General features: G+C 35.4%; 2 protein-coding genes across 3 annotated transcripts; one reads left to right on the top strand and one right to left on the bottom strand.

Annotated features, from left to right (window-relative positions):
- Window positions 1–39144: 39144 nt before the first annotated feature.
- On the top strand, window positions 39145–66975 carry LOC120129983 (putative transcription elongation factor SPT5 homolog 1; the record flags this gene model as incomplete). The annotated part of the gene is made up of 23 exons (XM_039147352.1): window positions 39145–39390; window positions 39507–39653; window positions 39751–39909; window positions 39987–40070; window positions 40289–40356; window positions 40454–40811; window positions 40924–41079; window positions 41161–41258; window positions 41340–41388; window positions 41466–41618; window positions 41706–41849; window positions 59273–59366; window positions 59498–59656; window positions 59737–59785; window positions 59882–59976; window positions 60082–60195; window positions 60279–60291; window positions 61071–61176; window positions 61287–61404; window positions 61486–61629; window positions 62038–62135; window positions 63103–63352; window positions 66941–66975. Coding segments are annotated over 22 exons (2892 nt in total), but the record flags the coding sequence as incomplete, so codon positions are not given.
- Window positions 63661–67203, bottom strand: LOC120129952 (serine carboxypeptidase-like 42). 2 transcript variants are annotated; one of them, XM_039147335.1, is made up of 11 exons: window positions 67085–67203; window positions 66616–66908; window positions 65806–65913; window positions 65599–65691; window positions 65420–65512; window positions 65239–65324; window positions 64840–65118; window positions 64576–64709; window positions 64251–64343; window positions 64042–64159; window positions 63661–63949 (listed from the first exon to the last, which is right to left on the bottom strand). In XM_039147335.1, exons 2-11 carry the CDS (start codon window positions 66860–66862, stop codon window positions 63782–63784), a joined length of 1419 nt encoding a protein of 472 aa, XP_039003266.1. In that variant the 5' UTR covers window positions 66863–66908; window positions 67085–67203; the 3' UTR covers window positions 63661–63781. The 2 variants fall into 2 exon arrangements, with proteins under 2 accessions (XP_039003266.1, XP_039003265.1); XM_039147334.1 differs by having other exon boundaries at window positions 66616–66912; window positions 67089–67199.
- Window positions 67204–68028: the final 825 nt, after the last annotated feature.

Genomic DNA, 68028 nt, shown 5'->3' with positions numbered 1-68028 from the left:
CTCTACATAACAAGTACAAATAGCATATGATTTGTCACTCCTACATGCACAAAATACAACCTGGATCCCACTTTATTCCTATATCTAGAATTCTTTTGCATGCATGCATAATGGGTGCCTTAGTTTTAAAAGGTGCAGGGCGCACCGAGGCACAAAAGGTGGAAGAATTTGCGTGCGCGGGATAAAACAGAAAAGCCAGGCCAGCAGCAGCAAGGAAAAAAAGAAAGAGAAGAGTCACCTGGCGACCGACGGACTACAACGGCGACGCTGGTGGTGGGGCTTCGCTGGCCGTGGTGCCGGTGGAGGCTGATGGGTAGTTTAGGTTAGGGTTTTTTTCCCCAAATTGAATTCTAAAATCGGGGGGAGAAAAGCGGCAAAGGCGACCGCCCGACGTGCATGTATATGCCCTCACATATTAAAGCCTCTTTGACAATGACGATGATGAACTTTGAGCCTCTTCAAAATAACTTATCAAAGGAAGAAAAAGTCCATCTACTTAAGGCACTTTAGTTAACTACCACACCCAAACTATCACACCCACATGACGAAAAGCTTTTTGTACCCCCATTAGAAAATATGCAATTAAAAATAAAAGGAACCTCAAGATGTTTCAAGAAGGAAAAATAGACAAAGTAATGCTCAATTGTCAACATGAATGAAAGAAAACAATTGAATTAGTTTCCTCATAAGAATTTTATAGACTACAAGGCACTTTGCAATACAAGTTGAACATGTACTTGCAGTGATTTTGTCATATGCACTACGCTACGTTTGGTTGCACCATATGCAACAAACCTGTGGAAAAAGAAGATAAATAATCAAACAATGAAAAAATGGAAATATAGTATGGAAACGTAATGCACTCACATGGGAGGAAGGAAGTTAAGATATTTAATAAATCCTCCTGTGTTCTTAACCTGTAATAACAGGGACATGACTCTATTGGGATCACATAACAAAATATTTTAATATGGTTTTCTTATACTATAATCGACATGCTAAGAAAGGCTTGTATGATCCTTCGTGAAACAAGCCATACTCAAAAAGCAATATCACTTAAATGAAGCATAAAAATTCAACGCAATCCTGCTGTGAAGAAGTGAAAAAGTAAGATATAGGCAAACAAAAGGCATTATGTATGGCAATTGGAAAGTATAGTGCATGGTCAGATAATTTAAAATTGCAAAGGCCGAGTTGGCTTACCAGATGATAAGAAGCTGAGACAACATTATGTCAGGGCACAATGCAAGATATAGCGATATTCACTTAAACAACCCAGTATTTATGGCCTACAGTACTGTAATTAAGTAAAAGAAGACTACCTAGGGGTTGGTCTTCCATCTGAACCAACTCCATCAATGTTGAAAATATAACCACCTCGTAGGAATGTACATAATAATTTTAAGCATTATTCTATAACTTGGTGTTCTGGTTTACAGTGCTAACTGCTAACCTGAAAGAATTATCAAGTGCCACCTAAATCCATGTGTTTTTTATATTGGCCCTTTCAATTTTGTTTGCTTTGCAAGTTATAGAAAAGAAAATTTACAGACCTCGATTTTGGGGTTCTAAAAGTGAGATGTTATCTAAGCTCTTGTTGCAATTAAATTTTAGACATGCTTCCTATTTTTTGCAGAAGAAAAGAGAAGAAAAAAAAAGGATATCCTATGTTGCTCCGACTTTTTATTTTTCTTTAAGTATCTATGTTCGACACTCTGACCAACACATATCCAAACATGAGTACGAAGATATGATCCCTCCTTTGATCCTTCAAATACATGAAAAACCTGAAAAAAAAAGATCATATCCATATTGGACGCACTATATCACACTTAAATATAATATATATATTTAAACTCCAATAGATTTATACGACTCAACTCAAATTTCTTTTTGCTCAATTTGATTCAGTAGAATTTATAATCAAGTTATTGACTCGACTAACTCGAATTTATTTATTCGAGTTGAATTAACATAGATGCTATCTAAATCTGTTGGCATTCTCAACATTTTTCATATGGTCATATGCTTCTCTTTTACCTTTCAGCCGAGAATGGTGACATCCGACCTTCAAATGTCTAGTGCAACCACAAAGCAGGTCGACTATGCTTCATTTGCTTCTTGTGTTAGTTCAGTTTTTAAAAGCAAATCTCTAATATTTTGTCATTTTCATTCCAAGTTTTTCATCAATGTTTTAGCAGAACCAGCTAAAGTGGTAAGATTTAGGGTAATGATTTACAAGTTCAATATATGTTTCTTTATATATTTTTTTTAGTTTTGACATGTCCTAAATTCAATCACAATAGAGAAAAAAACCAGGGTTGAAGTCTCTTTCCAAATACGAAGGCCTCAGGTATTATAAGATTCCAAGTGTGATAAATTTCACAAAAATAAAAAAAATGTTACAAGAACAAAGTTAAGATTCTCGTATTTGACTTTCATATCTGAGTCCGAGTAACATAAGATAAAAACATACCTTGGTTTTCTTTGGTAAGATGTTAGCTTTCAGCCTTCTATACTCATTTTCTTCAATTTTGTTCTTTCTTTTTTTCATGTATTGGCTTTATGTATTTGAAGATGCTCGTTTTGTCCGACCATTGTCATCAACTAGCCGATCTACACCAAATCACAACCAAAAGTCAAGAACAACTCTAACCTAAACCCATCAGCATTTCAAATAAAGCAACGAAGAAAAAAGAAAAAAACAAAGGGATTAGGTAAAGAAAAAAGAAATAAATTGGGGAGGCTTCTGCTACCTAAAAGGGGGGCCATTGGAGTGAAGGGAATTAGAGAAATACAGTGTAAAAATAATAGGGGGTTTCCCCTTCGTTATTGTAAGTAGAGAGTTCGAAAAGAAATAGAAATGAATCAATTTCTTCTTACTGGTACATTCGTTTTTTTAGCAATACAATCAATACAGATCAGAGTTTTTTTAAGGTATATAATACTTCTTTGTTCCTCTTTCTTTCTGGCAATCGAAAAGCATAGATAGATAGAGAGTTGAGTTTTTACCTTAATGGTGCGAGCTCTCATAGCCGGAGTGGTAGCCATGGTTATTTCTTAGATTAGAGATCAAAACAATAAGCGAGAGATAGTAAACATAACAACCCAAAAAGAAAAAATCCATCAAAACCCAAGAGAAAATATATAAAAAGAGGAAAATCCAAAAGAAACCTTACCTCTTCTGCGATAACAGCCTTTGCGCCTTCATCGGAGGAAGTAAACGTCTTCAACAGTCGAAGGTAATGCTTTTATAGTATCTCGATTGGGGTTGTTTGGGTTTGTAGAATCTTTGTGTTTATTTGTGGGTTGTAAAGCCCGAAGAGGGATGATTTAGAGGCTAAGTTTGAAAGGGAGTTGTATAGTAGTCACTCGGCTCCTCGTCGGAGCCGGAGAGTGACGAAGAAGGACTATGAGTGGCTTTCTCGTTTAAGAAAAAAAAAAGAAAGTGAGATGGAGAAGCTGAGTGGCCGAGAGTTGAAGAGAATTGAAGATAAACAAACAGGGTTGTTTAGGGTTCCTGTGGAGCTTTTTAGTGGTCGTAGAGGAGTGTTGTAACCACCGGGGAAGCTGCCGGTGTCGTGAGTGTGAAAACCTTGAACTTTTCGGCCATGAGAATGAAAGGGAGAGTGGAGAGGATGATGAAAATGGCTGAGAGAGTTTAAGTTTAGTTTAGGTTTATTTTAGTTTAGGTTTTATATTAAAATATTTGGGTTAATTAATTTTTTAGCCACCGAGATTTTAGGGTAAATCTTTTATTTGTTCCTTATAGGTTTAGCTTTTTTGCATTTTAGTCACCTTCAGGATTGCTTTAGAATTTAGCCTTTTGTACTTGTTCCGATTTCGTTATTTTCCCAATTTTAGTTTTAGTTGTAATTTTGTTAGATTATTTAGGTGTAGATCTCTTATTTTTACGATATTTTCATTTAAATCTCTGTTGTTATTTTTTATTTGTATATTGAATTTTAAGTTTATTTAAATTTAGTCATTATTTTAATATGTATATATTTAAAAAAAAATTATAGTTTGAGATGTTTTGTTTTTTTTTCTTGTATTTCAGTCATTTTTGTGTATCACATGTTAATATATATATGGTATATTATAGTTAAAAAATGTATGTATATAATTTTTGTATATCACACAGTATGGTTTTCTTGATCGTAATATGTATTTAATTATTTCCATTTTGCATAATTTTGTTACCCTCACATGCATAACTTGACTCATAATTACATAATTGAATTAAGGGTAATGCTCTTTTATTTTAAAATCGTTTTGAATGGCTTGTCTTAACTTATGAGAGAGTCATTTTTTATGATTTTAAATTAAAAGTGTATCACATCCAGGTCACCTAAAAAATTGATTTGTCACCTTAAAATTTGGGAACGAAAGAAAAAGAAATGTTCGGCTATTTAAATTTGTTGAGAAAATATTGTTATAACTCATCTAAAATCTGGTTTCGATATTTTTAAATAATCGAATATTCTTTATATTTCTAATGGCTTGTTAATTTTAATATAATCTATTGTGGTGCTTTTTAATATTATAATTTGTTATGAAATTCGTATCTTTGTTGTGTTATGGGATCAAAAGCCAAATTAAATTCGAATTTGTAAATTTCATTGCAAAGACGTTAATTAATCGACTAGGTCCCGATTTAGGGTGTTGTAGGGGTGCTAATTATTCCCCACGCGTAACCAACTCCCGAACATGGATTTGGGTAACGCATACCACAAATTTGTCGTTTTAATTAAAATTATTTTTTATTTAAAATGGAAAAATGTTTTGGGTGCCCAATCACACCCTAATCAAATATTGGTGGCGACTCCTCGAATCGCATGTTTTTATTTTAAAAGGAATCACAAATTTTTTGAAACGAGAGGTTTTTTTTAAATCGCATTTGTTTTTCAATTAAAAATCAATTGAAAGAGATAAATTAAAAATTGGTGTGGTTTTTTAAAATCTCACTTTTGAGAAAAAAAATCGTTTCGACAGCTTGTCGACTTCACTAGGGACTTTTGTATTTTAAACAAATTGAGAGTCGAGCCATGAGTTGGTTACCCTATATTTATTATTTGGAAATTATGAGTTTGATCTTATTTAATTTATGGTTCATTATATTATTTCAAAAAGAAAAAACATATTTCTCTCTGGTTAATGCTTACACTTCTGTGAATATTTAGGACTATTGCATATCATAGCTCTAAACCCGAGCTCTAACCCGATTTATCTATGTAGAGAGAAACGTCACACCTCACGAAGAGCATTGGGCTTCGTTGTGTGGGTCTGACAAAGTACCTCTGGAAAGCATCCTAAGGTTCCTATCCATATACCAGTTCTGAGGTACGCTTTTAGTGGTGTCATCCCCTGAGCTGAACCCGATTCGCAAGTCTGTAATGGGCCAGAGTCGGGGTCAACCTTAGCATGTTGTAAAGATGGCTCGAGAACCTTTGATAGAACCCTACCAACATATAGAGAATTTAGCAAGCCTACCCCGCTAGAGCCATGTTGATAGCCTAGAAGAACTAGATCGCATGATGTTAGATTTTTTTTAATTTTCTTTGATTCGCATTCGATACTTTAAATTGTCGCTAATTATTCATTGATTTTTTCTAATATCACTAACTTGTTGCTTTGTTTCCTGATTGCATGTATCATTTTCATATCACATCATTTCATAAACGATATTGATTCCCAGATTACCTAGTTATTATAAAAAGAGCTTAAGGTAGCAATGTCTTCCGATGGGACTGAGAATGCAATCAGTGTTCAGACCTAGTCTGAGTACAGGAAGACGCGGTTTGGGGTTAGCCTTATCACTATAGAATAATTAGTTTTGCCAGAAAAGGTAATTATCCGAGCCCTGCAGTACGCTCAGAGACTGAGAAAGCAAAGAGATGAGGCTAACCAGGAATTGGCGTAGAGGAGAGCACAAATTGAGGAGCTGAAGTACATGTACTTAGTTTGGATGAGACTTTTCAAAACCCTTACAACATCAATAGGTTTCGTCTTCAAAAAGAAAATGAGATGTTAAAGAAGAGGGTAGTGGAGAGAGAAGAAGCAGAGTTGATCCACTCATCCACACAATAGATAGCCAGGCAGGAAAATGAGACCTTAAAAGACAAGATTCCTGAGCTAGAAGTTACAGTACAGAGCTGTCATTAGTGAATTGAGCAGTTAGAGGAGAGCCAACCATTGACTAATCCAGAACTTGGAACCGTGCTATGGCAGGCTCAAGATACTATTTAGAGGCAGCATGTAGCAATGGAGAGAGCAGTGAATCAGGCCCGTGGTGTTGCTCGTCAAGTCTATGAATTATCTGAAGAAGCGACAGCCTTAAGAGTTTTCATGATCCCAGAATAAGAGGAAGAACGACGCATCATGAGATTGATGATAGAGCTCGAGAGATCAACGAATAGGGTAAGATTCTATGTTTAGTTTCCATGTTGATGTATTCTCTTTGCCTAAGTGCTTAGACTTTGTGTGTTGTTGAGTACTTTTTGTATAAACTAAGTTATTTTGGAATCAATATCAGGTTGCATTTGCATCCACATTTGCATTTCTTGATTTTTCATTTACCTTTATATCTTACTTGTTTTTTATACATCTTAACTTGTTTTCTTTTTGCCTTCCTCTTTCTTGCATCATATGGTCATGACATACACAAAAGGGTGTCAATTCCGAGTAGTCACCAATTAAAAGGTTTTCACCATGGATAAGGGGTTTCATAATCAGGTAAACTATGATACAACCAAGAAAGGGCATTCGAAATAAGTTCCGATAAAAGTAGGGAGTTACACGTCCGAAGATCGTATGTCTGATGAAGAACAAATAGAATTGTAGCAAATGAGGGAACAAAAGTCCAAAATAATGGATAGAATAATTGTGTTGGCCAAAGCAAAAGTGGTTTATGTACAAAAAGAGAAAGAACTCAATAAAAATAAAACTGTAACACAAGAGACTACTTGTGAACAAAGTGACCCAAGCAAACTTAAAGAGCCTCGTCTAATCATTGCTCGTATCAACAAGTTATCAGGAGGTACAAAAGAAACAATGAAAAATGTAAAATTTCAAGGAAATATGGAGGAAGAAAAACACATAATCACTTCAAATGGGAGATGCGCCTCATGAATGACCGAGAGGTAGGAGGGAGTGAACCTGCCTTTGATCTTGTTCCTATCGCATATGGAGATTTGTACAATAAGTTGCTAGAAGCACGAGAAGTGACCCTGGAGTATGTGAAGCCTCTACAAACTCCGTATCCATAGTGGTACAATGCCAATGCCAACTGTGAATATCACACAGGAGATCAAAGACATTATATCGATACTTGTGTTGCCTTTAAACGTCGAGTTTATTGCCTAATAGAGCATGAAATACTGGAATTTGAGAAGAAAAGTCATCCTGGTTCAATAACTAAACATTTGATCAAAATGAAGCCAATGAATTCCAAGGACAAAAGTGTCAATGAGAATAACCAAAATGGAGAGCATTTGCTGAAATACGAGCTCAAATACATCAGTTGCAGAGTGAAAAGGACATTCTGAACAAAGAATTAGAAGCCATGAAAGATAATTTTAACACAATTAATCAAGCCTTCCAAAGTATGGGTTTAGGCAATACCCCGGAGGAATGGGCAAAGGAGGCCTCTAAATTAAAGAGTGATGTTAAACGATGGAAAAAGAATTGCAAAATGCACGAAGGACGGGCTAAGAAGTACTCTCAATATCTGCATATTGCAAAAGGAGAACGTAGGGCAACCTTACAAAATTTGGGGCTTTGGAAAAAGAAGAATGAATTGTGGACAACCACTTTCATCAACTCAGAAACCAAGCTAGAATCTAGTAAAACCAAAAATAAAACATTAAACGAGCTAATAGTTGACTGTAAGAACTTTGCACGAGAACTTTATGACCGTGCCGAGTCTTTTGATAAAGAAAATGACCAATATCGCCTACAACTTCTAGAGTTGAAATGTAAACTGGAGAAAAAAGATAACGAGATGAATGAGGCGATTACTCAAGCAAGCAATGTGGCTCACAAGTTGGTCGACTTAGCTGCCTTTGCAAGGGATTTGAAGCAGATTGATGGCTCAGCACCAGACAATACCTGAAAGATAACTTGGCTCCTAAATGAGATATAAAAATTAGGAGTTAATGCTATTTATTATCTGTAGCTTGGTTATTCGATGTACTGAAACCTTTTGGGATCAATGAAAATCATTTTAAGATGGTTACTCTAGATTGACACATTTCTTTTGCATGCATTGCATTTATTTTAATTTTTATACATTTATAATATAAAAAAAATCATCAGATTAATTTTTGAAAGGATACATGAAAGTAATACCAAGATCACCCATTTAAATTTCTCTTTTACTCTCGATGGATAAGAGGTTAGAAGAAATAGAGCAGTCCCAAGGAGAGTTACAGGATCAAATGTGATGTCAAATGGCCACGTTGCAACAGAGAATGAGAAGTCAGGCCTTAGTCTCTCAAGAAGAAGTATTGGGTCAGATGACTAGAGTATTTGCTACATTGGTTGTTAATCGAGAAAATGTGTCTGCTGAATCAATAAATTAGCACATTAAGGTTGGTTGACCACCATGGGGAATCCTATTTGGATAAAGAGAAAGATCTCTCAATCACCGAGCATGTCAAAGGAAAAATTAAGCAGTTAGAAGGGTCGATTGAGGTAATAAAAATTGGTGAGGCATCCCGTGAAAATTTAGACGCGAGAGAGCTAAGCTTAGTACCTGCCTTGGTCATTCCCTACGAGTTTAGGGTACTTGAGTTTGAATAGTATAATGGTACCAGTTTCCCTTTAATCCATTTGAAGATGTTCTACAGAAAGATGGAGGGATACTTAAATTACGATGATTTACTGATTCATTGCTTCCACGACAATCTTGTTGGACCAGTAATGGTGTGGTATAACCGCTTTGAGTAGAGAGCAAATTAAGTCATGGATAGATTTGGTCAATATTTCCTTAGATCAATACAAATATGTCAAAGACTTGGCTCCAAATCATCAAGATCTCCAGAAATCGAAGATGAAAGCTACTGAAGGCTTTAGAGAATATGCACTGAGATAGAGAAGCATGGCAACTCAAGTACAGCCTCTGATGCTAAAAAAGGAAATGTTGCGTATGTTTCATAGCACCCTTCTGGATCCTTTCTTTGAGTTGTTGCTTGCAAATTGAACGAATGATTTTGAAGATCTTGTGTCAAGTGGGGAACAAGTAGAGTATGTAACCATAAAGGGGAATTTGATTATTGCCTCCGAAAGTTAGCTACTCAAAAATCAAAAGATAATGATATAAATGAATGTCACGTCTAGAGCCCCCACAACCACAAGAGAGGAAGGGCAACTAATCTCTCAAATCAACCAAAGAAGATTCATTGAGTTAGAAAAGAGTTGGAGGTGTTCCAAACACCCATATCAGAATTATTCTCGCATCTTGTTAAAAGTCAACATATCACTCCGAGACCGATGAAAGTAATGTCGAACCCTTCTGGTCATAATTATGACAAAGACAATGTCTGTGATTTCCACATGGGGGCATCTGGGCATTCTACAGGGAGTTACAGTCCATTGATGAAAGAAATAGAGATGCTCGTCTGTAATGGAACGTTAACTCAAAAGTTGGTTGAACAATGGATGACGAATTCGAATGGGGCATATGAGCGCAATATGTAACATCTGATCAAATCAAATACCATTGCATCAGATGAGTAATTGGGGTATCCTAACTATGCAGAAATCATTTCATCCATCATGAAACTTTGTGTCATTTGCATCTTGTTTGGACTTGTTTTTGTCCTTTTTCTCAACTTTTTGAAAGGATTTTTAAATGAACTTACATCATTTTCCAAGGTCATGAACAATAAATCAAGTTTTAATCTTGTAATTCTCTGAATATCAAATGAATTAAAGGTTTTTACTACTTCGTTAATTATGGATATTTGACAAGTGACAAGATTAGACTTTCCATATCTCATCCAAAGTTGAAAGAACCATTATTGGGTTCCTTACCCCAAATAACACAAAGATTAAACGTTGACATCACTTCCCCAGGAAATAATAAAGTCATGCCTCTATCTTCCATGAGGCACCGAAACCTGTACTTTATCTTCCCAGACATAAATAACCTTTCCAATAACATTACCTTTTTTCATAATTATGACTTTAAAGTCACACATTTCCCTTTCTAGACACAAAACCAACATTCATTTCCCAACCTCAATAAATCATGGGGGCATGACGAGAACCTTTCCTGCAAGAAAGACAAGATAGAGTGTTGCGGATCAAGTTTTTGCAAAAGAATTCAAATAATTGGGGCATACTAGGAGCAAAAATGAAGAAGAAGAAATAAATGGAATCATTGAAATAATTCTATCATGCATTAATTACATTGTTTTTCATGTAAATAAGGTTAATCCTGAATACTCATCCACCTGAAGATACCTCTTTTACAAAGACTTCCATGTATGAGATGATGAAAGGCTTTGTTTTATTTATCATTTAAAATATATGTGTATATATAGCCCTTGTTGTCCCCTTTTAAGCCTATAGTATTTTTCTTCTGATTCAACCCTAACCAAGGATCACCCTCCACACTAGGGGGCAAAGGTGAAGGACATCTTCTCACTTGAGTGAAGATCATCAATCCAGATTTTGCTACAGAAGCAAGTCATGATAAAATAAAGTTAGAAATAACAAGATACCGCGAGGTAGACCAAATACGAAGAACTTATCGTGTTGACAACACAGAGAGAAAGAAGAAAATATATCGCAAAAGGGAAAAAGAAAAAAAAAAAGAAAAAAGAAAGAAAGTAATAAGATGGAACTATCAAACACTTCAAGATGAGTTACTCAAATTAATTCACTTGAAGATCATGAAACACCAAGGGAAAATAAGAAGAGAATAAAAGGCGCACGATCATATTCAAGTCGAGCAAGACAAGATTGAAGACATCAGTACAAATTGATCCTTGGTTCAATAACCCTTAAATACTTGTTTGGCCCTATTTATTTTTTTCTTTCATAACCAGGAACCACAATCTACATTACGTACCTGAAAAGTCTCTTAATCATACAAAAATTTCTAAGTGGATAGACTATCTTAAGATTTCATTTCGTCCCTCAGGGTTAATTTTATTTGCAAATAATTTTCTAAAATATTTAATGCATGATAAGGAAAAAATAAAAGAAGGGTATAGGACGTAAAATTTTAGATAACGCCTTGAAACCAAAGGAGAATTCGAGTTAAAAACCTGAAAAGGTAGCTCGAATATGAAGATTTTCAACTACTGTATATAAGATGATCTTATACATCTCTTGATGAAAAACTATACAGTCCAAAGGCACACACGAAGGTCGAGAACCAGTAAACATTTCCAAAAGAGAAACATGACGACTGCTTCATCAGGTCAATGAACACCAGAATTAAGGACGTAAAAAGCCAACCTGAAACCCATTACCTCCCCAGATTAACTTGAAACACATTATCTTCACAAGTCAGCCTGAGCCTTTTATCATCATTAATCTTTACACTTTTAAAATGTATATAATTTGTGAATGATTAAAAGAAAATTTGGTTTATTTGATATTCAATGAACTCTTTTTTTACAATTTGTTTTGATTGTGAGCTGGAAGAAAATGACAACATTTTTTAATTTTATTCAACATTTTTCACATTTTTAAAATAAAATAAAGAGAAAAACATTTTCAAAGAGGACAGTCTCAAATGAAAAAGTCAGTGAAGCTAATGAGGCTCATTCTGCCTCTAGCAAAAAAGAGCAAACGATGCCAAAATAATGAAGAATTTCTTGAAATAAGATAGTCTAAGAGATCATAAGGACTAGAAGACGAAACTTCTAACACTTCATTGTGACATTGTAAGAATCAGATTATCGCCTTAGTTGAAGGTGACACATATCCTATCTCATAGAAAAGATGAAGGAAAATCATGTTAGAGGAATTGATCACTTCTTAAGTGTTTTTCTGATGGTGGCATCATGAAGAGAAGCCCTCAAACTATTCGTTAACATTACTGGTTAGCGATACAAGAGCAAGACCATTCAAGATGAAGATTTTGGCATAAAGAGAGCCATGAGAACCCATATTGGGGCATTACCAAAGCCAGATGTCGTTAAGATAACAAGATTCAAACCAAGTAGATATGATGAATGACCCCGTTGCTTGGAGTGCCAAGGGCAGAATGGAAACAAAAAGAGCTCACCTTGAATTGAACTATTCACGATACAGGTGGAAAAGAACTCTTGAGAAACAATTCTGATTGGAAAATCAAGTCAAAGACGTGTAAGGTACCCAGTCATCTACCTGATTGCAACGAGAATTCAAGGGATAAATCATTTCTTCTAGAATCATGTTGAAGAAGCAAGATAAAAGATGAGAGGGACATGATTGTTCTAGATGATTAGTTTGTCCATACTGATGATGGGGGTGGACTCCATACAAGAGTGATCAAATGAAAGAAGATCAGATCTCTACTTTAAATTTAGAAGAGGGTTACTAATAAGCATTTTGCATATAAGAGACTCATAGATACATATTACATTCACATTCCATGCATCAGAGCATATTTTTGCATATTTTTCATGAAAAGAAGAGATGAAAAAAGACAAAATTCAAGCCTTCAATGAAGGGAATTATATTATGATTGGCAGAACCTCAAGAATTGAGGAGTCCAATCCAAGAAGAATCTGTCGACACTAGTTTTTGTCCGTTTTTGTTATTAATTATATATATTAATTATATATGTTATTATTACTGTTGAAAACTTTTTGATGTTTCGATATAACAAAGTTAGTTAAATGAATTTTAAGATTATACAAATGATTTTCTAAGTATATTCGATATAATTATTCGAATATCAAAATATTACTCCAAGTCTTTCAATGTTTAATTTCAATCCTTACTAAAGTGTAAAATTGTGTTTTATACTTAAAATATTTTTGAAACAATTTTCACAAAGTATTTCAAACCATAAACGAGCCAAAAATCAAATTTGTGAAGGGATGCACCGATGCACTCATTGATGCATCGATGCACACCCTATTTCGAATGCATTTTATGCATCGACGTGCATCGATGCACTCAGGATTTTATGAAAACATCGAATGTATTTTATGCATCGATTTACTCTAAGCTTGTTTGAAACATCGAATGCATTGTATGCATCGATGCACCCTTAGTGCACCGATGCACTAAGTGTTCCAACAATCGAAATATTTGAATTTTACACTTGATGCATCGATGCACCTTGACTATGCATCGATGCACACACGCTCCCAACTGATTTTATTAATTATTTTCACACAATAACGACTTTATTAACTCCACTAATGATCCCCCAACGTTCATAAATGATCCAAGGAGTATTTAAATAAGCCTAGAAGCCATTGATCAATAACAAGAAACAACAATCATCAAGAATCAAGAGAGAATAAAAGAGAAAGCATCAAACCTCAAGTTTAAGCATTTTCAAGCCTATTTCATTCAATATTCATTTTTGCTTTCAAGAACACTTGTTGTGCTCAATTGTATTATTCTTGAGTGTTCTTTCTTTTTTCTAAGAATTGTGCAAACATCTTTCCTTGTGAGGATTTTCTTATAAGTTTGTAAAATTTGTATTGTTCTCTTTGGGAGAGAGTGTTCTCAAGAATTTGGGGTATAATTCATGAGGGATTTGTAAGGTTACTCTTTGTCCTCAAAAGAAAGACAAATTAGTGAATTTATGGAAAATCCTTTGTATGGATAGCTAAGGTAGTGGACGTAGACTTTGGTTGAGAAAGTCAAACCACTCTAAATCGCTGTGCAAATATTTTCAATTTTCTGCAAAAGCTTCCACCGAAATTTTTATTACCAATTCACCCCCTCTTGGCCTATTCCGTAGATCGATTAACTCAACAATTGGTATCTGAGCCTCACTCATTTGAAGGTTTAATCGCCTCTTGAGTTGATTCGGGAAGAGTGACATCGATAATCAAGTCATAAATGACCTCCACTTCAAACTCCGACTTCGGTCTTGATTCATTACCCGTTAACAAGCCTCCTTTCTTCAATGGACCTAACTATGCTTATTGGAAGAATAGGATGATGTATTTCATTCAAGCAAGTGACATGGGAGCATGAAATATTATAAAAGATGGATACATCAAACCTTCCACTCATCCAAGATTATAGAGTGAAAGAGATACAAGAATGTTCTAGCACAACTCCAAAGCTATCCATATTTTTTTTTGTGCTCTTGGACCAGATGAATACGGGAGAGTTTCATCTTGTACAACCGCTAAAAAGATATGGGACAAACTACAAGTCACTCATGAAGGCAAAAACGAGGTAAAAAAATATAAAATTAGTCTTCTAACTCATAGCTATGAAAATTTTAGGATGAAACCAGATGAAGATGTCAAAGCTATGACATATAGATTTTCCATGATTTTTAATAATCTCAAATCATATGGAGAAATTATTCCAAATGACAAGCTTGTAAGGAAGTTAGTCTACTCTCTTCCAAAAACTTGGCAATCAAAGAAGACGTCGATCATCGAGGCTAAGAACTTAAAATCCTTGACCCTCGATGAGCTTATTGGCTCTCTCATCACACATGAAATGATACTTAAAGAAGAGGAATACCTTGAGAAAAGAGACGAGCCAAAGAAGGAGTCGAAAAAGAAGAAGAACGTGGGAGTTGCTCTCAAATCAACAAAAGATGAGAGTGATTCGGATGAAGATGACGAGTAAATGGCATTGTTTGCCAAACGGTCTAGAAAATTAATGAGGCCAAACCGAGGAAGAAAATTCAAATGAAATGAAGGCTTCAAGAATGAACCAAAAGATAAGGACCCAATCATTTGCTATGAATGCAAAAGCTGGGGCATGTCTAATATGATATCCCACAATTGAAGAAAAATGGCCAATCAAAGAATAAGCACAAGGCTCACGTGGTTACATGGAGCGATGAATAAGGTTCCGATGAAGAGGAACAAGAAGTAGCAAACTTGTGTTTGATGGAATTCGGGGAGGATTCTCAGGTAACCTCTAGCTCATTTAATTTTGAAGATTATTCATTTGATGAGCTATTAGAGGGATATAATGGGTTGGCTTCGGATTATGAGAAATTATTTTTAAAATATAAAAATGATATTTCAAAAATGAAAAATGAAAATAATCTCAAATCCAAAACCAACAATGATCTTGAAGATAAAGTCAAAGATTTGCAAATCATACTAGAAGAGTTTGAAAAGAAAAATTCTGATTTGCAAAATTTACTTTCAAAGATCAATGATGATCATCAAAAGAAAATTGATTATCTTAAATCTTTTTTAGATAAAGTTGGAACAAAATGTTTTGGAAATGTAGAAAGTTCAAAATCCAACTTTGTTAGAAAAAGTTTTGAAAATTACAATCATAGAGGTCCCCGAAGAACCTCTAATGGAAAAATCATTAGAAGTATATGGGTTCCTAAAGAACTCATTACTACTAAAGATAAGGATATCCTACACAAATGGATACCTAAGAGGACTAGGATTTTGGAAACTATGGACCCAAAAGAATTTGGGTACCAAAAATTAGAAATTGATCTATGTTTGTAGGGAAAGGAGCATTGCTACAAGGCAAGAAAAACAAATTCAAATTCATGGTACCTTGATAGTGGATGCTCAAGACACATGACCGGAGACAAGAGCCAGTTCATAGAAGGTCAACATTGAAGGTATAAGTACAATAGGTAATACCTCTTCCATACAAATTAAAAATGTTTTATATGTGAATGGATTAAAGCATAATCTTTTGAGTATTAGTCAATTATGCGATAAGGGATTCAATGGCATGTTTGAATTAATGGTTGTAAAGTTATTGGCATTGCATCTAATTGGATTATGCTAGTTGGTCATAGGATAGGAAATATATATATGGTGCATTTAGATTCTATAGATATGACTAATTTATACCTAGTTGCTAAGGATGAGCATGATAGTTGGTTATGGCATAGGAGACTAGGACATGCTAGTATGAGTGTTTTACAACGTCTAATTCATGGAGACTTAGTTAGAGGGTTACCAAAGCTAAAATTTGATAATGAGAAAATATGTGATGCTTGTGCTAAAGGAAAACAAAAGCGAATTTCTTTTAAATCCATTAATGACGTATCCACTAGTAGAGTATTACAATTGATCCATTTAGATCTTTTTGGGCCATCTAGGACTACTAGCTTGGGTGGAAAACAATATGCATTTGTCTTGGTAGATGACTACTCTAGATATACTTGGGTTCTATTCTTAAGTACTAAAGATGAAGCATTAGAAAAATTCATCATGTTTTCAAAAGTAATCCAAAATGAAAAGGTTACTCTATAACTAGTGTTAAGAGTGGTCATGGAACTGAATTTGAAAATCTTAGATTTACTGAATTTTGTAATGCTAATGGTATTAGCCATAATTTTTCAGCACCTATAACTCCTGAACAAAATGGAGTTGTTGAGAAAAAAAATTGAACTTTAGAAGAAATGGCTAGAACCATGCTTTGGAAAACAATTTGCCAAAAAATTTTTGGGCGGAAGCCACAAATACCGCTTGTTATGTTATCAATCGAGTAATGATTAGGCCTATTTTGAAGAAAACTCCATATGAACTTTTAAAAAAAATAAAAAACCTAACATTAGCTATTTTCATTCTTTTGGATGTAAATGTTTAGTTTTAAACAACGGTAAACAAAATCTTGGCAAATTTGATGCTAAAAGTGATAAAGGAATTTTTCTGGGTTATTCCTCAAATTCTAAAGCTTATCTAGTATTTAATAAAAGAACTTTAGTTGTAGAAGAGTCTATACATGTTGTTTTCGATGATAATCCCTTTCCGAGGAAGGATTCTTGTGTGAATGATGATGTAGGTATTATACAAGCAAATGACGTTAGACATGACGTTGGAGAACCATCATCAAAGAAAGAAAAGAAAAATAAGGAAACTCAAGATCCTCTCTAGAATCCAACCATTGAAGAAAGGGAAGTCTCTTACCCAAGGGAATACAACTATGTCAAGGATGGTGAAATAATAGGTGATCCATCCAAAGGGGTAACAACTCGATCTTCTCTTAGAAATATATGTAATTATGTTGTATTTATTTCATGCATAGAGCCTAAGAATATTAAAGAAGTATTAAATGATGAACATTGGATTATGGCTATGCAAAAAAGAGTTAATTTGAGAGAAGTAGAGTATGGACATTAGTTGAAAGGCCTAGTAATAAATCTACCGTAGGTACTAGATGGGTGTTTAGGATTAAGCTTGATAAAAGTGGTAATATAGTGAGAAACAAGGCTAGACTTGTTGCTCAAGGGTATACTCAAGAAGAGGGCATAGACTATGATGAAACATTCACTCCCGTAGCTAGGATGGAAGCAATTAGATTGTTATTAGCATTTGCATGTTTCAATGAATTTAAACTGTATCAAATGGATATTAAAAGTGCATTTTAAATGGTTTTATAAAAGAAGAAGTGTATGTGGAACAACCTCCTGGATTTGAAGATTCAAAATTTCCAGATCATGTTTTTAAATTGACAAAAGCACTTTATGGTTTAAAATAAGCTCCTAGAGCTTGTATGAAAGATTGTCAAACTTTTTAATTGAAAAAGGATTTTCAAAAGGGAATGTTGACACTATATTGTTTTTTAAAGCATAAAGGTAAAAATTTATTAGTAGTTCAAATTTATGTTGATGATATAATATTTGGTTCTACTAATGATGTTCTTTGCCAAGAATTTTCTAAGCTAATGCAAAGTGAATTCGAGATGAGCATGATGGGGGAACTCTCATTTTTCTTGGGACTCCAAATCAAGCAAAGAAAAGATGACATCTTCATCAATCAAGCTAAGTACGTCAAGGATATGCTCAAGAAGTTTGGACTGGAAAATGAGAAACCTCGTGCCACTTCAATGAGCTCATCAACAAAGCTTGACAAAGATGAAGGAGGTAAATGTGTGGATGTTAAATTGTATAGGTCAATGATTGGCTCTTTGCTCTATCTAACCACAAGTAGACCGGACATCATGTTTAGTGTTTGCTTATGTGCTAGATTTCAATCATGCCCTAAGGAATCACATTTACTAGCTATTAAAAGAATCTTTAGATACCTTAAGGACACTCCTAGTTTAGGACTTTGGTATCCTAGAGACTCTAGATTTAGCTTGCATGCTTTCTCTAATGCGGATTATGGAGGATGCAAAATAGATAGGAAAAGCACCTCCGATACTTGTCAATTCCTTGGAAATATGTTGATTTCATGGTTTTCAAAGAAACAAAATTGTTTTTCATTATCTACCACTGAAGCGGAATACATTTCAGCCGGAAGTTGTTGTGCACAAGTTTTATGGATGAAACAACAACTTTTTGATTATGAAATTGAAGTAGGTACCATACCTATCAAGTGTGACAATACTAGTGCTATTTGTCTCACTAAAAATCCCATCAAACACTCTAGAACTAAGCATATTGAAATTAGACATCACTTCATTAGAGACCATGTCGCTAAGGAAGATGTAGTTTTAGAATTTGTTGATACTTTGGACCAATTAGTTGATATCTTTACAAAACCTTTAGACAAAGAAATATTTTGGACACTTAGGAGAGAATTAGGTTTAACTGACCTATCTTCACTTAGTGTTTAAAATATTTTTAGCACTTTTAAATTAGATTTGAAAATGTTTATAAAATAACATTTTTGAATGCATTATATGCTAATAGTTAGGGGCAGTTTATGTTATTTGGTGAGAATTAATTATATGTTCAAATGTAGTTTAAAGAAAAATTTGATTGATTGAACATTATTAATTTTCAATATGCGAGTTACCAATACGACTAGAGCTAGATAATTTAGCATTTTGAATGTTTAAAATGGATTTTTGACATTTTTGTGCATAATGCATCCTTTTAAATATGCATCGATACACCATGAAGGTGCACCGATGCACTCCTTGAATGTGCATCGATGCACTCAGCAGTGCATCGATACAGCCGTCGGGTTTTGGGTTTAAATGCCTTATTTTCTTCTTTGTTTCAAAACCCCAACCCTAAAACTCACTCTACCGCCGCACCTCTCTCTCACATCTTTCACAAAATTGCTCCAAAAACAACGTTTTTTTATCACAATTCGTTCACATTTCATCTTCCAATCCTGCTTCAACCATTAATTTGTGCAAAACAACATCTCATTCTCACAAAATCCAAAATTTTCAAGGTAATATTTTAAAACCTCTGTTTTATTGATTTATGAACTTAGAATTAGTTTTGATTAGTTCTAGGTTGAAGAAATTATCGGGCATTGATTGTTTAGTGTTTATAAACTAGATTTTATAACTAATTTCATCAAAAACAAACAATTTTTCAAAAAATTTTGAAATTTTCGAAATAAAAAAAATCAAAAATCATTGATTTAATTTAGATGTTTTTGATTTAATTATGTTGTTTTCATGAAAACTATACATGCTATGAATTTTTAGACATTATTTTTAAAATAGTTTTAAAAACCTTGCCCATTAGGATTCAGTTTAGAGAATCTTGAAATATTGTGGACTCAATTGAGTTTTGGGATTGATTATATTACATACATGTGTTTCACAATTGCAGGTTACATTCCTTATTCTGATTTCTTAACTCATGTCAAACCCTAAATGACCTAAGTCCTCTTAAAATTGATCAAATCGTCCTCTTATTCCTCCTCCACCACAAAATCCAAACCCAAACGAATCCGAGTTAACCATTCTTAACTCTTGCTTCAACCAACCCGGTCGTCGTAGAGTTGAATTATATGATAGGTTCGTTAGTCATTTTTAATCCTACAAAATTTGAGAGGAACATATCCCTTCCATTCAAGCAATGGAAGATATTAGCTTTAAATATCTTCCTATTCTTCATTCCTAGAAATTTAATAAGTTGTGCCAAATTCAATCCATTGCCTATCAACAATTAGTTCGCATTTTGTACTCAAATGCGATATGTGTTCAAAATGCTAGTCAAACCGCAACCATAGGCATACGATTCTATCTCTTAGGAGAAGTCATTTTTATCAATTCAAAAACAATTGTTGATGTTTTCGGTTTAGACGATGATGGGATAAATAATGAAAAAGATCTTCTGGCTACTCCCTATAAGTCTAATGATAGTGTTAGTACCTTACGAATCCATCACGATCGTTTCCTTCATTTGATGATCTCTTGGTGGTTTAGACCATTCGAAGGTAGGTACTCCAAACTTAGAGATTTATGGTGGATACATTGTATCCAACATAATAAGAAAATTAATTTGCCACAAATTATCTTTGGTGAGATTGTCTATGCCGTAAACATCCTTCATTCCAAAAATGTCGAAACTTTAGTTTACGGGTATCTTCTTTCTAATCTATTTTTTCGACTATGGCTTAAGGTCTCGGTTGCATTCTCATGCCTCTCAAAAACCAAATCAACCTCACTTCCTTAAAGAAAGCTGGATGGAAACAAGATAAGAAAATGGGTCAATGGGAATATAGACCCACTGAGCAAACTCCAGGAGCTAGTTCTTCACGAGCACATCCTGCACCTAGCTCTTCTCGTGCTCCACCTCCACCGGAACCAGCTGCGGATGATGATCCAGAGTTTCAACAGCTTATGCAAGATATTGACGATCACGTACCAGACGATGAGCCAGCACTGGAACCAGCACAACAAGAGGAACAAATGTCTCCATATTTTCGATCATTTATGGAGTCATTTGATCTGAGTTTGCTTCCATGGAATCTCAACTGACTGAGTTTCAACGGGAGATACATGAACATATGGATGCTCTCACATTTGAAGTGCGAGCACATTATCCTCCTCCCGATCCTCATATGGACGACTTGACCTATCTTGCCTTAGTTTCCTTTAATTGAACCCCGAACTCAAAACTTTGAATTATGAAACATCTTGATGTTTATGGATTGTTTTTATTTTTGGATTGTTTTGGATGATTGGATGTTTGAACATATTATATATATTTGGTTTGGTTTAATTTAAGTTTAATATTTATTAATTTTTGCATCATTTAGCATATGACCAATTTTACCATTTCACATTCGTTTATTATGAATATTGAATTATGAAGCTAATGGTTAATCTTTCTCTTGATTGTGATCTTAGCAGCTTACGCAATATTTACAAAAATCAATTGGCTATGTTTTTCAAAAAAATCTTCTTTAAAAAATATTTTATAGAGTCTTTTTTATTTAACAAAAAGTGGGGAGAAATAAGATGTATTATAGTAAGGGGGAGTAAAAAAATTGATTTCAAAAATAATTTTCATAGAAAATCTTAAATTTACTCCAATGTTTTGTTATATCAAAAAGGGGAGATTATTGAAAACTTTTTGATGTTTCGATATAAAAAAGTAAGTTAAATGAATTTTAAGATTTTACAAATGTTTTTCTAAGTATATTCGATACAATTATTCGATTATCAAAATATTACTCCAAGTCTTTCAAAGTTTAATTTTAATCCTTACTAAAGTGTAAAATTGTGTTTTATACTTAAAATATTTTTGAAACAATTTTCACAAAGTATTTTGAAAAAAAAAACGAGCCAAAAATCAAATTTGTGAAGCGATACACCGATGCACTCATTGATGCATCGATGCATCGATGCACACCCCATTTCGAATGCATTTTATGCATCGATGCACTCAAGGCTTGTTTGAAATATCGAATGCATTTTATGCATCGATGCACCCTTAGTGCACCGATGTACTAAGTGTTTCAACAGTCGAAATATTTGAATTTTACACTTGATGCATCGATGCACCTTGACTATGCATCGATGTACACACGCTCCCAACTGATTTATTAATTTTTTTCACACAATAACGACTCTATTAACTCCACTATGATTCCCAACGTTCAAAATGATCCAAGGAGTATTTAAACAAGCTTAGAAGTCATTGATCAATAACAAGAAACAACAATCATCAAGAATCAAGAGAGAATCAAAGAGAAAATATCAAAACCTCAAGTTTGAGCATTTTCAAGCCTATTTCATTCAATATTCATTTTTGCTTTCAAGAACACTTGTTGTGCTCAATTGTATTACTCTTGAGTGTTCTTTCTTTGTTCTAAGAATTGTGCAAACATCTTTCATTGTGAGGATTTTCTTGTAAGTTTGTAAAATTTGTATTGTTCTCTTTGGGAGAGAGTGTTCTCAAGAATTTGGGGTATAATTCTTGAGGGATTTGTAAGGTTACTCTTTGTCCTCAAAAGAAAGACAAATTAGTGAATTTGTGGAAAATCCTTAGTGTGGATAGCTAAGGTAGTGGACGTAGACTTTGGTTGAGAAAGTTGAACCACTCTAAATCACTATGCAAATATTTTCAATTTTCTACAAAAGCTTCCACCGAAATTTTTATTGCCAATTCACCCCCCTCTTGGCCTATTCCGTAGATCGATTAACTCAACAATTATCTTATTATTATTATATTATCATATTATTATTATATATAATTATATATTATTATTATATTATTACTATATCATATTATTATCCTTATTATTATTCTTATCATTATTAGAATTGCTATCATTCATATCTCTTATACCTAACATTCTTAACCAAACAATACACGTATCATCATATAATTTCTATAATTCATCTCATATCAAATAAGCATATACATCATATATAGGGTATTTGTTAATATCTCTGTATTAGCCCATGTACACATGTGAGAACTAAAGATATATGATTACATAGAGGTTGTGCACATATAATGTCACTACAGATCGTATAAGATTCACTAAGTGGCATGTGAATTTTTCCAGAATGACCGCGTAGAAATGTCTCGAAATACCACATATAACACATATATCCTAAAGGATCACTCCTTAAAAACCATATACATATTCTAATAGACCAAATAGGTGTACCAAAGTACCGCATATATGTTCCAAAGAATTACATATATGTCCCGAAAGACCACGTAGAACCCTCGACTCTTGGCATGCCAACTATAACTCTAGCTCTCATGATACATAACATAAGCATTATCATTTATATCATTTCACATATTTACATATTCATATCACATAGTCTCGTAGCTTCTTATCATATAGTTTCTTATCACATAGCTCTAATAACACTTTCGTATGATCTCAGAGCTTATTTCACTTTCTTATGAAATCACTTATATCATATCATATAGTTTATAATTTCTTCTCTTATGTTCACATGTATCATGTAGCATATATAGTCACATATCACAGGTTCATACAATTCCTTATGTCCATATCATATAACTTATATAATCATATAGATCACGTATACCAGTTCACATAGCTTATTAAACTAGCATATATTCATACAAATCATGTAATCATATCACTTATACTCACATAGCTCATATTCACACTTTCATGTAATCACATATCTCTTTTCACATGCCTTATATCTTGTACTCATATAATCGTATCACATATTTTCACATAACTCATATTCACGTGGCTTATCTCATAGGCATATACTCACATACTTTATAATTATATAGTTTACTCCATTTCACACATAGTCACATAGTTTATTATCGCATAACATGAATACATACAAATCATATAACATATATAAGAACATATACTTATATAAACACATGCTTATACTTATAAAATCATGCATTCTAATGTAGGAAATAGACTCGTCGCAAGTCTTATTTCCATTAAACGACACAACCCAACTAGTATGCACTCACCTGGCCTTACTAGTAAATACCGATCTCTTATCTCTTTCTTGATGATTATTACTTGGTCGACTTGTCTGGACTTTGCTCTCAATCATTATCTACATGAATACACAAACCAATAAATATCATAATTCAAATTACTTGCAAATATTCTTACTATTTCAAGCAAATTAAAGCACTAATCTATAAATTCGAGCTCAAGTAGTATCAGTACTACAAGCACAATATTGATACCTTTATGCTTGTAGTATCGATACCCTTTTATGGTATCGATACCCAATTTCGATTCTGCCATCCTTATTTCAAAATGGTACCGATACTTGCTAGATGGTATCAATACCTCCTAGTATCGATACTGCTCATTTGATATCGATACTCTTTGAACAATTATATAAATTTATGCCTTATGGTATCGATACTCATTCAACCAGTATCGATACCCAAGCACCAATTATCACTCATTTTCTCTTTGAAGTATCTGTACTTGATGAACAGTACCGACACCCTCTGCTCAGAATTTATTTATCTTACCCGAAAATCTTACCAAACTTACTTAATTCTTCTACCATAACCTCATTTTAGTCCTTTAAGCTCAACTACACTTATTCTAACCAACTTAGATTACTTTAACTCATCTTAATATCCAATATCCCACATACATACTTAAATACAATAATCAAGCCAATAAATTAACATGTTCTAAATTCGTTTCTAACATTTTGAATTTCTTATTTCAACTTATGATAAGTCAAATTTAACTTCAAAATTCATTTACTCATTTTTTTCAATAGTTCACTTAAAAACTCCTTTTACTTTATCTCTCATAACTTGTTCATCTTTGAGTTTTAAGCCACTTAAAACTTTCCTTAAGCTTTCTTATCACTCTAAGAATCAAAAGAAACCTTAAAATTAAAGAAACAATCAAATTGAATTCAACTCACCTTACCATCGAAGCCACAGGAGGAAGAAGATAACCAAGCCTCCAGAGTTTTCTTTCTCTCTCTTAACTCCACGTGTTTATATCCTTTATAAAGGAAAATAAAAATCTTCCTTATAAAATGACCATTATACCCTTTCATCTTTCCAACTTTTCTAATCAATTCAATATCAAAATTCTCTTCTTAAGTCCCTGAACTTTTAACTTGTTTCAAAATTGAGCACAAAGTTTTCAAAATTTACATTTTAGTCAATAGCCCTGTTTTGGGATGTTACAAATCTCCCCTCCTTTAAGAATATTCGTCCTTGAATTTTCACTACACCTATATATGAAGATATTGTCTACACATATCTTATTCATGTTCCCATGTTGCCTCCTCAATTTAATCTTTCATTTTATCATTAATAACTTGGCTTTCATTACTTCAACTGCCTTTTCCTTTATACATCCATATCATGTAGACAGTAACATCAATTCTTATCACTCAAAATCATAAATCAATCAATTTCCTTATCGATCTCTAATTACCTTGCAATAATAACCAAACTTTTATTTCATCATCATTTGACAGTCTCTTAAACTTCTTTAATACATATAAACCATTCTTTATCTCTCTGACTACTTCTACTTGACCAAGAAACATAACCTTAAATCTTTATCATAGATAATCAAGACATACACTTTGCTGAATTACACAATCTTTCCTATCACCTAACGTACATTTCTTACTTCTAGTCAAACTTGTAATTTTTACCTCAACATAACCTTTATCATATCTGATCCTTTAAACTCCATCATTTTCATTTCCTTATTCCATTATTTTTCCATAAATCAAAATCTCCTTATAACTTAAGTTATATCTTTTTCCCTTATGCTCCCATACTCTTTTCATATTACTCATACTTATCCCTGATCACCAATCTTTATCATATCTTCACAACTCTAATAATCAACATTACTTGCACAAATCTTATTTTTCTTATAATCCTTGTTCGAAATCATCTCAACTTTTCTACTATACTCTTAGCTTTATTCATACATACAAATCTTTATCTCTTTCACTACATCACATTTACATGATTAAGATACACAACCATATCCATATCCACTTCATATTTGGTTAACTTATCCTAACAATATCTTCAAATATTTTAACTCCAAGACACTTTCCACCACATAACCTTATTAGCCAACACCAACTCTTTCAATCTAGGATACAAACCCTTATCAAATCCACACTCTTACTTATGCAATACTATTCCCTTGTTTCAAACTCATAAACTCTTGTTTCATTTATCTTATATACATGTCACTGATGCACTTATCTTTGAACTCTTTTACAAATTCTAACCACATCATTTGATCTTTCAACGTTCATATGGTGACACTTATCCACCATATTCTATCTTATCCATGTAATAAAAAAAGTACTCCATATCACTTTTCCGATTCAAAACAGTGGAGATATTCTAACACTATTCTAACATGGTTTCAACTTTCTGAAATCAACATTTGATCTTATGAGGCACTTCCTGAGGTCTCCGCTCTTCGTCCTGCCTGACTAGAGTAGGGGAATTGCTACCACCATCAGGTTTATCAGCTCTTGATTCACTTCAAAAATTCTCATAATCAAATTTCTACTATATTATACTAATCTCATTCTATTAGCAAGACAACATACTCCTTACACTATCAGATTAGAAATTTTTCACTTTACGTTGGCATGTACACATTTTAAAAATCATTTAACTTCGATTTAAGCCTAGAATCGGCTAAACCTTAGCTCTAATACCATTAAATGTAACACCCAAACCCGTATCCGACCCGGATATAAACCCAAAGTGTCACATTGACTTTTAAAACTGTTTCTTTTCATAAAATAGCTAAAAAAAACTTCAACGTCACATTTAAATCAATACTAAATAAATTACATTAATTAAAACATTTAGTTTTACAAAGCCTATCAGAGCATATCCAATACAAATCTCTTAGTGCATGCCAAATACATTCAATATACCAAAATACATATGATTCAAATTCCTTTCTGATATGATCTTTTAGAAATGAGAGCTAACATGTCTTGCCCAACTTTGCTCCTGATGCTTCTCGGAACCTACGTGTGAAATACTCACACGCTAAGTCGATAACTTAGTGAGGTATAAATAAACTTAAATATAACATATCATTACTAATTCCTACTATGCACCCTTCATGTAATCATATTAAACTATAAAAACACACTATGCATCAAAGCATAGATATCATCTTATTATCCTTATTATTATTCTTATCATTATTAGTATTGTTATCATTCATATCTTTTATACCTAAAATTCTTAACCAAATAATACACACACATCATATAATTTCTATAATTCATCTCATATCACATAAATATATCCAACACATATATGGTATTTGTTGTTATCTCTGTATTAGCCCATGTATACATGTGAGAACTAAAGATATGTGAGTACATAGAGATTGTGCACATATGCTATCACCATAGCTCGTAAAAGATCCACTGATGTGGCATGTGAATGTATCCCGAAGGACTGCGTAGAAATGTCCCGAAAGACCACATAGATGTCCCGAATGACCACATATAACACATATGTCTCGAATGACTACTCCTTAAGAACCATATACATATTCCAATGGACCAAATAGGTGTACTAAAGTACCGCATATATGTTCCAAAGGATTACATATATGTCCTAAAGGACCACGTGAAACCCTCGACTCTTGGCATGCTAACTATACCTCCAGCTCTAATGACACATAACATGGGCATTATCATTTATATCATTTCTCATATTTACATATTCATATCACATAGGCTCGTAGCTTCTTATCACATAGCTCATATAACACTTTCGTATGATCTCATAGCTTATTTCACTTTCCCATGAAATCACTTATATCATATCATATAATTTATAATTTGTTCTCTTATGCTCACATGTATCATGTAGCATATATAGTCACATATCACAGGTTCATACAATTCCTTATGTCCATATCATATAACTTATATAATTATATATATCACTTATACCAGTTCACATGGCTTATCACACTAGCATATATTTATACAAATCATGTAATCATATCACTTATACTCACATAGCTCATATTCACACTTTCATGTAATCACATATATCTTTTCACATGCCTTATATCTTGTACTCATGTAATCATATCACTTATTTTCATATAGCTCATGGCTTATCTCATAGACATAGACTCGCATACTTTATAATTACATAGTTTACTCCATATCACACATAGTCACATTATTCATTATCACATAACATGAATACATACAAATCATATAACATATACAAGAACACAAACTCATATAAACACATGCTTATAATTATAAAATCATGCATTCTAATGTAGCAAATAGGCTCGTCGCAAGTCTTATTTCCATTAAACGACATAACCCAACTAGTATGCACTCACCTGGCCTCACTAGTCAATACCGATCTCTTATCTCTTTCTTGATGATTATTACATGGTCGACTTGTTCGGAATTTGCTCTCGATCGTTATCTACATGAATACACAATCCAATAAATATCAGAATTCAAATTACTTGCAAAGATTATTACTATTGCAAGCAAATCAAAGCACTAATCTCTAAATTCTAGCTAAAGTAATATTGGTACTACAAGCACAATATCGATACCTCTATGCTTGTAGTATCGATACTCTTCCACGGTATCGATACCCAATTTTGATTCTGTCATCCTTATTTCAAAATGGTATCGATACCCCCTAGTATCGATACTGCTCCTTTGATAACGATACTTTTTAAACAATTATATAAATTTATGCCTTATGGTATCGATACTCATTCAACCAGTTTTGATACTCAAGCACCAATTATCACTCACTTTCTCTTTGAAGTATCGGTACTTGATGAACAATACCGATACCCCCTGCACATAATTCATTTATCTTACCTGAAAATATTACCAAACTTACTTAATTCTTCTACAATAACCTCCTTTTAGTCCTTTAAGTTCAACTACAGTTATTCTAACCAACTTTGATTACTTTTAATCATCCTAATATTCAATATCCCACGTACATACTTAAATACAATAATTAAGCCAATAAATTAACATGTTCTAAATTCGTTTCTAATACTTTAAATTTCTTATTTAAACTTATGATAAGTCAAATTTAACTTCAAAATCCATTTACTCATTTTTTTCAATAGTTCACTTAAAAACTCCTTTTACTTAATCTCTCATAACTTGTTCATCTCTGAGTTTTAAGCCACTTAAAACTTTCCTTAAGCTTTCTTATCACTCTAAGAATCAAAAGAAACCTTAAAATTAAAGAAACAATCAAATTGAATCCAACTCACCTTACCATTGAAGCCACGAGAGGAAGAAGACAACCAAGCCTCTAGAGTTTTCTTTCTTTCTCTCTTAACTCCACGTGTTTACATCATTTATAAAGGAAAATAAAAATCTTTCTTATAAAATGACCATTATACCCTCTCATCTTTCCAATTTCGCTAATCAATCCAACTTCAAAATTCTCTACTTAAGTCACTAAACTTTTAACTTATTTCAAAATTGAGCATTAAGTTTTTAAAAGTTACATTTTAGTCACTAGCCCTGTTTTGGGATATTACAACCATTATTACTATGGAGTCGATGACTTAGAACTTAGCTTGGTCCCAGATTTGGTGCTTCTACCAAAATTTAAAGTTCCTGAGTTCGAGAAGTTCGATGGGAATAGGTGTCTTTCAGTGCATATTACTATGTTCTATCAGAAGATGACAGAATATGTAGTAAATGATCAACTCCTGATTCATTGCTTCTAGGAGAGTATGTCGGGTTTAGCAATCCGGTGGTACAATAAGCTAAATCGATCTCATATCAAGACCTGAAAAGATTTAGCCAAGTCTTTCTTAGAATAGTACAAGCATATAAATGATATGAGACCAGATCGAGTCATGCTGCAAAGTATGGAGAAGAAGCATAATGAAAACTTCAGACAATATGCACAGAAATATAGGGATTTAGCTGTGCAAGTCCATCCACCCTTAGATGAAAAGGAAACTCTTCGTACAAACCCTGAAGGCTCCTTACTTCAGGCACTTGGTTGCGATCACTTCTGGAAATTTTTCTTACTTAGTTATGGCCAGGGATATGATAAAAATAGCCATAAAAAAAGGCAAGATCGAGGGAGGAGAGTCAAGCAAGAAACCTCATATAAAGAAGAGGGATAGAGAAATCAATAACATCAACACCTACAATGCCAATAAAGGTGTTACAATCTCAAACTCAAAAACAACTGTAGATGTACCGTCAGGCACTTCTATACAAAATCCAAGGGAACCTAGGAAGGAAAAAATGAATGAGCATTTCAATCATATTCCCATGACATACAAGGAATTGTACCAATAACTCTTTGACATACATGTAGTGTCACCATACCCAGTGGAACTTATGAAGCCCCCATACCCCAGGTGGTATAATGAGAACGCTCACTGCGAATATCTTGGTGGTATGTGGGGGCACAATATTGAGAATTACCTCGTATTCAAGAGAATCGTGTAAAGAATGCATAACAAGAATTGGATCCACTTCAACTCAGGAGCTTTAAATATTGCACAAAATCATTTGCCTAATCATCAAGAGACTGGATCAATGAATTCACTACAAATAAAGGAAGGAAAGTTAAAACTGGTGTTTATGAAATAAAGTCTTATTTGTCTTGGGTATGGAGACAAATGGTGAAAACAAGACTTCTTGCACCACATTTTGATATATCAAGGAGTAAAGAGGGTAACCACTGTTGTTACCACAATGAAGAAAGGCATGAGGTGCAAGATTGCCTAGAGTTTAAAACTTTGATCCAACTCATGATAGATAGAAATGAGCTGGAGTTCTATAACGAAATACAAGACTCCCCGGAAGCAGATGTTTTTGCTACTGGAGAGTCATCCGAAAACGGATATGGTAGTGATCACAACACCCCGACCTTTTTTCTACAAGGACAACAAACAAGTGCCTTGGAAGTATGAATACCAAGTAAGCATCCTGAAGGAAGATGACAACCAAGTGGGGCATGCCATGGGGAAATGCTACTCCCAAGAGGCTAAGTCCCCCCAGAGACCACTTGAACCCTTCAAAGGAGATGTACTGATAATGAACGAGCCAATAAAAGAGGTAGAAGCTAGAGAGTTTATGAAATTTTTAAAGCAGAGCGAATACAATATCGTAAAATAGTTACATAGCCTGTCGACACGTATTTCAATGTTGGCACTACTGATAAGCTTAGAGGCACACATGGAGGCACTTTTAAATGTACTAAATTTGACGTTTGTGCCACAAGACATATCAATCAACAAGATGGATCGACTGGTTAACAATATTCAAGCTGATAATCTCACCTCATTTTCTGATGATGAGATTTTGTCTGGAGGAAGAGGTTGAGCTAAGGCATTACACATCACCACTCATTGTAAGGGGCTCACCTTACCAAGTGTATTGATTGACATTGGGTCATCCCTTAATGTAATACCTTTGGTTACGTTGAAAATGTTGCCAATAGATACTTTCCACATGAGAACATGCCAGAGCGTGGTGCGAGCATGTGACGGGACCAAGAGAGAGGTAATCGGCAAGATTGAGGTGCCTTTAACCATCATACTTGCTACTTACAATGTTGAATTCTTGGTAATAGACATCATGCCTTCTTACAACTACCTTTTGGGAAGGCCTTTGATCCATCAAGCTGGAGTGGTACCATCTACGTTGCACCAGAAAGTCAAGTTTATCATTGACGAGACTCTAGTAATTGTTAATGCTGAAGAAGATATCATGGCGAGTGTGACCACTAATGCCCTATAAATAGAAGTAGATGATGAAGCAGTAGAATGTTCGTTCTGCTCCTTAGAATTTATGAATGCCATGTTTATGGTTGAAGGGGGAAAGATTTCCAAACCCCGGCTCTCCGGGTGTACTAAAATGAAGATCAAATAGACCTTGGGAATAGATGCCAAGGTAGGAAGAGGATTTGGAAATTTGTTGTAAGAAATGATCAATCTCGTCCTTCCTATAACAAAGTTAGACCATTTCGGGCTTGGTTTTTAGCCCAGCCAACAACAGAAGAGGAAGGAAATTCAGAAAAATCGAGAAAGAATATTGGCCAGAATTAAATGGGAGTGAATTTCAATGGGAACCCATGATATTCTCATATCTTTGCAACATATTTAAATCATGTGGCTATGTGTTTGAGACAACCTCACCAGATTGGGAAGCAGTTTTGAAAAACTTGAGTATCAATGCCATAATCACAGAGAATGCAGAATATGCAGATAGATCTGGAATCCACCCACTGCCACCCGGGTTTGTGCTTAGCAACTGGTCGGCAGAAGAACTACCTATGATTTTCAAATTTCTTTCAGAGTAATACTCAAATTATCACTATTTGCCTATACCCCAGGCAATAGGTGATCTTTTGTAAGGGTGAATAAATATTTTTTAAAACTCAATAAAAGATGCAGTTTCTTTCATGGCAAACATATTTCTTACTTCATTTCATCTTCTTTTGAATTTAATTTTTCTTCATTCCATACTTCATTTCATTTTCTTTTGAATTTAATCTTCGGTCATTCTGTGTGGGATATTTTGTTCTCACGCATACACAATTCCATTCTCTTCCAGGTCCCAAGATAATGATAATGCATGCACTGATGATCCTGACCCGGAGGTGGATTTTGAATCATCCAATTATCTTGGGTAAATTGATGAATGTGACAATGAAGAAGAGTGTAATTTACCTACCGAACTGTTGAGGATGGTAGAAAGAGAAGACAAACAAATATTGCCACATGAAGAGAAAATCGAAGTCTTAAATCTGGGTACCGAAAAAGAGAGAAAGGAAGTCAAAATTGGCACAACTCTCTCGGCTGAAGCGAGACAAAACTTGATATTCTTACTTCAAGAATAAAGAGATGTGTTTGCATGGTCGTATCAAGACATGTCGGGGCTAGATACATATATGGTAGTCCATAAACTGCCCATCAAACCATAATGTAAACCCGTGCAACAAAAGCTAAGGAGAATGAGACCTGAAATGCTTCTTAAGATCAAAGAAGAGGTCAAGAAATAGTTCAACGATGGCTTCCTTTAAGTGGCCAAGTATTCGGAATGGGTGGCTAATATAATGTTGGTTTCAAAGAAAGATGGGAAAGTATGCATGTGTGTTGATTACCGAGACCTTAACAAGGTGAGTCCCAAAGATAACTTTCTTCTACCGTACATAGACACTTTGGTGGATAATATTGCCGAGAATGCTTTCTTCTCGTTCATGCACGTATTCTCATGATATAACCAGATTAATATGCATCATGAGGACATAGAAAAGACCACATTCGTCATAATATGGGGAATTTTCTACTACAAGATTATGCCCTTCGGATTAAAGAATGTTGGGGCAATATTTAAAAGAAATCGAGGTTTATGTCGACGACATGATGCTCTACGCACAAACCAAAAACAAACATGTTGAGAATTTGAGAAAGCTCTTTCAAAGATTAAGAAAGTTTTAGCTGAGACTAAACCCCAACAAGTGTACCTTCGGGGTAACATCTGGAAAGCTGTTAGACTTCGTGGTTAGCAGGAAAAGCATCGAAGTCAATCCAGATAAAGCTAAGGTCATCCAGAATTTACCTCCTCTATAAACAAAAAAAGAAGTTTGAGGTTTCCTGGGCAGGTTGAATTATATAGCACGGTTCATATCTCAACTGACTGACAAGTATGACTCAATCTTTTGCCTTCTTCGAAAGAACAACTCCGAAGCATGGGATGAGGAATGTCATAATACATTTGAGAAAATAAAGAAGTATTTATCTCATACTCCTATCTTGATGTACCCTATCCCGAGGAAACCTCTATTATTATATTTATCCATATTTGAGAATTCAATGGGGTGTGTCATGGGTCAACATGATGAATCCGAGAGGAAGGAAATGTCCATTTACTACCTGAGCAAGAAGTTCACTTATTGCGAGGTCAAATATCCTCCCATCAAAAAGGTTTGTTGTGCTTTAGTCTGGGCTACGCATAGACTCAGACAATACATGTTGTACCACACCACTTGGTTGATTGCCAAGTTAGACCCACTAAAGTATATGATAGGTGTACCTGCTCTCTCTGGAAAGTTAGCCCGATGGTAAATGTTGTTATCTGAATTTGACATCGAGTATGTGAGCCAAAAAGCTGTAAAGGGAAGTGTCATATCGGATTTCTTGCCATATTAACCATAACACCATCAGAAGGATGCTGATGCAATAATTGCAGGATCTGCTGATATTATGCCTGAGTGAACACAGGGGCAGAATTCACAGGAGTTGTAGAAGAAACATTAAGAGTCTCAGAAGGCACATACGAATGCTCATCAGCAATGATGTGCATCGCAACATAATCTTTCTTCTTGGAGAATTGAAAATATAGAGGGAAGCCAATCAATTGGTAAAAATTCTCTTTCTTATGTCCTCGAACCTTACAATGATCAGAAGTCCCTTTGAATCGACGACGAGAATAATAAACCCCAAAATATTAGATAACAAGGCTACAGAATCAGTGACTGGAGATACACCACTCAAATGCAAACTTTGAGATTCCTCTTGAATCAACATAGAGTAAGCCCGATTAACTGAAGGAAGAGGCTGCATAAGAAGAAGCTGACTTCTAACAGCAGTAAAGGTCTCATTAGGGCCCATTAAAAATTGAAATAAACGCTGATAAGAAATATGATCGGTGACTGTTTGAGAAGCTTCACATTGAAAAGAGGAAACAGGAACAAGGATGTTATACTCATCCCAAAGAAGTTTAAGCATAGAAAAATAAGCATAAATTGAAAGATTCCCATCAAGAATCCCTGTCATGACGACTTTTTTGAAGAGTATTCGAAATTTTAGAAAATATTTAAAACGTTTGGAATCGCCATTGACCTTTAGGATTAGGTAGGTCGAAAACCTAAAAAATGCCCTTTTAAATAAAAAATTAAAAATATGTTTTTTGGTCTGCATTTTAGAGATTTTCGGTTCGAGATTTGATTACGCTCGGGGAAGGATTAGCAACCCTATAATATCCAAAATTAATACCTTTAATTACAAATATATCCATATATTGAAAAATTAAGAAGTTCAGATATTTATTTAATTAATGTTCCTTTTATTCCCTAAAATAAGTTTTTTTTAACCTAATTAAGGTATTTTATAGAGACGCACAATATTTGTCTATTTCCAATTAAAGAATAAACTAACCCTCTAATAAGAATTAAGGTGATTATTTCATATGTTTTAATCGAGACAATGAAATATTGTCATCCATAAAATTAGAGAATTAACCAATTATTAAACCCTAAATAAGAAAATAAAAAAAATGACAAGTTAGTTAAATTATTATTAAAAAGAATAAGGATGTTCCTTTATTTAAAGAATGAAGGTCAAGCCTTTGACGTTAATCAAACATTATGTCTGTAGTAATTTAAAGGTATGAACAAACCTCTACCTTTTTTAAAAATTAATGAACCTATATTATTTTTAGTGACCACGAGTAGAATATTTATTTATTTGAAAATATTGAAAAAGAAATGTCTAGTTACTTTAAGACCATCTTTTAAATATTTAAAAATCAATAGATATTTTATTTTAATCAAATTATGAATTTATTCATTTATTTCTAATTAATTTTATTAAAGAGATTAATCCTAAAAAGATAATACTAAACTTAATTAATTTCTAATTAAAAAACTTAAACTAATGCTCTAATTAAGAATTAATGACTGAAGCTAAAGAACATAAAATCTAAGGTTTTAATTAAAAATATTAAGGTTTATTTTAATATCAATGACTAAATTAAAAGACTTAAAAATCTAAAGGTTTTAATCTTGGTTTAAATGTGTGACCATTTTAAAAGAATTAAAAATTAACATTCACAATTAATAATTAAACACATTTAATAAAATAAAGAAAGCAATTGGAATGAAAGTAGGGACTAAATTGAACTCAGTTAAAATTTGGGGAACAATGTACAAGAATTTGGTGAGCAAAATAAAATAAAGGAAAAGCTAGAGACAAAAGCCAAAACACGCTAACAATGGAGTGTTTATGAAACAATTTGCCCTAAAAATACACACTATAAAACACAAAATTTTAAGACAAGGCTCATTTTCATCATTTCAAAAAAAATTCTCCCTCCTAATGCTCTCAACTTGGCTGAAAATCCCCAAAAATTCTCCCAAGTTCTTCAAAAATTCATCATTGTTCATCATTTGTTCATCCTAAAACCCCTCTTTAATCCTCCACAAACACCAAAATACCAACCAAAACATGTTTTCCAAGATCAAAAGCCAAACTTTTCCAAGAACACTAATATTTTCTTCCCCTAAAACCAAATTTAATCTTCCACTAACACCCAAAACCACCCAAAACATGTTATTTTTGGATCAAGCATCCAAATCCCAATAACATTTCCAAGAACAAAACCTAATGTTCTTTCATCTACTCACAACCTAAATCTAAATCCCAAAATCCATTAGGAGTTTTCCCAGCTTCATCTAACCTAAACTACCAACCACTGGCCGAACACCACTCAACCAATGAACTCCGATGCCGACGGCCACCCTCCGCTACCGGCGAGACTCGACCACTACTTATATTCCAACCAAAAAATACATTGTGAAATTGTCCCTAAGCTCGGAACGTTTCTCAACTTACTTTTGTGAAAATTTTGATTTTGTAAAAGAAATGTTTCAGAGTCGACATTGACCTTTCGGGTTAGGTAGGTCGAATATCTAAAATCACATTTAAAAAGAGGTTTTAAGAAAACCTCATTTTAAAAGATAAACCAGTCTATGTGTAACTAGAAATTTTTTTTAATGATAAAAAAGGTTCGGGGTTCGATTAAGCGTGGGGAAGGATAATCATCACCCTTCCAACGCCCAAAAATTGGTACCTCGTCGATTATAAATTGTCTCTAATAGAGGAAATCTAAGAATTCGAATGTAAATTTAAGTTATGATCCTCTTATTCCAAATTCAATCACACAATTTCATTTAACGGGAAATTCTAAGAAGAAATATAAAATATTTCAATATTTCCTATCGAAAGGAAAATAATCCCTAAAGTACTTTAAGATGAATATTTATCTTTCCAATTGAAACAAAAAGAAATAATAATTCCTCCTAAGAATTCGATATTAAATAATTCGATCCGACCAAAATGAAAATTCAATTGATCCAAGTTACAAATTTTATTAGAAAAGATAAGGGATGTTCAATTATTTAAAGAGATCGAGACCAAATCCCTAATAAAAATTTGACAAATTGTCTCGACAAGTTTAAATAGAAGAACATTTCCTTTTTCCTTTAATCTTGATTAAATTCAAGCATACTCGTTTTTTAGTTTTTCTATTAGGGTATTATTTATTTTAAAATATCAGAATACGACATCTAGTTACCTTAAGACGGTCATTTCTTAATATTTTAAAATAAATAAATATTGTCATTAATCCAATTATAAAATTGGTCGAGTAATGCTTATGAGGTTATCATGTATATTTGAAATATCTAGACCTAAGTGCCCAAATAAACTTATATATAAAATGGAAAAAAATAAGTCCTCTTAGGTGGCGTTTGGTTCACTGGAATCCCTTGGAATTAGGGGGAATTGGAATCCAATTTCACCACTTTCCCATGTTTGGTTCAAGTTTTCAAATGGGGAATTGGAATCCAATTCCATCCAGAGAGGGAAAGTAAATTCTATCTATAACACGATGGAATTGAAATCCTTTGGAGGAGGGAATGTGAAATTTGACCATACTGCCCTTATCAATCTTTTGGTATTCGGGATCGGGTCATGTTTTTTAAAGTTTGATATTCGGGTCGGGTCGGATTTTTTTAAGTGTGCTATTCGGGTCGGGATTTTTTAAGTGTGATATTTGGGTCGGGTCGGGCTTTTTTAAGTGTGATATTCGGGTCGGGTTTAGGGTGAAAAATACTCGACCCAAAAAAATATATAATTTTACCTTATATATTTAGGAATAATTACAATAATACCCCTCTATATATAATTTTTTTCAATAAAGTCACTGTTTTTATTGAATAAAAATAATTTTTTTTATTATTTTGGGTCGGGTCGGGTTTCTAATTCATATATTCGGGTCGGGTCAGATGAAACTTTATTTTGGTCGGGTCGGGTCTGGTCTCGGGTGGAGGTTCCCTTGTTCTCGGGTCGGGTTGGGTGGACCAAAAATCCGACCCAACCCGACCCATGGTCATCCCTAATTGGGATAATTTTAACTTATGATGGTTATTAGTATGATTTTTATAATTTATTGAAATGAATAATCAATCAATAAAATAAAATATTAATATTTTTTAAAATTTTATAATATATTACTACGTGTAAGTTATAAAACAAACTAAAATTAAGCAAAAAAACAAGAAGGGCAATTCTGTCATTTTACATTACTGAAATTAAATTAATCTGACATGTCTGCGAACCAAATAGAATATGAAATTGGATTCCAATTCAATTTCCTGTCAACCAAACAGGTTTCAGATTCAGATTCCAATTCCTACAGATTCTAATTCCCTCAGAAACATTCCAGCGAACCAAATGTCATTTTAGTGAATTTCTCATTGGATTCATTAGTGACATTTTTTAAAATGTTTGTTTACCTACTTAATTTGCTTAAATGGCGGGATTCATTTTAGTTGGTTGTATGTCATTCTGATATCTATGCAATTATCAGACTGTTATTTGGAAACTGTTATGCTCGTTGAAATTAACATTAGTGAGCTCCTAGTTTTCTTATTATTTTTATTATAATTTTTTATGCAATGAATCTCTTTTTTCATTACATTGGATCACAATCATTTGTAGATAATGGAGAAGAATTCATTTCTGCATGGTTCTTGATTGACATTTCTGTTACTCTTCTATTGCATTTATACCTGTTTTGAGATGCTTTTTACCCAATACTCTCCAAATTTTAAGAATACTTGAGATTTTAACATTTTCTTCTTGAGATTTCTTTGGTTACCATATTTACTCTATTTCTCCTAAAATCAATTGGTTATAGTAAATACCTGCAGTAGCAATAGCTTGGATAGAAGCAATGTGTAGAAACCATTAAAGTGAATAGTGTGGCCAGTATCCACTTTTTTCTTCTTCATATTTTCAATGTTTGCCCAAAACAATATTACTTTTAATTATATCAAATGTTGCTCTGATCCAAAAAAATGTCGTTTGGCTGAAAAGGCATACATAATCAGCACAATCACATGATTGGAAATGAGTGGAATGAATCAATAACATATCTTAGTATGGTGGTTTCTGTAGAACCGTCTATTCGTGCTTGGTTTTCACCTTGATTCTCTTTATGTTGCTGATATATTGATGTCTGGAAATTGCAGACTTCATAGTTGAGACTGGAGGTGATCTACCAGATGAAGACGTTGGTAAAAGGATGCACCGTCGCCCATTACCACTCCGGGAGGATGAACAAGAAGATGTTGAAGCTCTTGAGAGAAGTATTCAGGCTAGGTATGCAAGATCAAGTCAGACAGAATATGATGAGGAGACAACTGATGTGGAACAGCAAGCACTTTTGCCATCAGTAAGAGTTCCAAAGCTGTGGATGGTGATATGTGCGGTATGATGATGATTCCCTCTGCAGCTTAAGTTTTTGAAATTTGTTGTTGGGCAGGAATGGTTAATACTGGTATATTTGTTGTGGAGTTAAACTAAGATCCTGTGTATGCATCCTAGATTGGTGGTGAACGGGAAACCGCGGTTTGCCTCATGCAGAAATACATTGACAATGGATCTGAATTGCAAATCAGGTCTGTTACTTCCCTTGATCACCTTAAAAACTATATCTATATTGAAGCAGACAAGGAAGCCCATGTGAGAGAGGTATGTGATTTTTGCTTCTTTTGTTTTATTTTTTGATGAATGTTTTAGCGTTAAATGTCAACAAATGTTTCTGTTGACCAATTTCGAGCTCCTTCAGGCTATCAAAGGTCTGCGTAGTATATTTGGAGCAAAGATTATGCTTGTTCCAATAAGAGAAATGACTGATGTTTTATCAGTGGAAAGCAAAGCGATTGATCTTTCTAGAGATACCTGGGTCAGAATGAAGATTGGGAAATACAAGGGTGATCTCGCTCAAGTATGATTTTTGTCCTTTTCCACTCATCAATATTCCCTTTGATTTTTTTGCCTGACCATGTAATTTCTATTTCATAGGTAGTTGATGTGGATAACGTGCGACAGAGAGTCACTGTGAAATTGATCCCTAGGATCGACTTACAGGCTCTTGCTAATAAATTGGTATGGAGTTTATTGCATTTGTTTTAGGTGTTTATCTCCTAGATTGTGAATGTTAAACGCCTTACAATCAAATAGTATTTAAATCTTTCAATGCAGGCATAAGAATTTAGTTGTATCTATGATGGTAACGGTTATGAAAAAATTAAACAGATTTACATGAACAATTTGGCTTTCTTTCTGGCTCTGTCATTGTTGATATACTTTTCTACTACATACAGGAAGGAAGGGAAGTCCCAAAGAAGAAAGCTTTTGTCCCTCCTCGTTTTATGAATGTTGATGAAGCTAGGTTGTTCAAATGGTTTCAATCTCTAGTGAAAATCCACCACATTCATTTGTTTCATAAAACTTAAGCTCATATGTCTCAATATTTATGCTTCTTTTAGGGAACTTCATATTCGTGTGGAGCGCAGACAAGATTCGATCACCGGTGCTTACTTTGAGAATATTGGTGGTATGTTGTTTAAAGATGGGTTCTTGTACAAAACGGTGTCAATGAGATCTATTAGTGCTCAGAACATAAAACCAACATTTGATGAACTTGAAAAGTTTCGGACACCTAGCAATAATGGAGAAGGTGATATGGCTGGTTTATCAACTTTGTTTGCGAAAAGAAAGAAAAACCATTTCATGAAGGGTGATGCAGTTATTGTTGTCAAGGGGGATCTGAAAAATTTAAAGGGATGGGTTGAAAAGGTTGAGGAAGAGAATGTCCATATCAGACCAGAAATGAAAGGCCTTCCTGTAAGAATCCAGTCAATGTTTGTATTCTTTGAGTTAAGTCTTCGATCACTTCTGGGCATGTAAGTTTCCTTATCGTTAGGTCATACATGGCCTTTGATGATGTTTTTTTCAGAAAACTCTTGCTGTTAATGAAAAAGAGCTATGTAAGTACTTTGAGCCTGGGAATCACGTGAAGGTTGTGTCTGGGACGAAGGAAAGTGCAACTGGTATGGTTGTCAAGGTCGAGCGGCATGTTCTCATCATTTTATCTGATACAACCAAAGAACATGCGAGTAATACATCTTTTGCAGCGTGTTCCAGACCTAAGGAATATCTCGCTAAAAAAAATAATTGGCATTTGTTATATCAGATCCGTGTTTTTGCTGATGATGTTGTTGAGAGCTCTGAAGTAACTACTGGTGTTACAAAAATTGGGGAGTATGAGCTTCATGACCTTGTGCTACTAGAGTAAGTAATTATTTTCCTGAAGAATTTGAACTCAGTCTTTAGTTAATTTGGGGTCATAATGTATTAATTATGTTGTTTCAGTAACAATAGCTTTGGTGTAATTATACGTGTAGAAAGTGAAGCGTTTCAGGTGAACGATCTCTCCTAAATGGTCAGATTTTCAGTGCTACTCTTTTGACTCAGCTCATGATCTTTTACTTTCTTTAGGTTCTTAAGGGTGTTCCAGAACGACCAGAGGTTTCTCTTGTAAAATTGAGGGAAATCAAATGTAAGCTTGAGAAGAAATTTAATGTGCAAGACAGATATAGGAATATTGTTTCTGTGAAAGACGTGGATAGGATCCTTGAGGGTCCTTTTAAAGTACGATTCTCATTTTCAGTTTGGTTTGTCATAATGCTTACTTTATGAATTTATAAGTTCACAAACTATCTGCTCCTATGAATTTAGGGAAAACAAGGCCCTGTAGAGCACATATACAAAGGAGTCCTGTTTGTGTATGATCGACATCACCTTGAGCATGCTGGCTTTATATGTGCTAAAGCTGATTCTTCTTGTATAGTGGGAGGATCACGTTCCAATGGTAACAGAAATGTAAGTCTGACATTTTTCCTGGTTAATTTATGAAGACACCAAATTTTATCCTTCGATATTATATAATATACTTATATTATAGATTATATTATATAATAATTTATTACACATGTTGGACAAACATTCACGTATATTTATTTTACATATCACATGCCCCCAAACAACTCGTTACATGGCCCAGCAATGCTCAGTAGTCCAGACCCAACAAGCACGTGACCAATAACATATTAGGGTTTCCAAAACCCTAAACATCTTCTGCCCCCAACCGCCAAGTGTCTCGACCGTTGGATCGAGATATGATCCAACGGTTCACGATATGAGTCAGATAGGGTTTCATTCTTAACCCTCTGCTCCAACGACGTTCCTCACGCATCCCCAACCTTCGAAGACCCATCACCGCACGCTGCTTCCCCAACAGCCAGGTTCCGGTTTTCTCGGCCTATAACAAACGTGAGTCAAAGTGACTCATTCACAACCAACCAAATGACAAGTCAGAGTTGTGGAGAATCAAATAACCGAGTTTTACTCGGAATCAAACTCTAGAAATAGGTTTCTTTGGTACTTATAAATAGGCATGTAACTAGAACAATAGGGGATACACGAAATAGGCATTGTTTTTACAGGAAACGCACGATTCCACAAGACATTACGCGCAAACAAAGGCTTGTATACATTCGAAATCAGAGAAATAAAAAAGGTAGTTTTTTACCTTGTTTGTTCGTTTCTCGTCTTTGCATGTTGTTATGCTTTTGAGTTTTTTTTACTCGAAAATCCCTAAAAACATTTTTTGGCTGATGAACGGGAAAGGTTATCGAGATCTATTTTTTCAGATCTAGTAATCCCGAGGCTCATTTTGAGGAAAAGAACTCAGTTTTTAGATAGAGGAAGAAAAGAGCTTTTAAAAAATTGAATCTTTTTCGAGGATTGCCACCGATGAACGGTGGCGCCAGGCGGCGCGGTGTCGGAATCTGGGAAACCGGGTTGTGTTCTTCATCCTTGATGAACAGGCGAGAGGATGAAGAAAGAAAGTGGAGGGGCTCTCAACTGAAAACCTTACAAATGAAGGTTAAAAGAAATTTTTTGGTTTCATACCAAAACCATCTTTAAAAAGGGGTAAACTATTCTTTTGGACTCTCTGATGTTTAAAACCTTTAATTTCTCCCCCTAATGCGCAATACCAACGTTAATTATCTTTCAAAATTGGCCCCAATTTTAGTTTTTCTTTTATATTAGTCCTTTATTTATTACATGGATATTTTTCATTCTTATTATTACGTGTGTGTGTATATATATATATATATGTATATTATCTATCAAATTTTTATCTCATTTTTCTTCTTTTTAATTCCTAGCCCCCTCCTTTTTTTTGTCTCCACCTAATTTTCATATTTTCGGTGCGTAGGTAGGTTTTGATTTTACTTTTCTCCTTCTTTATTGTTATTATAATTATTATATATAATTTCTTCCTCACATTTTTTTCTTCCTAGGCCCCCCATGTCCCCTCTTTTTTACTTTAATTTTTATTTTATTTTTTATCTTTGGTGCATTAATATAGTGGGGGTTTCCCCTTATTTTGCTTTCTTTATTGTTTTCTTTATTTTGCTTTCGTTTATTTTTCCCCCTAACATTATATATACACACATTATTTTTATTCATTTTCTAATTTCTTTTACTTTTTTTCGTGTTTTTTATTCCATTAATTTTTTTCTCCTTTATCTTTGTTTCTTACCATTTTATTTATTTTGTTTTTATTATTATTTTTTTACTTGTTCTATTTTTTTCTTTTTCTTGTTTTTTTTATTATTTTATTTGCGCACTTGTTATATCAATTTGATTTTATACTCCACAACGAATCTAAAAATTTTTATATTTTAAAGGTATTTCAATTAATCAAAGGTAAGTAACTTGGATCGATATTTTACCTTTTAATTTAAATTACAATTTTCTTAATTTAAGACAACTGGAAATTACGTAGTACCGAAATGGCAGTTCAAGAGTGCTAACCCTTCCTTGACTGTAACCGACTCCCGAATCTGACATATTTCTGGTAAGACGCATACCATATAAGAAATAAGGTATTCAGTCAACCCATTTTGTTTAAAATAAATGATCGATTGTGACTCCAATTCATTTAATCCAATTCGAAGCCCAATTCCGGGCCCGACCGAAAAGCGATTCTGACAGCTTGGCGACTCCACTGAGGACACAGGTAAGTGAGTCAGGCTAAGGTAATTTCCAGTTGTCTTTTTAACGAAAATGGTAAGTTTAAATTTTAAGGTAACATTTCGATCCTTATTGCTTACTTTTGATTATATTTTTCAAATAAATAGTTGTACTAACCGTTTTCTAATGATTTCAGCCTTCCAAATTCGTTTTTTCCTCTAAGGCTCTATACCCGAGCTCTAAACCCTATTTTAAGTGAGGGGTAAAATCGGCGCCTTCGTGTGAATTTATTCACCGTGCGGGCCTAGCAAGTAGCCTTCGGGATTCATATACCTTATGTCTTCGTGTGAATTTATTCACCGTGCGGGCATAAGGGAATGTGTCCTCTTGAGTTTAACTTAGTCCACGCAAGCCTATGATGCGTTTAAGACAAAGGGTCTGGCAAGCCCAAGGGGGCACCGGCAAGAAGAACTCGGGTACCATTTTTAGAACCTAAACCGGGAGACCATAGAAAATTAGAGCCTACCTCAAAACCACGTTCCAAAACCTAGGATATTTTTACCCTAACCATTTTTTTTATGGTTTTTTTCCTTTGTCATTTTTTATTTATTTATTTTTATTTTACTAACTTTTTTTGCCTTTGTGTTTGTTTTCTAGCATTTGTATCATAACAAGAGGCTATTGATCCCTAAAAAGTGTTTGTTAAACACAAAATAATCCAAATTAATGGACAAAGGTGTTGTAATACAAGAGATTAAAAACGTCGAGGCACGACTATGGTCCGAAAAGACTCAGAAAGAGAAGGGAGACAGTCTTCAGGGGAACTATGTGTCAGAGATGGTTAGTTACGCCTCTGTCAGCCTGAAACAGAACGATGTCCAAGAGCTGCGAAACATTTTGGACAGTTGGAAGAATGACAGAAAGCAGAAGTTCAGCCAACGATATGGTGATATTGCCCTCTTACTCCATGTCAAGACTGATGAGTCCCTGCTTCGAGCATTAATTCAATTCTAGAACCCAGGATATAGTTGCTTCACCTTTAACCGGGAGGACATGGTGCCCACTATCAAAGAGTATACTACCCTAATACACTGCGAAAGCATCAGACTAGAGAGGGCATATATCAAACACATCAAGTGTCAGCCTTTCAAGAACGGACTGGCTAAGATTGCAGGGGTTGATGAAAAATGGGTGACTGATCGACTCCGACAATAAGGTAACGGGGAAAGAATCGAGTGGATTCACATAAGGTAACTAATGAAGAACCACCCTAATGAATGGAAAACTATATACCATTTTGCACTAGGTCTGTACGGTTTGGTTATCTTTTCGAAGACTTTGGGGTGCATCGACGCCAGTCGTGGTAGAACTATTTGAGCAACTTCCAAGGCGAGTCAACCCAGCACCGGCCATCTTAGCCGAGACCTTTTAGTCTCTTAATCATTACAGAAGAGCTGGTGGAGGCAGGTTCGTTGGCTGTGTTCAGCTTCTTCAAGTCTGGATTCACAGCCACTTCTAGAAGACTAACGGGGTTGCTTACCGCCGATTTAGGACCACCTATTCACCTTTGGGAGAGTTCATCACTATGAAGTGGCATGAAGGCGTTACAAAGGAAAAAAGAATGAAAGTCTTTACACATCTTTAGGATCGGGACATTACCTAGAGAGCCCCCTGGTTGTTCCTCGGTGACGTTCTTTTCCGGTGTGGGGATTCTAATACTATGACCTTACTCGGACTTTGGGGTACAGTTGGGTATGCTCCGTTGTTAGCACTTAGACAGTATGGGGCACATCAGTTTATCCAAGCAACAAGCGGAATAGCTAGATTAGAGTTTGTGTATCACGGTGACAACTATAAGAAAATGATTAAGGAAGCAGCCGATTCATGGAAGAAAGTATTCCGGATGAATGTTGTAGCTGCCAGAGACATACTTACTCCGGATTATGAGGAGTGGAGAAGATTGAGAAAGAATGATAATGTCCCGGTACCAGACTGTGAAGACACCCACACTATGGAGGAACATCTCAGGTCTGTCCCTTCTGGACTTGAGATAGCCAAGGCAGAATTTGAAGCTGTGAATAACGAGCTGAAGTAGAGGATTAAGGAACTTGAAGCTGAACGTTATCAATGGAAGCTAGATGCCGACTCTCAGAAAGACAGAGCAGACAAACTGGAAAGAGAACAGAAAAGAGTCTGTTTTGAGCTCGAAGATTTGAGAAAGGGGTATCAAGATAAAGTCAATGATAACTCCAAGTTAAAAGTAACCTTTGAATACTGGAAAGACGAAGCTTACATTCTGAAAAGGAAGTTCGAGGGGCATGATGAAAGAGCTTGGAAGGAACAGCTGAAGACTGCTCAAAGGCGCTTGGCAGACAGTCAACATCAGAACCAACACTTGAGAATCTGGGTGGCTAACTTAGAGAAACAACATGAGAAATATAACAAGAAAATAGCTGAGTTAGAAGCTATTGTAGATGGGTTCAAGAGGCAAGCGAACGAGCTTCAGATAGTGCCCTTCGATGGAGGTTTACAGTGGCGTTTTCGTTGGGAGCAAGCACAACGAAGGGTAAGGGCCAGAGATGCAACCATCCGGGATTTCCTGGATCAAGTACAGAAGGCGGCCCGTCATCTTCACAGCCTGGCAAGGGAAGCATGTGTGGTTCGACAAGGCACTCAACCAGTGACAGATGAAGGCAGAAGACTTGTCAACCTACTAGAAGCTGTTAGGGATCTAGAGGATTTAGTCTGAATGTACCTTTAATTTGTTTTTATGTCTCTTAAATGATAAAACATTTTTGTCTGAATAAGGATTATTTATAATAATGAACACTTTTCTGGATCAATACCTCCAAATTGCATACATCATACATTGCATACTTTGCATTTTTTTATTTTATATTTTCCATGTTTTTACATTTGTATTAACTAATAGAACATGTCTCAGACACCAAGCTTACCACCACAAGCATTAGATACGCATCACCTGCACAATACTCGAACAAAAAAGAGACAAATGGAGGCCAGAATGGAGAAGATCGAAGAGAACATGGCAAAACTGCAGAAAGAATTGGAGAATAAAATGGCTCAGAACAGTCAAAGTACCATGGAGTCCAAAGAAAAAGCTGTTGCAAATTTACAAACTTCCACAACCGGTCCTGACAATCATCCAGATGATTATAATATCTCGGATTTCGATGAGGAGGATAAGGCAAAAAAGATTGAAGAAAAAATCAGAATGCTAGAAGATCAGATGAATATGGTCCAAGGAGACCATGATTATTATGGAGTGGATGCAATAGAGCTGAGCCTAGTCCCAGATTTGGTGATTCCACCAAAGTTTAAGGTCCCGAAGTTTGAAAAGTTCGACGGGAACAGCTGCCCTTCGGCCCATATCACTATGTTCTATCGGAAGATGATAGGGTACGGGGGAAATAACCAACTCTTGATCCACTGCTTTCAGAAGAGCTTGTCCGGTTCAGCTATCCGATGGTACAACCAGCTTAGTCAAACTCATATCCAGACATGGAAAGACTTAGCCAAGTCTTTCTTAGAGCCGTACAAACATATCAATGATATGAGACCAGACCGAGTTATGCTACAGAGCCTGGAAAAGAAGCATAACGAAAGTTTCCGATAATACGCATAGAGATGGAGGGACTTATATGTGCAAGTTCATCCACCCCTAGATGAAAAGGAAACTAGAAAGCTATTTGTACAAACCCTGAAGACACCTTACTTCGGGCACCTGGTGGAAATCACATTGGGAAATTTCTCAGATCTGGTTATAGCTAGTGAGATGGTTGAACTGGCCATAAAGCAATGAAAGATTGAGGGAGGTGACTCCAGTAGAAAGCTTCCCATGAAAAACAAGCACCGCGAGATCAACAATGTCAACACCTATAACGCTAGCAAAGGTGTTATGATCTCAAATTCAAAAACAACATCAGTTGTACCATCCGGTACTTCTAACCAAACTCATAAAGAATCAAGAAGAGAAAGGGAGAGAGAATAGTTCGATCCCATTCTCATTACATATAAAGAGTTATATCAACAACTCTTCGACACTCATGCGGTGTCACCATATCTGATGGATCCGATAAAGCCCCCTATCCGAAATGGTTTGACGAGAACACTCACTATGAATATCATGGAGGTGTGCAGGGGCATTCAATTGAAAACTGTCTCATATTCAAGAGGCTTGTACAATGAATGCGGAACAAGAATTGGATCCATTTCAACTCCGGAGCACTGAACGTCACTCAAAATCCCTTGTCTAATCATCCGGAGGCAAAGATCAATGCAATCACCACCGAGAACGGTAAGAAAATCAAAACTTGTGTTTCGGAAGTTAAAGCTCCTTTGGCTTGGGTATGGAGCCAAATAGTAAAGGCGGGGCTTCTTACACCCCGTTCACGTGAAACAAAGATTGAAGATGGTAACCATTGTTATTACCACAACGAATAGGGGCATAAGGTGCAAGAGTGACCAGAATTCAGATCGATAGTCCAACTCATGATGGACCGGAAAGAGCTGGAGTTTTATGAGGAAATTTAAGATTCTTTGGAAGCAGATGTTTGCGCTACCAGAGAATCATCTGACAAAAAGTACGGCAGGGGTAGTCCTTTGATAATTACCCTTAAGGCAAAGATGACAACAACAACACCAGCTAAGGTGGTGATCACAGCACCTCGGCCTTTTCAATGCAAGGACAATCGGCAAGTGCCATGGAAGTACGAATGCCAGGTGAGTGCTTCCAAAGGATGTGATAGCAAAGTGGGGCAAAGACCACTTGAGCCATTCAAAGAAGATGTGCTAGTTGTCAATGAACCTATAAAGGAGGAAGAAGCTAAAGAGTTCCTCAAAATCTTGAAGCACAGCGAGTACAACATTGTATAATAGCTCCACAGCTTACCTACGCGTACTTCAATGCAAGCACTATTTTAAACTCAGAGGCACACCGAGAAGCACTGTTGAAGGTCCTTAATCAAACGTTCGTGCCACAAGACATACCAATCAGCAAGATAGATCGACTGGTGAACAATATTCAAGCTGATAATCTCATCTCATTTTTAGATTATGAGATTCCATCCAGAGGAAGAGGCCGAACAAAGGCACTGCATATTACTACGTATTGCAAGGGGCACGCTTTACCGAGCGTATTGATTGACGATGACTCAGCCCTGAACGTGATGCCTTTGGTGACATTGAAGAGGCTGCCAATAGATACCTCTCATATGAGAGCTTGTCAGAACGTGGTCTGAGCATTTGACGGGACCAAACGAGAGGTAGTCGGTAAGATCGAGATACCTTTGACCATCGGACCAGCCACCTATGATGTTGAGTTCCTTGTGATGGATATCATGCCATCCTATAGCTGTCTTTTGGGAAGGCCATGGATTCATCAAGCAGGTACAGTACCCTCCACACTGCACTAAAAAGTTAAATTTGTTATTGATGAGACCAGTAATTATTAATGCTGAGGAAGATATCATGACAAGTGTGACCACGGAGGCCCCATAAATCGAAGTAGATGAGGAAGTGGTGGAGTGCTCATTCCGCTCCTTAGAATTTGTGAATGCCACATTCATGGCAGAAGAAAGAAGGATTCTTAAACCCCGACTCTCCCATTGCACTAAGATAGAAATCAAGCAAACCTTGGGACGAGGCGCCAAGACCGGAAGAGGATTTGGGAAGTTGCTACAAGGAAGGATCAATCCAGCCCTTCCTATTTTGAAGTTAGATCAGTTTGGGCTCGATTTTCAGCCCAGTTACCATGAAAAGAGGAGGGAAGTCCAGAAGAACCGAGAAAGAAGACTTGCCAGGTTGACTGGAGGTGAACTTCAACGGGAGCCTATGACATTCCCGCCTCTTTACAAAACATTCAAGTCAGGTGGTTATGTGTTTGAAACCACCACATCTGAATTAGAAGTGGCTCTGGAAGATCTAAGCATCAATGTCGTGACCACAGCAGATGTTGACAACGAAGACAGATCCGGGATATGCCCCCTGCCACCTGGGTTCGTGCCTAGCAGTTGGTCGATGGAAGAACTACCTGTGGTTTACAAGAACCTTTCAGAGTAATATTCAAACTATCCTTATTTGTCTATACCCGGGGCAATAGGTGATCTTTTGTAAGGGTGAATAAACATTTGGTTTAATTTCAATACAAGATGCATTTTTTCCTATGTCCATGGCAAACAAATTTTATTTCTTTTTGGATTAATTGCCTATTTTCTACATTTCAGCACTTCATTTCCATTTTTTCGAATTTGATTCTTGACTATTCCGTGTGGTATATTTCCTCTCACACGCACATATTTTCTTTGTTCCTTCAGGACCCCAGATAACGATAATGTAGGCACTGATGATCCTGATCCGAAAGTGGATTTTGAATCGGCCATTTGTCTCGGGGAATTTGATGAATGCGACACTGAAGAAGAGTGTAACTTGCCTACCAAATTGTTAAGAATGGTATAAAGAAAAGAGAAGAAAATACTACCACATGAGGAGGCAGTCAAAATCTTGAATCTGGGCACTGAAGATGACAGAAAAGAGGTTAAAATCGGCACAACTCTCTCAGTTGAAGCAAGACAAAACCTGATAATCTTACTTCAGGAGTACAGAGATGTGTTCGTTTGGTCATATCAAGACATGCCGGGACTAGACACAAATATGGTATTTATAAACTGCCAATTAAGCCAGAGTGCAAACCCGTGCAATAGAAACTGAGAAGGATGCGACCTGAGATGCTCCTTAAAATTAAAAAAGAAGTCAAGAAGTAATTCTATGTCGGTTTCCTTCAAGTGGCCAAGTATCCAGAGTGGGTGGCCAACATAGTGCCAGTACCGAAGAAAGACGGGAAGGTCCGCATGTACGTCGATTACCGGGATCTTAAGAAGGTGAGCCCTAAAGATAATTTTCCTCTGCCTCACATTGACACGTTGGTAGAAAATACAGCCGTGAATGCTTTCTTCTCATTCATGGATGGATTTTCGGGATATAACCAGATCAAGATGCACCTTGAAGAGATGGAGAAAACCACGTTCGTCATACTATGGGGAACCTTCTGCTACAATGTGATGCCCTTCGCGTTGAAGAATGCTGGGGTAACATATCAGAGAGCTATGGTCACCCTGTTCCACGATATGATGCACAAAGAAATTGAGGTTTATGTCGACAACATGATATCAAGGCACAAACCGAAAATGAATATGTCGAGAACTTGAGAAAACTCTTCCAGAGGTTGAGGAAGTTCCAACTAAGATTGAACCCTAGCAAGTGCGCCTTCGGGGTAATATCCGAAAAACTATTAGGCTTCGTGGTCAGCAGAAAAGGCATCGAGGTTGATCCCGATAAAGTTAAAGCTATTCAAAGTTTACTATGAAGGTTTTCTAGGAAGATTGAACTATATAGCACGGTTCATATCTCAGTTAACCGACAAATGTGACTCAATCTTCCTTCTTCTCTGAAAGAACAATCCAGGAGCATGGGATGAAAACTGTCAGATTACATTCGAGAAAGTAAAGGAGTATTTGTCTCACTCTCCTATCCTGATGTCCCCTATCCCGGGAAAACCTCTTTTCTTGTATCTCTCCATATTTGAGAACTCCATGAGGTGTGTCCTAGGTCAACATGATGAATCCGGGAAGAAGGAAAGAGTCATCTACTATTTAAGCAAGAAGTTCACTGATTGCGAGGTCAAATATCCTCCTATCAAGAAGGTTTGTTGTGCTTTAGTCTGGGCCACAAAAAGACTCCGACAATACATATTGTACCACACTACTTAGCTGATTTCCAAGTTAGATCCCCTGAAGTACATGATGGGTGTACCTGCTCTATATGGAAGGTTAGCCCGATGGCATATGCTCTTGTCTGAGTTTGACATCGAGTACGTGAGCCAAAAAGAATCAAAGGAAGTGTCATATCGGAGTTCCTGGCTAGTAGAACGGATGAAAATTACGAGCCATTGGACTTTGATTTTCCAGATGAGGACCTGATGGCTATATTCTTAGAAGAAGCAAGCACTTCAACGGACAGTTCCTGGAGAATGCATTTCGATGGTGCATCAAATGCATTAGGACATAGTATCGGGGCAATTATGATCTCTCCAAAAGGGAATCACTACCCATTTACCAGCAGACTGAACTTCGATTGCACCAATAACATGGTAGAATATGAAGCCTGTATCTTGGAAATTCGGGCTACACTGGGGAAAGATATAAAGACTTTGCAGGTGTATGGAGATTCAACCTTAGTAATCTATCAGCTCTGCAGAGAATGGGAAACCAATGATACAAAGTTGATGGAATACCAGAGACTAATACTGGATCTGCTCGAAGAATTCGATGAAGTCACCTTCCACTACGTGCCTAGGGAAGACAACCAAATGGCTGACGCTTTAGCTACCTTGGTAGCCGCATTCAAGGCTGGCGGGGAGTATGAAATGATGCCAATTAAGATGCAGTCGTATGAGTACCCGGCTCATTGTTACCAAATTGAAAAAGTGAAAGACACTAAGCCTTGGTACTACGACATTCTGCAGTATATCAAGCATCGAAGTTATCTAGAAGAAGCCACCGAAACCGATAAGAGAACCCTTAGAAGGATGGCAGCTGGATACGTCCTTGACGGAGAGGTTTTATACAAGAAAAGTCATAATCAAGTCCTGTTAAGGTGTGTCGATGCTGAAGAGGTAAAAATGATAGTGGAAGAAGTACATGATGGAGTTTGTGGAGCACATGTAAATGGACATATGATGTCAAGACAAATAATGAGATGCGTATATTTTTGGTCCACACTGGAAAGTGATTGCATCAATTATGCTAGAAGATGTCATAAATGTCAGATTTACGGAGATAAAATCAATGTTCCACCTTATCCACTCCATGTAATGACGTCGCCCTGGTCATTCTCTGTGTGGGGCATGGACGTTATCGGGCAAATCCATCCAAAGGCTTCAAATGGTCACTGTTTCATTCTCATAGCGATTGACTATTTCACGAAATGGGTAGAGGTTGCATCATATGCCAGTGTCACTCAGTCCACTATTTGTAAGTTTCTGAAGAAATAGATTATATGTCGGTATGGTCTACCTGAAAGGATCATCACTGATAATGCTACAAACTTGAACAACAAAATGATGAATGTTGCTTGTGAACAGTTCAACATAAAACATCACAATTCCACTGCTTACAGACCAAATATGAACGGAGCAGTAGAAGCAGAAAATAAAAACATTAAGAAGATAATAGAGAAAACGACTGAAACTTACAAATAATGGCATGAGAAGTTACCTTTTGCTTTGTTCGCTTATCGAACCTCGGTACGAACCTCGACTGGGGCAACTCCATTTTCACTAGCTTATGGAATGGAAGCAGTGATGCCCATTGAAGTAGAGATTATGTCACTCCGGGTCTTGACAGAAGTCAAACTGGAAGATGCATAATGGGTATAATCCAGATATGATCAGCTTAATTTGATAGATGAAAAGAGACTTAAAGCCATTCATCATGGTCAAATCTATCAGAAACGAATTATCTGAGCACATGACAAAAAGGTGCGCCCAAGAATATTCCGCGAAGGAGATCTGGTGCTAAAAAGAATTTGGCCAGCCCATAAAGATTTCCGAGGAAAATGGACACCAAATTGGGAAGGACCTTATGTAGTGAAAAAGGTCTTCTCCGGAGGAGCCCTTGTCCTGGCTGAAATGCACGGACCTGAACTGCCACATCCCATCAACTCGGATGCAGTCAAAAAGTACTTCGCTTAGGATGAAAACCCGAAAGGGCGTCTTAAGTCGAAAAAAATAAAAAAAATATAAAACAAAAAAGAGAAAAAATGTTTAGGGTGAAAACCCGAAAGGGCGCCCTAAATTGAAAAAAGGAAAAAAAGAGAAAAAGAACAAAAAAGGGTGGGTTCAAGATGAAAACCCGCAAAGGGCGTCTTGCAACTAATTATGGGTCCAAGTTGAAAACCCGAAAAGGGCGATTTGGATATTGACAATGGAAACATCCCGGCATCTAAATCTTCTACAAACTCAATAAGTCAGAGAAGGGTTGCACTCTCCAGAACATGTCGCATTTTCAAAGATCCCTTGGCAAAGGCTGTGTTCAAAGTCACTTAACGGTTTTTCAGCTCAGAAGTGCCCACATTAATGAGATCTAAGACATTCATACACACTTCATCATGTATTCACTGTTCAAAATGTTTGTCATGTATTATATCCCTTATGAATAAAAACAATCTTTTTCTCTAAATAGATTCCTTTTGAGCATCTTGGATTGAACTTAAACTCAATGATTTATCTACTTATGCAAAAGATAATCGCATATTACTGTACAAAGATTCATTGAAAATTACATGTACCCGGAAGCCAATCAAGGCTCATGCACATACTTAAGATGGTCGAGAAGTATTTCCCATATCAAGGATCAAAAAAACAAAATATACACATCAGATTTCAACATTTGAAGAATTCAAGACCAGGGATCAGAACTTCAAGATTCCAAAATCAAGATTCCATACAAGCAACCGGAGATCGAGATTTCTCTCCAGAGCCCCAAGATAACATATGTTGCATATGCATTTTAGGCACACCAAAGGGCATTGCATTCATAGCATCATATATATGCATAACTTTTTTCAGGTTTTAGCTAGAGTCAATTTCAACTTCGCAGCGAAGGATATTGAACTCGAAGTGACACAATTTGTTCGAGAGTAGATTTCAACTTCACGACGAAAGATATCTAGCTCGAAGCCAAGCTTCAAAATAAAAGGGTCATCCATAGTTTCAACTTCACAACGAAGGGAATTGTGTCCACCCGCAACATACAATACTTGGATTTTAACTTCACGACAAAGGATATTCAAATCAAGGCTCAACTTCACGAAGAAGGGGCTATCTGCGATTTCAACTCCATGACGGAGGATATCGTACCCACACATCCACGATTTCAACTCCACGATAGAGGATATTGTGCCATTCGGGGCTTAACTTCACGACGAAGGGGCTTCCTAATTTTAGAACCAATTTCAGAACCAATTTCAACTTCACAGTGAATGATATTGGACCCAAGATAACACAAGCTCAACTTCACGACGAAGGGGCGGCTGATTGTCAACAAATAACTTTTCAATTTCATTCAGAGTCAATTTCAACTTCACAACGAAAGATATTAGACTCAAGACAGCACAAGCCCAACTTCACAACGAAGGGGCGGCTGACTGTCAATAAACAATTTCCCAGTTCCAGAACCAATTTCAACTTTACGGCGGAGGCTATTGGACTCGGAACAATACTTGGATTTCAACTTCACAACGAAGGATATCCAATTCTCAGGCTCAACTTCACGACGAAGGGGCCACCCGCGGTTTTAACTTCACGACGAAGGGAATCGTGCACACAAGCAGCATCTATCTCCATATTGGATTTCAACTTCACGACGAATGATATTCAACTCAAAGGAGGAGTGTCTGTCAATAAACTTTCCAGTTTCAGAGTCAATTTCAACTTCACGACGAAGGATATTGGCCTCGAAACAACGCAACTTACATTGGATTTCAACTTCACGACAAAGGATATCCAATTCCTAGGCTCAACTTCATGACGAATGGGCCATACAATTCCAACTTCACAAACAGATTGACCTAACTTCACGACGAAAGAGTCATCTGTGACACATCAACACCGATGTCTTCAGGAGAAGTTTCACCTTCACGATCCGAGTCTCCAGTTCAACTCAACCTCACAGCGAGGGAGTCACTTCGCCAGATCAGTCTCAATATCGGAGGATGTTCGGTATAGATAAAATTTGTGTCATGTAATCTTTGCTCCATTTTCGTTACAAGATAATGAGCAAAGAAGGGCAGCTAAAGACACCAAATTTTATCCTTTGATATTATATAATATACTTATATTATATATTATATTATATAATAATTTATTACACATGTTGGACAAACATTCACGTATATTTATTTTACATATCACAGGCCCCCCAAACAGCCCGTTACATGGCCCAGCAATGCTCAGTAGTCCAGACCCAACAAGCACGTGACTAATAACATATTAGGGTTTCTAAAACCCTAAACATCTTCTACCCCCAGCCGCCAAGTGCCTCGACCATTGGATCGAGATATGATCTAACGGTCCACGATATGAGTCAGATATGGTTTCATTCTTAACCCTTTGCTCCAGTGTCGTTCCTCACGCATCCCCAACCTTCGAAGACCCATCACCGCACGCTGCTTCCCCAACAACCAGGTTCCCCGCCGGTTTTCTCAGCCTGCAACAAACGTGAGTCAAAGTGACTCATTCACAACCAACCAAATGACGAGTCAGAGTCGTGGAGCATCAAATAACCGAGTTTTACTCGGAATCAAACTCTAGAAATAGGTTTCTTTTGTACTTATAAATATGCATGTAACTAGAACAATAGGGGGATACACGAAATAGGTACTGTTTTTACAGGAAACACACGATTCCATAAGACATTACGCGCAAACAAAGGCTTGTATACATTCGAAATCAGAGAAATAAAAAAAGGTAGTTTTTTACCTTGTTTGTTCATTTCTCTTCTTTGTATGTTGTTTTGCTTTTGAGTTTTTTTTACTCGAAAACCCAAAAAACATTTTTTGGCTGATGAACAGGAAAGGTTGTCGAGATCTATTTTTTCAGATCTAGTAATCCCGAGGCCCATTTTGGGGAAAAGAACTCGGTTTTCGGATAAAAGAAGAAAAGAGCTTTTAAAAATCGAATCTTTTTCAAGGATTGCCATCGATGAACGGTGGCGCGGTGCCGGAATATGGGAAACCGGGTTGTGTTCTTCATCCTTGATGAACAGGCGAGAGGATGAAGAAAGAAAGTGAAGGGGCTCTCAGCTGAAAACCTTACAAATGAAGGTTAAAAGAAATTTTTTGGTTTCATACCAAAACCATCAGACCGCCCGACCCGACCCAAATACGTAAGGCTCTGCGTGTTTTGTCTTTAAAAAGGGGTAAACTATTCTTTTGGACCCTCTGATGTTTAAAACCTTTAATTTTGTCCCCTAATGCGCAATACCAACGTTAATTGTCTTTCAAATTTGGCCCCAATTTTAGTTTTTCTTTTATATTAGTCATTTATTTATTACATGGATATTTTTCATTCTTATTATTACGTGTATATATATATGTCTTTAATTATTTTCATTTGGTTATTCTTTTTTTATTATTTTATTTTATATTCTATCGTTATATATATATACTTTTAATTTTTTTAAATTATTTTATTTTGACCATTTTTATTACATCATATATATATATATATATATATATATATATATTATTTTTATATTTTTTTGGACTTTTTCCTTATTTATTATATATATATATATATATATATATTTTCTCATATTTTTAGATATTTTATATTATGTATATATACACGTATTTTATTTATATTTTTTCACTAATATCCTAATACCAACGTTATATATATTTTTAGTGTTTTTATTTATTTATTTATTTATTTTTATATTAAGTATTGTATTATCTATATATATATATATATGTGTGTGTGTATATTATCTAACAAATTTTTATCTCACTTTTCTTCTTTTTAATTCCTAGCCCCCTCCTCCTTTGTTTTGTCTCTACCAAATTTTTATATTTTCGTTGCGTAGGTTGGTTTTGTTTTTATTTTTCTCATTTTTTATTGTTATTATAATTATTATATAATAATTTCTTCCTCACATTTTTTCTTCGAGCCTCCATGTCCCCTCTTTTTTACTTTTTTTTGTCTTCGATGCATTAATATAGTGGGAGCTTCCCCTTATTTTACTTTATTTATTGTTTTCTTTATTTTGCTTTCGTTTATTTTTTCTCCTAACATTATATATATACACATTATTTTTATTTTATTTTTTAATTTCTTTTATTTTTTTCGTGTTTTTTATTCTATTAATTTTTTTTCTTTTATCTTTGTTTCTTACCATTTTATTTATTTTGTTTTTATTATTATTTTTTTACTTGTTCTATTTTTTTCTTTTTCTTGTTCTGTTTATTATTTTATTTGCGCACTTGTTATCTCAATTCAATTTTATACTCCACTACGAATCTAACATTTTTATCTTTTAAAGGTATTTCAATTAATCAAAGGTAAGTAACTTGGATCGATATTTTACCTTTTAATTTAAATTATAATTTTCTTAATTTAAGACAACTGGAAATTACGTAGTACCGAAAGAGCATTTCAAGAGTAGGGGTGTGCAAATCCGGGTCAGTGATTTCTCGGCCCGTGTCCCGACCCTGATATTCTGGGTACCCGGATTTTGCGGGTATCCGTATGTCGGGTACCCGAATACCCGAATTTTTTCCTTCAAATTATTAAATAAAAAAACACACAAATTATTAAACAACACTAAAATTTCATCAGAAACTAATTGAAACAAAAACCTAACAGATGCATATTGGAACAGAGTTCATACTTCATAGGAATAACCAAATTCCCAGCATTGCTAGAATCACAGTGATATCATCTAGCTTTCCACTAGCTTCCAAAATCATAATCGTAAGGATTAACTGTGGCCGAACGCAAATGGGATCATTGTCAAAGGGGAAAAAACACAAAATAAACCCCACCTGTTAGCTTCATCCCCAGGATTTTCTTCCAAAAATGAACATCAAAACCTGTAAAGGAATACCATCAAGATATGTTAAATTGATAACAGGAAAGCTTCAAACTTGCAAAGAATTTAAACCAGCAAAGCTCTATCTCATACCATTTAACACAAACTGGATATATTTATAAATTCAATCAAATTAAAAGAAACCCATTTGGACCCAAGCCATGAAATTTCACTAAACACAAAGCAAAAGCCAATAGAAATTTCACCAAACTTAACCGGGTACCCGGAAAAATCAATTTTTGTGACCCGGGCCTAACCCGGATCTGACCCGGAATCGGGTATTTTTTAAAGAAAATTACTCGGTTTTTTTCGATCCGGGTCGGGTAATTTTGCACACCCCTATTCAAGAGTGATAACACTTCCTTGACTGTAACCGACTCCCGAATTCGATATATTTCTGGTAAGACGCAGACCAAGTAAGAAATAAAGTATTCGGTCAACCCATTTTGTTTAAAATAAATGATCGGTGGTGACTTCAATTTGTTTAATCCAAGTTGAAGCTCAATTCCGAACCCGACCGAAAGGTGGTTCCGACAATTTATATTTAATTTTCATCATTTCATTGAGGTTAGTGCTCTTGATTCATTCTTTTAGGGCGATTCTTTATCGAGATTTGGTAGCTTCAAGGCCCCACCACGTGTACCACCATCACCAAGGAGATTTTCTAGGGGAGGGCCTCCGTTTGATTGTTTGTCGATTTTGTTATCCTTGTACAAACATGGCTATTGGATTGGATTTCTCTGAATTATTAGTTTTCTAGTTAAGTGATTAAGTTTCATTTGAACCTTGATGCTATTAACTTCTGACTCTTCAAAACAGCTGGTGGGAGACACCGAGGTGGTAGAGGAGGACATGATGCTTTGATTGGTACTACTGTGAAAATTCGACAGGGCCCTTTTAAGGGTTATCGTGGACGTGTTGATATTAAAGGTCAATCAGTTCGAGTTGAGTTGGAGTCTCAAATGAGGGTTGTTACAGGCAAGTTCAGATTAATGTTTGAAATGTTTTCTCCTTTGTCTAGCATCCTTATAACTTGTAAAACTTGTTAGTGTCTGCAGTTGACCGCAATTTTGTATCTGATAATGTAGTTATTTCAACACCCCACCGGTAAATATGATTTCCTTAACATCCTTTTTATTTTTTGTACTATGAAAAATCTCTTGTTATATATGTCTCTGATTTTGTACAATTTTTTTTCACTAGGGATACATCTCGATATGGTATGGGAAGTGAGACACCTATGCACCCTTCACGAACTCCTTTACATCCATACATGACTCCTATGAGAGATCCCGGAGGTGTTTTTTCTTCTTCTTCATGAATTCGTGTGGATACTTCCGTTGCGCACTAATATTGTTATTTACTAAATCAATAATAATGTGTTACTTTTATGTTCTCTGCAGCTACACCAATCCATGATGGCATGAGAACACCTATGCGTGACAGGGCAAGGAATCCTTATGCACCAATGAGTCCGCCCAGGTTTATTTGTCGATTCCATATATCTAGTGCATCATGTATTTAACGGTTTCAATTCATACCTGATTAACGGGTGGTTGGTTTATTATGAAGACTGAAAAATAGGGATAATTGGGAATAGGGATGGCAAACGGGTACAGTTTCGTAGATTCCGCACCGCATCCGCTCCAATTGGAGCGGGGATGGGTATAATTTTAGCGGGTAGTGGGCGGGTGTGGATTTATAAAGTGGTACCCGTCGAGAGTGGTGAGCGGGTAATGGGTTTGAGACATTACCCGCCCCACATCCGCCCGCCCAGCTAAATATCTATTAAATTTTGGACCATTATAAATTTATGTGTAATTTTAGAGACTAATTTATAAATTTTAATATTGTATAATATATAACATATAATTTAACTAAATATTAAGGATATTTGGTCTTTAATTAGGGAAATATTCGGCTCTTTGATTAAACATATAATCCCACTAACCACGTCATTTTCCATGTTCTTTAGCCCATGTTGCCCATCCAAACACAAATTAGCCGTACTATATGCATTAACATCAAAAGCAGCAGTTTCCATGTTCTTTAGTCTCTCAAAACCCATATTAGGCGCACTATGAGCATTAACATCTAAAGCAATTCAACAATCCAGCTCTGCGACTACATGCTCCCTACAATCTGTCTCCATAACATTCGTAGAGCCACTCCTCTGACAAATTGTAGCATGCGTTGCTACCCTATCACGAACTGTCTGGGAACCAACTCCAACATCCCATTAGTTTGCTGTCAGGCGGGTCTAGATGGGTATGTCGCTAGTAGGTAGTGGGTGTGGGGATGAATTTGAAAATGTACCCGCGTGGGCGGGTATGGATTTGAAAATTTATACCCATCATGGGTGGTAGGCGGGTGGTGGATTGAAAAATATTAGGTGGGTATGGGGATGGGGAGGGGGTATGCGCACCCGACCCGCCCGTTTGCCATCCTTAATTGGGAAGAAGGAAATCTGCCTCTTGGGAACCAGTCCACAGTATCAGGTTAGGTTTCTTCCACTGTTTGGTGCTATGAGATATGGCTATTTTTCTAACTGAATTAATTAGAACTTTGTTCTTTCTTTGTAAAATGACTGTAATGCTGTTTCTTTCAGCCTGGAAGTCCGCCTTCAAGGGCATATGAAGCACCTACTCCCGGTTCAGGTTGGGGTAGTACTCCTGGTGGTAATTACAGTGAGGCTGGAACACCAAGGGATGGCAGTTCGGCATATGGTAATTATATTTTGGCCTATTTTTTTCTATTTGAATGCGTTAGTGTTCTTTATTACTTCTCATATTGTATGTTTGTTTCAGCCAATGCTCCTAGTCCTTATATGCCATCAACTCCCAGTGGGCAACCTATGACACCAAAATCGGGATCCTATATTCCAGGTACACCTGGAGGGCAGCTGATGACACCTGGAACTGTTGGTCTTGATGTTATGTCTCCTGTAATAGGTACTATTTCAGTCTCCCCACTTGTTTTTGGAGCAACTAACAATTTTTATCTGGGTCATTGACTATCATTAGTGGATGTTTTATGGGATTTAATTTTATTTCTCGTATAATTCATCAATTCTTTTTATATCTGAACTGTTTTGGTGCCAAATGTTGATGAACTTATCTTGAAGAGCTCTTAAATATATTTTTTATAGTTCTCTTTTGTTAACCCTGGAATGCATTTTTTTTTTCAAATTGTTTGTGCATCTGTTTTTCATTATTACTGACTAAATGAAGTCTCGAGTACTTATGGGGGTTTTCTGGAGTGCTTAAAGTAGATTTATTTCCAGCATTGTGGTTCAGAAACTTTTAAGAAAGAAAAAGTAAACTGTGAACTTCCCTCCAATTTAACACGGGTGCTTGCAGGTGCTGACAATGAAGGACCATGGTTCATGCCTGATATTTTGGTCAATGTGCACAAATCTGGAGATGAGACTCTTGGAGTTATCCAAGAGGTGCTTCAGGTATCTCTCCCATTTTCTTTTTGCTTCTAACACACACACACACGTACACATCTCTCCCATTTTCTTTTTGCTTCTAACACACACGCACACACGTACACACATATATATATATATAATTCCCTTCTGTTATGTTCTTCAGCACTGTGAAAAATTAGATATTTTGATTTTCTTCGTGAAATACTCGCATTTCAATTCAGTGTTACTAACATGTATAACTATCTTAAAATTTGTCCCCAAATTCAATCCATGTTTTAATTGACACCTAAGCATTGGTATCAATAAACTTTTAGGGGTTTCTGGGACATTAGGCTAGAGCTTATAGCATTAATTTTCTGGGTATTATTGGGTTTGCAATTATAAATTATATGTTTGGTTATGCGATAATGTTTTGTGGGTAGATACATTACTAATTCTTTTATGTATATTTTGACACGTTCATGTATTCATTTCGTTTTCATATTATTTTTCATAGTGGTTTTAATTATTTTTTATGTTTTACTTGTATTACATCTCAATTCCGTTTTTATTTTTTGCATGATTTTTCCATATTGATTATTTTTTTTTTTTGAAAAAAAAAATGTTTGCTCATATGTGTCCCTGGTTGTGTTGTATCTAAATCCATCTCATATGTTGCATAATTATTCATGATGTTTCAATTTAGTGAAATTATGTGTGTTGTGTTCACTTTATTTTTTTTCTCCGAAGTATTTCAAATTTATATAAACTTTTAACATTTATATTCATTTTATGCGGTTTTAACATGTTCATGTATTTATTTTGTGCTTGTGAGTCATAATCTTCTGGAGCATTGTCTTGGCATATTCTAGTGTTCTGTACATATTACCTGCATAAATGAACAGTCGGCTTTAGACATCATGATTGGACCAAGTCTTGTTGAAACCTTATCTATAGTGAAGCATATAGGACTAATAGGAGTGTCTGGAAATTAATTGGTCCCTTAATACAGGATGGGTCATGTAAGGTGGCCCTTGGATCACATGGCAACGGGGATACCATAACTGTGATGGCTAGTGAGATGGAAATAGTGCCACCAAGGAAATCGGACAAGATCAAAATCATGGGTGGCTCACTTCGTGGTGTTACTGGTAAGTTAATTGGTGTGGATGGAACGGATGGGATTGTAAGGATTGATGACAGCCTTGATGTCAAGATTTTGGACTTGGTTATACTAGCCAAATTGCCCTAGTCAAAATGCCAAAAGAAAAGAAAATTGTACATTACTATTATTGTGAGGAATTGTTAATATCATAATAGCTCTCACCTTTTCTTTCTGCATGGATACATGTTCAAAACTTGTTTGTTGGGATGAACTATTTGATTCTCAATTTTCAAAATTGATTGCAAGGTTCAAGCAATGGGGTCTGGCATCTTAAAATTTCAGTTATTTTATATATTCCTTTGATTGAGAGAGATGTCAGATGCAGGCAGTTCAATTATAAATCTTAAACCAATGAACCAACTTTTATTTTCCCACAATCCATACACCAAAAAAACACTCTATGCTATCTTTTCCTTCTGGTGACGACGCCCGTATTCTCTTATTACCTTTTGGAGATGAGCAAATTCTGAAGCTTTAATTAACTTGCAACTCTATCAGACTGTTGCCGTTCGGTTGCAGTATTCTCTCATTCTTGTACGGGAGGATGTGTGTTATTCGGCAGTCGCCGGCCATGTATGAATGAACTGAATAGATGCAAGGCTCTTGATGGTTGTGCATATGGTACCATATGTGCAGCCCCCCTCACAGTGGCAAAGGTCAATAAATTGCCATATTCGGTCACCCAACCTCCAACCTAACCAAAAAATAGACTCAAGAAAATGAATAAGGTTTCAAACGTTCAAAGCAGTGGCACTGGCTTTAGATGTGTTAACATTGCATTAAAACCTGGTGTTTGTGAAACCAAGCTCCATACGGAACTGTAATCTTGAACTTCAAATCATTAGCTAGTTCACGAACCAGTGTTCTTGAGCCGAGCAGTGGCACAACCGAGTCTTGATCCCCACTGCAATCGTTAGTTTTGACCAATTACACACACACATATATATATTATATGACTATATGTTGGCAAATAAGTAACAATTTCTGGGTCTTACCTAAATATCCAGACAGGAAGTCCATTTTGGATAATTCTTTTGAGAATAGGAAGGATGTTTATGTTACCATCAGTGTCATTGTACCTTAATTGACTGTTCAGTGCAGAAAAAAAAAGAGTCATCACGGAGTAAGCAAAATTTTAAGTATGTCAGTGTCACTGATTTTAGATACCATAGTCCATAAGATTAATAAGATTCTTTTAAGTTTGTGGCTTAGTTTTATTTTACAAAGAACTAACATAGTTAAGACAATGAATGCAGTCAGTCATTTCCATTTTGCAGGTCACTATTTCAAAAGATAGAAGAGAGTGCTGGATCTGCTTACTCACTGCACATGCTCCAAGGATAAGGTAATTTGGTGCGATTGGCATGAAGTGCCTTCTGAACCTTAGGGAGGTTAAAGTAGAAACGCCTTTCAAGGCTCATACACACATCCACACCAACACTCATCTTTGTGGCCTGCATATATCAGGAAAATGAATCATTGCACGGTTGAATGATCTTGGTTTAGTTCAGTTGGTTCATGCAACTCTTCTTAAGAAGTTACAGCCTTGTTTTTTACCAAAAGGAAGGGAAATAAAAGTATTACCATTTTCCGCAATCGTAGTTCTTGTTCTACAATAGATGGATAACAAACATCTAGAATGACATCATAACTGTTTATGTAATCACCAACGATGCTATTTGCTTCAGCTATGGCATTGTTGCAGGACTGGGATACATTATGAGGACTTTCAAAGGTATAATCATTGAAATCGCAATCATTCATGATAGTAAGCCCGACTTCATCAGAAATCATCCCGTGAGACCAGAAGAATTCATATGTCGCCGGAACATCCCGGTCAAGTCTGAGAAGCGGATTCCCGATCTAAATATGAAGAAATCAAGTAACAATGTTAGACCAATCACAAGAAGAACCATAAGATCCCAATATCATGTTCCTTTCTGTTTCTTATCAAAGAACATTGGGTAGTGCAAGTTTTCTTACGGCAACTCCTTTGATGTTAAACTTAAAACCAGTTGAATATGCATTATGATCTAGTAGAACTTCAGCCAACTGTGGTATGTAATGCCCTGTATGAAAACGTGTAATACCATTAGAGTTCATGTATTGGTTAACCCCGTCTGTTTACAAAAATTAGGTGATTATTAATTCGCCAAAAACTTACCTGCATAACTTTCTCCAGTAAGAAACAGTTCTCTGGACTTAAGTTCTGGGAACTTCTCATACCAATTCATCATGAAAATATGCATATCCCTGGCTGACAAGAACAAGAGATTGAGTTCAGATCAATTTTTCTCCAAAATTAATAATTTCGATATCTATCAGTTGAAGAAATCAAAATACCAGTGGAAGCATCCCCACGAATTAAATCCGAAGAGGTATTTGAGTAAGACCATCCTACACCAACAGGGGACTCAACAAACAGGAGGTTTGATGCTATTAAGATAAGAAAGTGAAGAAAGTGAGGGGGAAAATGAGGCAATATATATATTTGTTAACAATCTGATAGTGAAATTCATTTCATTTAAATGCAATGAACATGTTTTATACCTTTATTCCATGACATTGAGTTTATCCGAAGGCTTCGGCCATCACCTCGAGGATAAAATGGACCGAGTTCAGTAAAAGCACCCCCACCAACGGAGGAACACCCCGGCCCTAAATGGAATTTGAAGGTAAGAATAGCAACAGGCAACAGAGGAACCTCTCTATTTCCAGGACCACAACATACCATCAATCTCTCTCAAATCCCAATATATTTTAACTAGTTTTCAATACCACTTTTAAACATGAATAAATTCTTAATTCTGGAGGTTTATAAGCCTCAGCATGAACGAAAAATGTAGCAGTAAGAAGGCTCTATCACCCTGAATTAGGACACTGCGAATACGAGCATATACATATATTTGGAATATCATATTCTAATACCATGTCTGAACTCTGAATATCCATGGAATATAGGTATCAAATGTTGGTATTTTAGGGGGACAAATGAAGAAATCCGGTTGACATAGGTATTAATGCAGTTGGTTTCTATTGGAAGAAAATATCAAAATATACTCTTCGAGAAATAAGTTAATAATACCAAGCATTGGTAAAAGGAACCAAAGTACAACGAGTGGGAGAAGAAGAAAAATGAATCTTGAAAAGGTAAATAGGAAGACCAACAATAGTCATCTACAGCAAACCCAAAGGGAAAAAAAAGGTTAGAGAACAGCTAGAATACCGTGAAAGAACAAAGAACGAAAGTACTCATGGGTCAAAACAGACAGCAGTGCAACATATTTCACAGTAAAACTCATAATTTAACGGACAAAGCAACAAAAGTTTGAAAACAATGAGAAAAATAAGGAAGCAAACCTCCATTGAGCCAGAGAGTTAGTGGCTTCTTGTCAGGATCTTTATCAGCTTCAACGAAGTAATAAAACAAGCTCCTCCCAGCATTTACATCCACATCAACATACCCAGCATATTGCTTAAACCCAACCCGCGGCTGACCGGGCAATTTCACCACCAGATCCTCCGCCGGATACCCTTCCACTGCCACCACAACCACCACCAATGCAATGCTCAACAAAACCCCAACAAACTCGTTCCACCTACCCATCTCAAAATACCTTATTTTTTTTCCTTCACACAGATGAATTACACCTTAGAGCAGTTTATATAGTCATGAAACACACAACTCCCCCCCCCAAAAAAAAAAAGCAGTAAAAAATGAATAACGTGTGCAGAAAATATATTTACAATGATGATAATGATAAGCATAAACAATATCTTTATCCTTCATGTATATATAGTAACATATAATTCTGTTGCATATACTTACAAGTAGCACGTGAATTCTGGGTTTGCTTTAAAAAAAGGTAGCTTATGATATCATTATATATGGATTTTAATGAATGAAAAGAGATCTGAATTGTGCTCAATATAGGAACTTGCTATAAAGAGGTTTGAAATTGATGAGGAAGAAGCTTCGGAGTTACAGTTGTTGCCCAGCTTTGTTACCGTTTATTACCTACCCGTACCACTGTTTTTACTACACAAAAGAAAAATGTAAATGTTAATAATCCTAATTTTAGATCTAATGATAATAATTTTTATAATTATATTATAAATAATATTTTTTCAGTATTATTGTAATAATACAAATTTATTAAGTATTAAAAAGATATTAAAATAAGAATAAAGGTCAATCACTTTGAGAGTATTTTTTAAAATAAAATAAAATATGCATTTTTTCATTTGATATTGATATTTTTAAAAAATGATTTTTTTATAAAAAATATGTGTATATGTGAAGGTAAGTTAAGAGATAAAAAATATCCTTAATTTATTAATGAGGGTTGGTTCAAATGGTAAGCAACCTGATATCGTTTAAGCAAGATCCACCTACCAAAACTAGGTGTGCAATCTGGGTCGATCCGGATAATACATAAAAAAATATCCCAAATTTTATTTTTTTATTAATTTTACAATTAAATTATTTTATTTTATTTGTGACACCGGTTCACTCACGCGTATTATACATAAAACGAGAATTCATTATACACAATTTTTTAAATAATAATAATATTTATTTAAAATATTATATATATATATATATATATATTTAAAAAAAGTACATTTTTGGTGATGATTACTTTTTGTTGTAGTAATTTATTTGAAAGATAAATAAATAATAATAACTTAGTATGCAGATTTTAGTAGGAAATTTTTAAATAGTAGATGGCATTTATTTTACTAAATAAATTAATATAATTAAATTTTAAA

This window comes from Hibiscus syriacus, unplaced genomic scaffold (genome assembly GCF_006381635.1).
Source record: "Hibiscus syriacus cultivar Baekdansim isolate YM2019G1 unplaced genomic scaffold, ASM638163v2 tig00110505_pilon, whole genome shotgun sequence".
Lineage (NCBI taxonomy): Eukaryota > Viridiplantae > Streptophyta > Magnoliopsida > Malvales > Malvaceae > Hibiscus > Hibiscus syriacus.
Note: the sequence above shows the minus strand (reverse complement) of the source record. Positions and strands in the feature narration are given on the sequence as shown.

Excerpts from the sequence above, each read along its gene's own strand:
- LOC120129952 (XM_039147335.1), bottom strand. The coding sequence starts at position 66,862 with ATGGGTAGGTGGAACGAGTTTGTTGGGGTTTTGTTGAGCATTGCATTG. Across the intron at positions 65,513-65,598 it reads TCGTGGGGATGCTTCCACTG|CCAGGGATATGCATATTTTC; the intron begins GTATTTTGATTT and ends TGTTCTTGTCAG. Across the intron at positions 63,950-64,041 it reads CTTGGTTTCACAAACACCAG|GTTGGAGGTTGGGTGACCGA; the intron begins GTTTTAATGCAA and ends TTTTTTGGTTAG.